We start from the raw sequence: 72,089 nt of genomic DNA on the forward strand, positions 1-72,089 counted from the left end.
TTCTGGAAGCAAAAATTTCGAAATCGTCTTCCGGGAAGACACAGGGCTGAATGATGGGCTGATTAGTGGTCGTTTTTCAGGACTGCAGAAGAATGTTTATAGTTAGAATCAATATTATTATTCCCTTGTCATTTAAAAAATGTGCCAGACACACGGCGGTGGCTGAGGGTTTTGCTTCTGCCCACAGCTGATGGAAACCTCACCCAGGGCCCCCCAGGGCCTGCCGGGGCTGGGCTCACACACAAAGGACCAGGGCTTTATTTCCAGGCTTTATTTCATTCTTTAATTTTGTTCACAGCTTAAAACATAACTTACAGCTTAACATTTCCAGTGGTCAACCTCTAGAATTTGGTATTTTCTTTTTTGAAAAACAACAACAACAAAAAAAATCCTTCAGGCTCAGGAATCAAATACTTCCCAAGACAATGTTCAGAATGGAGGAGCTTTAAAAGTGCAAATAAAGAAATGGAAAGCTGGGGGAGCAACTTTTCGTGAGTTTTGGGGGGCAGTTTATTTTACATTTGGGTTTGTCAATGGAAGCCTCTCACTGGGTATGCTTTTCCATTTCTTTTTCTTTTTCAAGATTTTATTTTTAAGTAAGCTCTACACCCAACATGGGGCTGGAACTAAGAATCCTGAGATCAAGAGTCACATCTCTACCTCCTGAGCCAGCCAGGTGCCCCTCCATTTCTCCTTTTATTCTGAAGATAACCACACCTGACTTCTGACAAGCTGAGAAGTTCTGGAAAGCAGGAAGTGTGACAGAGGACACAGAGATGCCAGCAGCTGCCCAAATCCAAATCGGTTTCCCACTGATGGGCCTTCTGTGTGAAAGAGGAGAAAAAAACTAATCAGATTATCCTTGACTCTCTTTTTGTTTTGCTACTCCCACCCCACTTCTTCACGGCATTGGGGACTGGTACAAGAAACCTGTCCCAGCCCAGAGCCTGGGGAAAGGACCCAGGTGTGCACAGGAGGTGGCCTGAGAGTGAGAACCTTCTGTGGCAGGTGCTCAAGCTACAAATCAGTTGTGTGGACCAACTGCTCTCTTGCCTTTTGAATCGAGTAGTGCCTTTAGAGTCCTTCTGGAAGATCGAAGAGCTCCTGTCTGACTACTCCAAAAGATCTCTTCTGGTAACCGTGAATTTAGAGAACGGCTTCTTACCCAACTTCTCCATGCAAATTCTTATTTGCCACATGGGAAGTAAAACAGATGTAGACATTGAAGACTTAAGGAAAAGAGAAGGGAATGTTCTAGCTCTCCTTCACATCCACATGGGTGAATTTGCAGGTGACATAGCTCCTGACCTCAGCCTTCACTGTAACCAGGATGGTACTTCTGCTCTGTAGCTAACAGTGTTACAGAGAGAAAAGATAATGGAACATAAATTCATGCTACTTTAGAGCTTGCCAAAGGCAAGGCGGGATGGAGACACTTTCAAGTAAACACAGTGGCCAACAAGCTGAGGATGAGAGCCAAGGCCAGTTGTGATCCAGTCCCTCATTTCAGCTGGAGCCCCAAGACCCCAGAGCATTTTATCGGTGGGAGCACTCAGTAGAGTGCTTACTGCTTTCCAGACCCTTGAAGAATCCTCATGCTTTCCTCCAATTGTTCGGTGGGCTGTCTGGACACTGTGGGCTGCACGGATACCCTGACCCTGAGGTAGGTGAGTGCCAAGCGTTCCTCAGCCCACTCGGGAGAGCGCGAGGGCCCGACTTGACACAAAGTGTTGGTGACTGAGGAGCAGCGGTCTGAGGCCCAGCTCATTTGCCAGTCATACCACCCGGTGCAGGCTGACTCTCACACAGGCACCATGACCCGGCTGGGTGGGAAGCCATCTGGACCCCAGTCTCCGCCCACTGAGGACAAGAACATCTGTTTTTCTCACACCAGCCTAAGTTGGGGCTACAGGAGAGAGAAATCCAGTGAATGTTGGAAAGGTTATTTTCTCCCTATTCCTGCTTCTAGGGCCGACCCCTCGGGAACAGGCGAAGCTCCTTCTCCCTAAAGCGTCAGCCCAGGACCTGGGCCTGCTCGGACCACCTCACCAGGGCCCGGCAGCCTCCCGGGCTCTCCCTGTGTGCGGCAGGCACATCCTCTAGCTTCTCACAGTAGCTCCCACAGCAGAGCGGACAAGAGCACGGGCGGCCAGGCCGGGCTGGCTGCGCACTCGGCGGGGACGTGCGGCCTGGGCCACCCTGGCGTGGGTGCCCAGCAAGCAGCCAGGCCGGCGCCAGGCCCTCCACGCGGGGGGCAGGAGGCTCGGAGGGTGCACGGGACGCCTTGGCTCCTTTGGCTGGAAAATGCTATTTTCCCTGTGAGGTAGGAACGTAAGTGGGCGCAGCCGTGGCTAACACTCGACGTCCTGTAGCTCGATTTCCTCCGTTGCGCTCTCTGCAAAGCAAATACAAGTGGCTCAGCGCGGATGGGCCGCACGTGGTTTCTGGGGGGGACAAGGATGCCCCGCACCCCCTCCGGCCGTGAGCGTGAGGCCGGCTTATCAGGGGGCCCAGAGAATTACCTGTGAGTTTGTGGCGTCTCTTCCGCTGGAACTTATATGCGCACTTGTTACAGACCCACATGAGGCTGATGAGCAGCGCGGCCACGGCGGCCAGGAAGGCCAGGAAGACGGCGACGAAGTGCAGGTCTTCATAGAGGATCTCTGCGGGCGGGAAGGGGACGGTCGGGCCTCTTCTTGGCATGGGGTGTCTCTCCCACAGCCTGGCCATGCCGAGGGTGCCCGGCCCCGTCTTACCCGACACGTGCAGCACGATGGTGCCCAACTGGCTGCCCCCCAGGCGCTCTGTCACCGTGATGACGTAGTAGCCAGAATCTCTCACGCTCACGCTGAAGAGCTGGATGGAACCGTTGTCGAAGGTGCAAAGCCTGTCCTGGTGGCTCCGGGAGATGTTGGCCTGAGTCCCCGGCCGCCACTCCACGAGCTTCTGGGCTCCCCAGCTGGATGTGTACTTCCACTCGATGGTGGGGACCCCATGGCAGGAGTAGTCCACCGACAGCAGGATGTCTTCCTCCACCGTGGCATTGATGGCGGCCTGGGGGATGTACAGGGACACACCCTGACCTGCGGGATGGAGTCCAGACGTGGGGCAACGTACAGATGAGCTGACAGGGCAGTGGACTTCCAGGATGTGTTAATTAATTTAGCAAATATTTGCTGAGCGCCTCTTACGGGCCAGCCTGTCTTCTAGGTTCTGGTGCCGAGGCCACAGTGGTGAATGTTATAGACTGGATGTCTGCATCCCGTGGCCCTGAAATCCCTAAGTTGAAGCCCCAACCTCTAGGGTGACTGTCTTTGAAGATGCAGCCTCCAAAGAGGGAGTTGAGGGTCAATGGGATCATAAGGGTGGGGCCCGGCTCCAATAGGATTAGTGTCTTTTTAAGAAGAGACACTGGAGAGATCTCTTTCTCTCTCATTTCTCCACAGGGATACAAGAGCGAATTGAGAGAAAGTACACTGAGAGGTTGTGGTGAGAAGGTGGCTGGTCTACAAGCCAGGAAGAGAGCTCTCACCAGAAATTGAACTGTGCTAGAACTTTGATCTAGGACTTTCCGGCCTCTGGAACTGCAGGAAAGTAAACTTCTGGTGCCTCAGCCCCACGGGCTGTGGGATTTTGCTATGGTCTAAGACCATGAACAAGACATGAGGTTCTTGTATCCTGGATGAACGGGAGGCTCCCTGGAGCTCCATCCTATGAGGGAGACATGCAAGGGTGCACTAAACCAGCAAGATCATTTCAGATCGTGCCAAGCGCTTGGAAGACAATACAACGGGACGGGGCACCAGTGACCGGTGAGGGTGAAGATGGCACACGGCCTTCGAACAGGCAGGGAGGACCTCGTGAGGAAAATGACATTTGAATGGAGACCCGGAGGACGGGCAGGCGGCTGTGGAGACTGGAGGAGGGAGTGAGCACAAAGGCTGCGAGGTGAGGCCGAGCGCTGGGCTCCTTGAGGGACAGAAAGCAGGCCAGCATGCTGGAAGGCGAGCCCTGGGGAGAGACGGGATGAGGCTGGACAGCTGGCAGGACACAGGCCGCGACGTGAGGGTTAGGGGCAGGGTTTCACTCAAGGCAGCTGGGAGCCACCGAGGACTTAAGCGGGAGGAGGCACTCTCCATTAGGCTTGAGAATGTCTGCTGTGGAGAACGTTCTCGGGCTGAGGAGACGAGAGCAGAAGCAGGAAGGGCCATCAGGTGGCTGCGACAGGGGAAGCTGTGTATTTGGAAACAGGAAGGACAAAACATGCTAACGACCTAGATGTGGGCGTGAGTGAGGCCAAGGCACCAAGCAGAGCTTTCTCTGCGAGTGTGCGGATGTGCAGTAGTGCCCGCCGTTGACCAAGGTTATGTATATATGCCGTTGTGCACGTATTAAGCAAACACCACGCATAGGCCCCATGCCAACCACTTGATATGCATTGTCCCACTAAGGTCCCACACACAACCTACCACAGTTCCATCAAGCATAGAGCAAGCCTTGTTGTCAACAGGACTAACTAGCTTGTCAAAGTTCATTCTGCAAGGCAAACAGCCACACAAGGGCTGCTCGCTCCAAAGCTCACATATTTGACCTCTAGGTTCATGTCAGTAGTCAGTGGTTGGCAGTGGAGAGCACAGAACGTGACAAGTGCCCCCACACCCAGAGAGACTGGTCAGAGCTGGCTGGACCCTGGATAATGAGCAGGGCAGGGCCTACACTTGGAGCCCATCCCCTGATTTCCATGTCCACTTCCGGTTCAGCCCCCTCAATCTTTGAGTGCCCAGTTGCCCCGAGCCCCTGCTGTGTGGCTCCGGGTAGCCACACCTGTTACTTTCTCGCTGTCCTCTCCCATCCCATCCCCAGCACAGTCCATCAGTATTCTTCTAAGGCTCTTGGCTAGGTGACTGGAAATAATCTGATAAACGTCATGCTGAAAAATTGGGAGGTAATAATGGTTTTCAAGAGTTACAACTGCCAAGTAACAGAAATACAGTTTTTCCCCAACTCTGTATTTTAAAACATGTTAAATTCAGAGAGAAGTTGAAAGGCAAGTACCATTAACATGTACCCTCTCCTTAATTCACTAGTTAGGACCATTCTGCCATATTTGCATTCTCTCTCTCAGAAAACAGAAGTCAAATTCTAGATCAGCCCACAGAGGGCAGGAGGTATATATTTTCTTCATCTTTGTGTCCCCTAACAATTCCTCACATGTAGTGATTGGTTAAGTGTTTGTTGAGTGAATAAAAAAGTGAGTGACAAAATATTTATAACAAGAAGGGTGAGCTTTCCTGATAGAAACATTGTGCTCATTTTTCAAAGCCCTTCAGCAACGACTAAAAAGTAACACACGTATAATTTAGCCCAGACTTTATGTGCCGTTACTATAATATATACTTATTGTACTTACCAATCCTTCCCTAATGTTTTACATAAGTCAGCAACATGCCCATGTAGCAAGGAAATGGAAAAGATGGGACTTAAATGCAGCTGATTCAAAGCCCTGTGTTTTTCCCTAAAGACACCAGCAAAAAATTAGAAATAATAAATGAATTCAGTAAAGCTGCAGAATATATGGTATATAGAACTGTCGTATTTCTACGTACTATAATGAGGTAGCACAAACAGAAGTTCAGAAAATATTCCATTTACAATTGCACTAAAAAGAATAAAATACCTAGGAATAAACTTAATCAGGGAGGTAAAAGACCCCAATGAAGAAATCAAAGAGGAAATAAAACAAATAAACACAGATAAAAACACAAATAAAACACATACACACAAATAAAAACACAAGCCAAAATCTGGGACACAGCCAAAGCAGTTCTAAGTGGGGAGTTTATAACAATATAGGCCTACCTCAAGAAATAAGAAAAATCTCAAACAATCTAACCATACATATAAAGGAGTTAGAAAAAGAAGAACAAAGGCCAAAGCTCGTAGAAGGAAGAAAGTAAGATTAGAGCAGAAATAGAAACTGGAAAAAAAAAAGAGAAAGAAACAATAAATGAAACCAAGAGCTGTTACTTGGAAAAGATAAACCAAACTGATAACCCTTTGGCCAGACTCATTAAGAAAAAAAAAAAGAGAGAGAGAGAGAAAGGAAAAATACAGCAAAACCAAAACCAAAACAAAACAAACCAACAAAATAGAAAAAAAAGGAGGAAGGAGTCAAATCAGAAATGAAGTAGCAATAACAACTAACACCACAGAAATACAAAGAATTATAAGAGAATAATAAATATGAAAACTTATATGCCAACAAATTGGACAACATAGAAGAAATGGATAAATTCCTAGAAACATATACACTCTTTCACAAATGAATCAGGAAGAAATGGAAAATTTCTATTACTGATCAATTACTAGTAAAAAAATTTAAATGGTAATCAAAAAACTTTCAACAAATAAAAGTCCAGGACCAGATGACTTCACAGGTGAACTCTAGGACATTTTTTTTCCCTAGTTTTCCTTCCTCTTCTATTTTTGGAATAATTCGAGAAGAATAGGTATTATGTCTTCCTTAAAGGAGTCCTAAAGGGGTGCGTGGGTGGTGCATTTGTTAAACATCTGCCTTTGGCTTAAGTCATAATCCCAGGGTCCTGAGGTCAAGCTCCACATCTGGGCCCCCGACTCAATGGGGCGTCTGCTTCTTCCTATCAAAATGCCAATAGCATTTTTCACAGAACTAGAACAGTTAATTCTAAAACTCACATGGAACTACAAAAGACCCTGAATAGCTAAAGCACTAGAAAGAGGAGCAAAGTAGAAGGTATCACAATCTCAGATTTCAAGATATACTACAAAAGTAATTAAAACAGTATGATATTGACAGAGAAAGACACAGATCAATGGAACGATACAAGGACCAGAAATAAACCCACATTATATGGTCAATTAACCAATGACAAATGAGGCAACATTATACAATGGGGAAAAGACAGTCTCTTCAATAAATGGTGTTGGGAAAAATGGACAATCACATGCAAAAGAATGAAACCGGATCTCTTTCTCACACACAAAATGTAACTGAAATGGGGAAGCCCCGGTGGCTCAGCAGTTTAGCGCTGCCTTCAGCCCAGGGCCTGATCCTGGACACCTGGGATCCAGTCCCACGTCAGGCTCCTGCATGGAGCCTGCTTCTCCCTATGCCTGTGTTTCTGCCTATCTCTCTCTCTCTCTGTATCTCTCATGAATAAATACATAAAATCTTTAAAAAAAAAAAAAGCAACTGAAATGGATTAAAGACCTGTGAGGCCTGAAACCATAAAACTCCTAAAACAGAGGCAATAATCTCTTTGACATTTACCTTAGCAACATTTTTCTAGATATGTCTCCTCAGACACGGGAAACAAAAGCAAAAATAAAGAATCAAGAGTACACCAAAATACAAAGGAAACCATTAACAAGACAAAAAGGCAACCTATTGAAAATATTTGCAAATGGTACAGCCAATAAGAGGTTAATATCCAAAATACATTAAAAAAAAAAAACTATAGAACACAACACCAAAACATCTTAAAAATGGGTGGCAGATGATCTGAATAGCTATTTTTCCCAAGAAGACATCCGGGTGGCCAACAGACACATGAAAAGATGCTCAACATCACTCATCATCAGGAAATATCACCTCACACCTGTCAGAGTGGCTAAAATCAAAAAGTTAATAAGTGTCAGTGAGGATGTGGAGAAAAAGGAACCCTCATGCACTGTTGGTGGGAATGTGAATGAGTGCTACCATTGTGGAAAACAGTATGGAGGTTCCTCCAGAAAAGACAAACAAAACTGACAACAGAACTACCATATGATCCAGTAATTCCATTGCTGGGTATTTACCTAAAGAAAACAAAAACACTAACTTGAAAAGATATATTCACTGGTGTGTTTACTGCAGCATTATTTATAACAGCCAAGATATGGAAGCAGCCCACGTGTTCTAAAATGAATGGATAAAGAAGATGCAAGGTACACACACACACACACACACACACACACACACTAACACAGGAATATTACTCTTAAAAAAGAATGAGATTTTGCCATTTGCAAAAATATGGATGGATCTAGAGAGTATGATGCTAAGTGAAATAAGTCAGAAACTCAAAACCATGTGATTTCACCTCTGTGAAATTTGAAAAACAAAACGAACAAACAAAAAGCAGAAACAAACACATAAATTCAGAGAAGAAATTGCCGGCTGCCAGAGGGGTAGGGGTAGGGCAATGGGCCAAATGGGTGGAGGGGAGTGGGAGGTGCAGACCTGTAATTACGGAGTAAGTCATGAGATGAACGGTACGGCACAGGGCGTATAGTCAATGATATTGCAATAGTGTTGTACGGGGACAGAGCCACGCTTGTGGTGAGCACAGATGGCATAACAACGACCTGTTGAATCACTTTCAAGCTGTGTACTTTGTGTGCTTGAAACTAAGGTAATATTGGTTTTTCTTATGATAGTATAACTGACATACATAAAAACAGACAAAAAACTTTTTCCACTTCACTTTGTGACTATCGTCTATTTGTCTATGTTTTTGGATTTCTCTGACCCCAAATATGAGCAGTTAGAATAGTAATTACTCTCAGATTGGAAGAATCACATTTTGAACTCATGACAAATCTGGATCACAACATATGTGTATTTCATGTACACTCTGTGTTAAACATGTTGGTCCAGGTTACCACCAGGCTAGTTTCCTGAACTACCCTTCCAATACCTTTAGGGACCTGCATTTTAAGCCTTTCAGGTTAAACTCTGGCCCAAGAAATAGCAAAACTGAAAAGCAAATAAACAAAAGTAACAAGCCCCAGTTTCTGAGGTGCTGATATACCACCTGGGTGGCTCAGTCAGTTAAGCGTCTGACTTTTGGTTCAGTTCAAGAGTCATGATCCCAGGATCCTGGGATTGAACCCCACAGTCAGGCTCTCCGCTCAGCAGGGAGTCTGCTTCTCCCTCTCCCTCTGCCCCCATCCCCTTGCTCTCACGCTCTCAAATAAATCAATCTAAGAAAAAATAAATTTTTAAAGAAGCCTTTTAATAATCAGACAAACTAACCAGGCGTTTAACTAGATTTTTGGAACAGAGAGTTCCTTCTATCTATCACATGGAATTAGTAATAAATTGTCTATAATAAAGATGGAAAATTAACAGTTCCAAGAACTTAAAGGCAAACTGCTTGTCACCTATTTAAGAAGTTGAATTAATGAGTAACCACCTCTGTACTTCATGCTAAAATCATTCAGAACAATTCTAGAGAAAGCTAGTAGCTACCCCAATACTCAGACCTGGCTCAAAGGTTCTATCCAAGAAGTTTGGTTCAATAAATGGGATTTTACTTATAAAATGAATATAGGCAGCCATTAACAAGAATGAGTTTTGGGGCACCTGGGGGGTTCAGTCGGTGAAGTGTCTGCCTTTGGCACAGGTCATGATCCTAGGGTCCTGGGATCGAGTCCCTTGTCAGGCTCCCTGCTTGGTGGGGAGCCTGCTTCTCCTTCTCCTTCTCCCTCTGCCCCTTCCCCTGCTTATGCACTCTGTCAAAGAAATAAGTAAAATATACATTTTTTTAAAATGTCATTCTGGGAGGCAGGAAGGTATTGTGGAGGCACCTGGTGTGAGCAGGATCCACATGGTTCGACCCCAGGGCCTCCTCTCTGTGAGACGTGGAGAAGTATCATCACCTTCCAGAACCGAGGACTGGAAAGCCTCTGGAGGAAGGCTGCGAGGCTGAGGTGACAGGACCGGCGTGAGGCCTAGCAGCGTACAGCCCTTAGGCCCCCACACCTGCCTTCCTGGGCTCAGGTCTGTGTCACTGGCCTTGGGGTGACCAACCGTCCTTGGGTGCCAAGGTCTGAGTGTTTGCCCAGGACTAGGGAGTTTTGGTGCTTAAAGCAAACCAGGACAGCTGGCACCCAGACATTCAGAGCAATGCTAAAGAGCAAAGAGAAACCTCTAAGGTATACAGGAGCAATTTCTGAGGCTCCCAGGGGTGGGGTGCAGAGGCAGAGTGGAGGGAGGACCAAAGCTACTCCTCCCTTACCCCTCTGGCTTCCTAGCTCACCTTCATGGTCAGCGATCCCACCACAGTCCCACGGTCACTGAATGCCACCCCCACCTGCCATCGCTTGCTCTGAGGCAGGGCACTGGCTCATGGGCGCTGGCCTGGGGAAGAGTATCATGATTATGCCCATTTAAAAAAAACTTTTATTTATTCATGAAACACACAGAGAAGGCAGAGACACAGGCAGAGGGAGAAGCAGGCTCCTTGCAGGGACCCTGATGCGGGACTCGATCCCAAGACCCCAGGACCACACCTGAGCCCAAGGCAGAGGCTCCACTGCTAAGCCACCCAGGCATCCCTGTTATGCCCATTTTACAGAGGGGCAATGGCAAGTTCCCTGAGGTTAGGGATGTTTGCAACATCAAAGTGGCTGAGCCAAGAATGAAGTCCTGTGTCCTCTCCATTGTCTGGGTGGTGAGCCAGGAAGCCTGCAGGAGCTGGGGAGGGGAGGGAAAAGATATTCATGGAAACGGAGGCTTGAAGAATATAATTTTAAAAGCGTGGAAAAGAGAGGAAGAGCAATCCGGGCTGGGAGAAGGGTGAGCCCACCCCGTGAGGCACGAGGGATCCCCAGCTCTCAGCCCAGCTGAGTAAGAAGCCAGGTTATAGGCTGGGGAATCTGTGACAGGCCAGAGGTTCTGTGAGGGAGCGAGCCCTCGGGCAGGGAGTGATGGAACGAGTTAGGGACAGACGGGGCTAGGCAGGGAAAGGCCCAAGGCCAGGCTCCCAGCAATCTATGGGCTCCCATAAACCCCAAGGACACCAAAAGGCCCCAGAGTCAGGCTCCTACTAATCCCAAGAAAACGGAGTTAAGACGGTAAAAACAAAAAATAAACCTGGCTCCAAAATGTTAGGGAGGGTCCCTCTTTTAATGGCTACTAAGTAATCACAGAAATCCCAGCTGGAGGAAATGTGGGGAGGAGACAGTAACCTGAGAGAAGGCAACACCTGGTTAGGGCCCGGGATATTTACAAAAACACATCTTGTTCGTTATTAGGATAGTTACAAGTCCTCCCAGTTTGTTCTGAGTATCCCTCTTTTACTGATAAGAAATTCACCGAGTTCCCTGGTCAGTTGCCTACGGAGGGACCCTGCAGGCCCTCAGGGGCCACCCTGCCGGACCCCTCTCGCTTCTGCGGCTTCTCTGTTTCTCTGCCCGATAAACGTCTATCGCCTTGCCCACTCTCTGGTGTCCGTGAGATTCATTCCTCGACCCCGTGACACAAGAACCAAGCTCTCCCGTAGCAGGAGGACCGGGGGTGGTCCTCAAATAGCGGCACAGCATGATCGGAACTGGGCTTCCCGAGGGCAGTCTGGCCTCAGATTTATCGTTTACACACATCCCTTGCCCTGCCCGATCACCACGATCACCACGGGCGCCTGTCCCACGCCCCTTCAGCCCCAGGACAGCCCGTGGAGCACTGGGGAAGGCCCAAGGCACCGGCTGGCAGCCCTGGGGCAGGGCCGGGCAGCAGGAGGAGCACACGCCTAGGAGGCCTGCCCAGACCTCCTGTCCCATCACGCAGCTCAGAAACCCGGGAGCCCAGCACAGTGCCTGACACTTTGTGGGTGCTCACGATATACTGGTATAATGAACAAGTAGACACGCGTGGCCTGCTTGTCCAACTGCTGCCCCTTTGCGGGGCTGGGGGAGGGGGTGGAATCAGAAACAGGGGGATCTGTGTTGAGCTGACGGAGATGCTGGTGAGACCCCTTTTCCCAGCCCCAAATCTGCTGAGGAAAAAAAAAAAAAAAACACCACTCAAAGGAGAAACGGTTGTTTTAAGCTGCAACTAAAACATCCACACCTCTCTCTCAACTTCTGTCATTCTTGAAACAAGCAAGCCTGGAATTTTGGAAACAGGTTTCCTTGTGGGAGGTCAGCTGAGCAACTCGAAACATCGGGGCTTTGGGGCTGAGATGCCATGGAACAGTGTTGCCGACAGACATCTGTGCACAGTTTACAGTTTCTCCATCCCTCCTGTTAGCTGAGGAGTAAATTCCCCCTCTCGGTGCCTGCTTACCTGGTGACCAACACTCAGCTCATCTGCCCCCCACCCCACCCCCACCCCCACCCTGGCACCATACTGCTCCCTGGTGATCTTGCTGCATCATGGCCATGGGGAGTCACCCAGATGTCAGCCAAACCCAAACAACATGGATAGAGCAGACTTAGGCGGAGGCTGGCAGGCTGCTCCCCGTCATCAGGCTCCTGTAGTGGCACCTCAACCACAGGAGGATACACAGATCACTCCAGAATGGCGACAGCCACCATTTCAGTTGGTAACCAACCACCTGTTGGGTACTAGCTGTCATATGCAGTTATCACAGCCCAGTGAAACCCAGGCTGGGAAAGCTGAACGCCTGAGCCACTATCAGCTGGGAAAGATGAAGAAGTTTGATAACGTCATGTCATCAGAAGTATGCAGAAGTCACACTCCCACATTACCGTGCAGTTGTAAATGGGTGTAACTTTCTTGGAGGGCACTACGGTAGAATCTATAATAATTATTAGCACATATGCACCTTGATCCAGAAATGCCACTTTTATGAACTGATCCTACAAGTGATAAGGGCACACAGAGGTAGGTTTTTCATGGACGCAGAGCGTGGACCATAGCAGCAACAAAGGACTGGAGACATCCTACGTGCTCACTGGTAAGGGACCAGTAAAGGAAAACAGGCTCTTCCACTACTCTGGATACTTCTGACACCAACCACCTGGTGCACACCCCACTCTGGAGAGTGCCCCCACCTCGGACACCGACCACAAGTCCATGCCTCCTGTACTTCTGACCACCTGGCCATAAATCAGCTGTTTCCACCACCCCTTCCTCAGGTTCAATAATTTGCTAGAACGGCTCACAGAATTTAGGGAAGCACTGGACTCACTACTACCCGTTTATGATAAAGGATACAAGTCAAGAACAGGACATGGAAGAGATGCACAGGCAGGTATATGGGACTGGGTGTGGAGCCCCCATGCTCTCTCTGGGTGATCCCCCACCCTCCTAGCACCTTGATGTGTTCACCAACCTGGAAGCTCTCCAAACTTCCTCAGTTAGGGTTTGGGGGGAGGTTCCTTACTTGGGAAGAATTGATGACATCATTGGCCGTTGGTGATGGACTCAATCCCTAGCCTCTCTCCTCTCCCCAGAGGCTGAGGGTGGGGAGGGAGATCAGGGCTGAAAGTTCCAACGCCCTAATCCCACCTTTATTTCCTCCCTCAGCCAGCCTTCCTTTTCCAAGAGTCACCTCGTTAGCAGACTTAGCACTCTGGAGATTCCAAAGGTCTTAGGAAGTTGTGCATTAGGAACCAGGGGATAGGACCACATATTCTAACAGGAGATGCTCCTATCATTCTTGTCACCCAGGAAATGACTAGGACTTCAGGAGCTCTGTGTCAGGAGCCAGGCAGAAGGGACCAAATACAGATTTCTCACTGTCACAACTGGCTAAACAAATGATCAATATTTACATTCTCATACTACAGACATTTAAAAAATGAGATACATCTATATGCACAGATATTAGGTTATCTCAAAAATAACATGAAATGAAAAAGCACAAGGAAGAACAGTATGTAGGGAATACTTGCATTTAAGTAACTCTATGTGCATAGCCCACACCAGCTCATCCATATACAGCACAGAAAATCTCCGGGAGGATACTGCAAAAGCCAGGGCTGTGGGGATCTCTAGAGAAGGACTGGACGTCTGCGTGGAAGAAAGTTTTACATTTCACTTTCTACCCTTTTGAACAGTTGGGACTATCTTAGCAAGTTTGTGAATTGCTAAAAATAAATAAATAAATAAAAGCGGCATGGTCCTAAAAATAAATAAGATGCATGCCAAGGTTGGGTCTGAGCAACAGATTTTTTGCACTTGAAAATGCACGTGTGTACAATTAACAAAGTGCTTCACAAGCACTGTCTCCACCAGGGAGGCCGGCAGGAGACCTGAGTTAAAGAACTATGCTTTGGGGGATCCCTGGGGGGCTCAGCGGTTTGGCGCCTGCCTTTGGCCCAGGGCGTGATCCTGTAGTCCCGGGATCAAGTCCCACGTCGGGCTCCCTGCATGGAGCCTGCTTCTTCCTCTGCCTCTCTCTCTCTCTCTCTGTGTCTCATGAATAACTAAATAAAAATATTTTTTAAAATGGCTTCTCTTTAAAAAAAAAAACAAAACTATGTTTTTTGCTTCACTTGCTTATTTGATGTTTACTTTAGGGCAAGGACACAGAGGCCCCGAGGAAGAATGAGCCTGAGGTCTCACCAAGTAGAAAATGAGAGCTCTGGCTAGAACCCAATGTGTTTTCAGTGCCCCCACAACTGCCTCTAATAAAATAAAACACTGAGTATAGAGGTGGAGTATTATACCTCTTATGTTTCCCAAAATAGCAAAAGGCTCAGTGCTGGTAGAGACTTAGGAGACCCATGTCATTAGAACCAACAGTCCCCTTACCTGGGCTTGCCAGAATGGGAGCTGCTAGCCACATGCTACTTTTTTTTTTAAAGATTTTGAGAGGGCAGCCCAGGTGGCGCAGCGCTGCATGGAGCCTGCTTCTCCCACTGCCTGTGTCTCTTTCTCTTTCTGTGTCTCTCATGAATATATAAATAAAATCTTAAAACAAACAAAAAAAGAATTAGAGAGAGTGAGAGTGCATGCTTGTGAGCCAGAGAACTTGAGCAGAGGGAGAGGGAGAAGCAGGCTCCTCGCTGAGCAGGGAGCCTGAGTCCAGTCCCAGCTCCATCCCAGGACCCTGGGATCATGACCTGAGCTGAAGGCAGATGCTTAAACCACCTGAGCCACCCAGGTGCCTCTAGCCACATGCTACTGAGCACGTGAAATTAACTAGTCTGAATGGAGATGTGCTTTAAGTGTAAACTACACACTGGATTTTGAAGACAGTACTCAGTATGTTAAACGGAATGTAAAAGGATCTCAGTAATTTTTTTTACATTGATTACATGTTGAAATAATATCTTGAGTATATTGGGTTAAAATATAGTATTAGATTACACCTGTTTCTTTTTACTTGTTTAATGTGGCCACCAGAAAATTCAAAATTACATATGTGGCTTGCAATATATTTCTCTGGGACAGCACTGGTTTAAGAGAATCACTTCTTGGGACGCCTGGGTGGCTCAGCAGTTAAGCTCAGGGTGTGGTCCTGGGATCAAGTCCCACATCGGGCACCCCGCAGGGAGCCTGCTTCTCCCTCTGTCTGTGTCTCTGCCTCTCTGTGTCTCTCATGAATAAATAAAAATTTTAAAAAGTCACTTCTCCACTGTCTTGCAAAACAAAATTCTGTTCTCTTGAAGTTGCTCCACGCTCTCCTCAACAGCATGAGAAGTCCCTCAGTTTTTTTGTTTGTTTGTTTGTTTGTTTGTTTGTTTTTAGATTTGAGAGAGTGCAAGAGAGATCACAGAGAGGAAGAAGGAGAAGCGGACTCCTTGCTGACCAAGGCGGAGCTCGATCCCAGGACCCTGGGATCATGACCTGAGCTGCAGCCTACCGGGTTGAGCCGCCACGGCGCCCCTCCCCTACTCTAGTCTTCTTCATTCCTCAAGCACATTGGCAACTCTATCATGGGGTCATCATTGTAAGTACCTCCAGCAGCCCCCACCCCCTGGACAACCCATCCAGCATGTTTGCCTACCAGAACGTTCTCCGTCGGCCTCCAGCGGAGCAGCCTTCTCTCGGTGTTTGCTGTTCCATGGCTCCCGCTGGCCTCCTCGGTCTTTCCCCTCCGCCTCCCTCCGCTCTTCCCTACCCCGAGTCCTCACTTCCCTCGAGCCAGCCTGGCTCCCGCGGCCTGGCGTGTCCACACACTCTTGCCAGCTCCTTAAGCTCCATCGGCCTCTGTGCTTTCATATCTGCCTGGACAAGGGCCAACAAGGCTCTGCTTCCCCTCTGCTCACATGTGAGCAGTCCACACCGGGCAGACGTCCCTCTACAGCAGCAAAGCACACGGTTTCCAGCACGGGTTCACGGGTTCATGCACGTGGCCTCCGGGGCCTTCCACCCTATCTCCCCACGCTTCTTCCTGTCCACCGACTCCCTTTTGCACGGTTCCTCCGACCAAGTCCCTCCAAATTCCTCTTCCTGCTCCCGGTGTCCCTCGTGGCTCCTCTGGCCACGGGGTGGAAGCCCCGCAGGCTAACAGGAGCTCTGGCTTCCTCAGGTGCTGGGAAGGCTCCCCGGCCTGCCGGAGCAGGGGGGCCAGGGGGCAGGTGCGCGGGAACCCAGAGACCGGGGCCCCGAGGGCGGTGCCACACCGGCTGGCTCACCCTGAAAGGCCTTGACCTCTGGCCTGCCATTTCCTCATCTGTAATTAGGGACTGTCCCCGCTCAGCTGTCAATAATCCAATAATAATAATAATAATAAACCAACCAAAAATCCATGTGGGTGTGAGAACTTGACAGGAGGAGCAGTTTCCAAGGGTGCAGGAGGACCTCCCTTCCCTGACTTCTTGCCCAGACAATGGCCCTAAGAACTCAATCCAGTCTCCTTTCACTCAACAAGCACTTAGGGAGGGACGCGAAGGGACTGACATTTGCAGAGCAGCAGCTGGGGCCAGTGGCCTTGTGTGGAAGGCCATTATTAATTCGGTGCCTAAGGCACTCCCCGCCACCTTTCTCAGAGTCCCCAAAGAGAAGGCCTCTCGGCTGCCTCCCCGGCCACCGCTGACTGGACCTAGGTGGGAAACTAGGCCTCATCCACCTATTCCCACCATGGCTGAGAATCCTGATTGAATCCTGACATCCTCAACTGACCATCAGATCATCTGGGGAAGCTTTTAAAAATCCTAGCCTGGGATCCCTGGGTGGCGCAGCGGTTTGGCGCCTGCCTTTGGCCCAGGGCGCGATCCTGGAGACCCGGGATCGAATCCCACGTCGGGCTCCCGGTGCATGGAGCCTGCTTCTTCCTCTGCCTGTGTCTCTGCCTCTCTCTCTCTCTCTCTTTGACTATCATAAATTAAAAAAAAATAAAAATAAAAAAATAAAAAAAATAAAAATCCTAGCCTGGGCTAATGAATTCAGAATCTTTAGGGGGGGTGGGGTGGGGGGTAGGGGTAGGAGTGGGGAGGACCCAGGCCTCTGTGGATTTTATAAAAAAGATTTTATTTATTCATTCATGAGAGATACACACAGAAAGAGGCAGAGGGAGAAGCAGGCTCCTCCTCCGATGTGGGACTTGATCCCAGGACCCCAGGATCACGACCTGAGCCAAAGGCAGATGCTCAACCACTGAGCCACCCAGGCATCCCACTTCTATGGATTTTTTTAAAACCCCTGGGATGCAGCCAAGCTCGGTGACTCCTGAGTGAATCCGCAGTAAGGAGTTAACAGCTGAAACTCCTAACCCTTCAAAGGGACACTTACTAAAGCCTAAAGCCAAAGCAGTGAAGGGCTGACAGGTGAGACAGGAATGTCTGCGACAGCCCTTTCGGTGAGCTATTTGGGGGAAATGAATTTTTTCTGGCATCTCTCAAACTGTATTATTTCTAGTGATGCTCTGGGGTTAGGGAGCAGTTCCACTTCCCAGTGCTCTTCTTCCTCAGTGCAATAATCATTTTCAGCATCAGAATCACTGCAGGGCCTGTTCAAATACAGTTGCTGGGCCCCCTCCCGTTCCTCATTCAGTAGGTAAGGGGTGAGGCCGCGGAGTTGGCATTTCTAACATGTGGCTAGGTAATGCTGCTGCTGGTCCTAGGACCACACGGTTAAAGCTTTGACAGTTATGATTCTGCAAGCTTGGCCAGCCCCGGTGGCTCAGAGGTTTAGCGCTGCCTTCAGCCAAGTGCGTGATCCTGGAGACCCGGGATCGAGTCCCACATCGGGCTCCCTGCATGGAGCCTGCTTCTCCCTCTGCCTCTCTCTCTCTCCTCTCTGTATATTCTCATGAGTAAATAAATAAAATCTTAAAAAAAAAAAAAAAGATTCTGCAAGCTTTTGGGGCCCGGGGGGTACTAAGGACGCTGCTAGCATTCCTGCAGGCCAGTCCTTCCTCTTCTCCAACAACGCCAACACCACTTATACCACGCAGGGGACCTGCCTCTGCTGCAGAACTTGTTATCTTGGAGAAAGGAAGATGTGGGAGACCGGATCATGGCCAGAATGACATCTAGTGGGTAAAGACTGAGAGGACACAGGTTCTGGTAAACAGAATTGAGGCTGTGCGGGTATAATGGACGCATTCTTGGACTCTCGAGTCAAAATTTAGGTTGGCCAGTAATTGCCACGTGATCTGAGGTAAATTCCTTAGTTTCTGTCATTCTCAGTTATAGTACTTATGAAATAAACATACTATGATAGTGCTGTGCTCAGTTCCTGCAGCAGAATGAAGTGAGACAGTACATATAAGGAGCTTGGTACCGTTTGGCACCGTTTCTAATGCTTGGTGATCACTCAATAAATACTACCTATTGGGATCCCTGGGTGGTGCAGCGGTTTGGCGCCTGCCTTTGGCCCAGGGCGCAATCCTGGAGACCCGGGATCGAATCCCACGTCGGGCTCCCGGTGCATGGAGCCTGCTTCTCCCTCTGCCTGTGTCTCTGCCTCTCTCTGTGACTATCATAAATAAATAAAAATTAAAAAAAAAATACTACCTATTATTATTTTTTTTTTTTAAAGATTTCATTTATTTATTCATGAGAGACACACACAGAGAGACAGAGGCAGAGACACAGGCAGAGGGAAAAGCAGGCTCCATGTAGGGAGCCCGATGAGGGACTCGATCCCGGGACTCTAGGACTGTGCCCCAGGCAGAAGGCAGGCACTAAACCGCTGAGCGACCTAGGGATCCCCAATACTAGCTATTATTAGTGAAAATTCCTGGAAGATCCACTGAGCTGCTCACTGAGGTAGTGAGCTCCCCATCACCAGGGGTGTGTAAGCAGAAGCTGGAGTTAGGCCAGGGATTGAAGCAGTCTATTTGAGACTAGAGGCTGGAGTGTTGGTGGAGGAGCCTGGTCCTTCCCAAATCACATAGCAGGTATAGACTGGAATGAGCATCTGTAAATCTGTGATTTCCTTGTGAAAGTATGTGAAGAGACTGGATGACCTGAAACTCCTCCTTGTGGAATTCCTTCTGGAATCTTTCTACCATAAGCAAGAGCCATCCTTGCTGGAAAGCTGAGCTCTTCTGAATGGCCATGGGCTGCATTTCTACTCAGATGCCAGGGAAGCCAAGCACAGTGGAGGCGGCTGGCTGGTCCTGCACAGGCTGGGGGTGGGGCACTGCCGGGGCTGCCGTCTGCACAGCGGGGCTGCAGGGCTTACGGTTGGGCCTGGGCCAGGGCCCAGCCTGGGAAACTGGAAAGTACGGTTCTCAGGTTCCTCTGCAGTAAATGTGTGTGGAATAGGAGGACTGAGGAAGAAATGAGGTGCGGTGACATCCCAATAGTTCCCTGGGACGAGTTTATAGGGCGCCTGAAGGCCTCTGGAAGAGGGGCATAGAGCAATCAAAGGATTCAGGCACACTCATGACTGGGTACCACGGCCAGGGCACGAAGCTGCTAAGAGAGACTAAGGGCCAATTAAAAAAAAAAAAAAAAAGGGCCAATTCTTCATCCTGCAGATTTTAGTTTAAACATCACTTCTTCCAGGAAGCCTTCCCTAATCGCTCAACACCAGGCTGGAGGTCCCAGCTCTGTGTTCCCAGGGCTCCCTGTTCCTAGTCACACGCTTACCCCAGTTCCTTGTATTTCCTCTCGGTTAGTGGCTCATCCTCCTAGATCAGCTCTCAGCTCTGAGCCCAGGGGCGGAACCATGGTCACTGTTGAACCCTCTGAACCTCAGTTTCTTTACCTGTATAATGGGGACTAATAGCACCTGTGTGACGGTGAATGGAAAGCAGCCGTTGCAGTACCAGGCACAAAGCACGTGCTCCATAAACAGCCACACACACTGTTGTCTTGTAACTGTTATTAACAATTACAAAACTCAGGAGAGGCTGGCTTTTCTCCTCTTCAGCTCCCGGCCTGCCTTGCGTTCATTCTAGAGGAGCGACTGCCCATCTCCCCGCTGGAAGCGGCCGGCAAGCGCACGGCCCGAGCTCAGGTCTGTATCGCCGGCGCCCAGCAGTGTGTATGATATGACAGATAGCAGGCTGCGCTGTCAAACCTGACATAAAAGAATAAGCTCTGGTTCAGGAACCCCTGAAATCCCATCCCAAAGTACACAGAAGGCGTGGTTGATGGTAACAGGAAAGAGCAGGTCTGCTGTTTTGCTTCTGGGCATTGGCTTCCAAAAGGAATGTGATCCACTCCCCTGGTGAGCCTGGGGCAGGGATATGAGTAGAGAAAGGAGCCTCAGAGGAGGTTCTCTAGTCACTGCTTGGTGCCAAGGGACCCACATCTCCCTCCTGATTCTGTGGCATTAGTGTAAGGGTCTATCAGAAGAACGATTCCAGCACCTTCCACTAAGATCCAAAGCCTTCCCAAGCTCTATCCCTTTACGTGCTACAGAACTTGTAAGATTACATAGGAAGAAATTGGCAAGTGTTGGAAAAGCTGGTTTAACTAAAGAATGGTCACCCTGCTACTGGCACAAAGGGAAAAAAGATGGCAGTGCTGTGTCTGTGTTTATTATTTCCTGTTACTCAGAACCTTCTCCCTCCTGGCTCACCTGGCTACCTCCTATTTGGCCTTCCAGACTTGCTCTTCAAGAAGCCTCTTTCCAACTCCAACCAAGCTAAGTAAATCCCTTTCTGTGCCCCAGGGCACCTAACAGCAAATCATCAGGTTAGGATCTGACGTCCCCCTGGGCCCCCCTGGGCCATGCCATCCCCTATTGCTGAGTATCCTTAGTTCCTGGCACAGTGCCTCTCACATAGTAGGTACTCAGGAACTATTATTGAGCAAACCGAACTCCCAAGCCAAGCAGCCTTATCTCCTGACCCAAGCCTGGTGGGAAATTATCTATAGGTTTTTCAGGATCAAACCATAAATAAGACATAAATGAGGGGCGCCTGGGTGGCTCTGTCGGTGAAGCGTCTGACTCTTGGTTTCAGCTCGGGTCCTGATCTCAGGGTTGTGAGATTGAGCCCCGCATCAGGCTCCTTGTTCAGCTTGGAGTCTGCTGGAGATTCTCTCTTCCTCTCCCACTCTGTCTCCCCCTCCAGCTCATACTCTTTCTTTAAAAAGTAAATAAATAAATCTTAAAAAAAAAAAATGTGAGACTCAGCCATACAATGATGGATGTTCTGAGAACAGAAGGTAGAAGAAACACACATACTTCCTGACAAGTCGTTTCCATAGGGTAAGACTAATGGAAGGAACCTAGAAACGGCCTTGTTGAGGAGCACCTCCTGGCCACATATTAGAAGCACCCAAGGAACTTAAAATTGAAACAAAGCAGTACTGGGTCCTGCCCTTGGAGATACCCACTTCACTCTCTAGAGTAGGTCTGAACATCTGTAGGGCTCACAAGTCCCCCCAGGTGGCTCTAATGTGTGGCCTTGGCTGTGAGCCACTGAGCCAGCCCATCCTCCTTGTCTTGTGCAAGCAAGGGAAGAAGGTGACTTGTATGTGTTATCTTCCTCTGGGACTGGGACCAGTCACCCAGGCTCTTCCCCTTCTCCCTCTGAGGCTTTCTTGGGAAATTTCAGACCAGTCAGGCCCCTCTGTGGTCAGGATGGCACAGGCCTGAGCTGTCCCTCAGGGTGCATCTTAGCATGGGACCGGCCAATGTGTTTCCTGAACCACACATGAACGATGAACATCCTGTGCTCCCTTCACGGTCTGGTGTGTCATCTCCCCTTTGCCCACAGGGCTGACTGGTGCCTCCCCAGCCCAGCAAACCAGTTCAGGAGAAAATCATTTTCTAACTCTGAACTTGCTAATCTGGCCTCTCTCCTACCCTCATTTCTTCTGGATAACTAAATAGATTCCTACCTCATTTTCCAGGGAAAACAGAGGTGCGGGCAAACCAGGGTCCTGAATGCACTGGACCAGGGACTTACAGCGTCAGCAGGATCTCAGAGGGAGGTTTCTGCTAAGATCCTGGTAGAGGATGCTAAGGCAGCAGCTTCCTCTTCTGTTTTTTAGCACGTCCAGACCCTGCCAGGCCCCCAAAGCAATAATGCATCTGTTTTTTGAATGCCTGCTGTATACCTAGAATTCTCTTCTCCATCTTGTCTTATACACTTACTTCAAGACTCAGCCTCACCTCCTCCATGAAGCCTTTCCTACTCCCCAGATAAGCTGCCTCCTGGTGACTGCCAGAAGCAACACATGTCCTCTCAGGAAAGGCTTCACTTCAGTCCAGGCCAACAGAGATTATAGAAAAGCTACTGATTTGCTATTGATGCATTCTGACCTTAGAAAATTTTTAAAATATTTTTAAAAAGTACCACAGCAGACAGGATAATGAAAAGTAACCTTTAAGCTGAGCAGCAAAAAGGGGAAAAAAATCATAAAAAATGAGAACAAGTTAAGGGAACTCTGAGAAATCATCATGTGTAATAACATTTGCATTATAGAGATCCCAGAAGGAGAAGAGAGAGAGAAAAGGGGAGACGACTTATTTGAAGAAATAACAGTTATCTGGGGAAGGAAACTGACATCCTGATCTAGGAAGCAAAGAGAACCCCTAACAAGATTAACCCTAGGAGGTTCACACTAAGACACATAAAGGAACTTAAAATTTTGTTATTTTAAACAAAATGTAGGGGGTCCTGGGTGGCTTAGTCAGTTGGGCATCCAACTCTTGGTTTCAGTTCAGGTCAGGGTCTCAGGGATGTGGGGCCAAGCCCCCCGTAGGGCTCTGCAATCTGTGGAGCCTGCTCGAGATTCTTTCCCTCTTCATCTCCATCTCCCTCTGCCCCTCCACTCTCTCTCTCTCAAATAAAGAAAAAAAAATCTTAAAAAAAATAAAATAACAAAAAATCATTGAGCTTTAAATTTTAAAAACAGCAAGAAAAAAGAAAACAATTACATATAAGAGGAACTCCACATGGCTATCCACTGATTTCTCAGCAGAAATTTTGCAAGTCAGAAGGAGTGGCCTGGTATGCTCAAAGTGCTAAAAGGGAAAAACCTACAACCAAAAATGCCCTATCTGGCAAGGTAATCATTCAGAATAGAAGGAGAGAATTTCCCAGACAAACAAAAGTTAAAAGAGTTCATCACCATGAAACCAGCCTCACAAGAAATGTTAAAGGGAATTCTTTGAGTGGAAAGAAAAGGCCATACCTAGAAATTTAAAGAATTATAAAAGGGAAAAAATTTCATGAGTAAAAGCCAACACCTAGTTAAATAGCAGGTTGACCAGTTACAAAGTTGATATGGAGATTAAAATACAAAAATAGTAAAATCAGTTATAGCTACAAAATTAGTTAAGGGATATGCAAAATAAGAACATGTAAAATAGAGGCAGCCAGGGTGGCTCAGCGGTTTAGCACCGCCTTCAGCCCCGGGCATGATCCTGGAGACCTGGGATGGAGTCCCACATCGGGGTCCCTGAATGGAGCCTGCTTCTCCCTCTGCCTGTGTCTCTGCCTCTCTCTCTGTGTCTCTCATGAATAAATAAATAAAATCTGAAAAAAAAATACTGTTAAAGAAAAAGAACATGTAAAATATGACAACATATACATAAAATGTGGAGGGGGAATAAAATTTCATGCTTTTAGAATGTGTTCAAACTTAAGCAACTGTCAACCTAATATAGACTTCTTTACACATAAGATGTTATAGATGAACCCAATGTTAGCCACAAATCAAAAACCTGTAATAGGTTCACAAAAAGCAAAGAGAAAGGAATCCAAACATAACACTAGAGAAAACCAATCGAAACCACAAAGGAAGAGAGCAAGAGAAGAAAGAAACAGAAGAACTACATAACTACCAGGAAAAAAATGAACAAAATGGCAATAAGTACACACCCATCAGTAATTACATTGGGGATCCCTGGGTGGCTCAGCGGTTAAGCGCCTGCCTTCGGCCCAGGGCGTGATTCTGGAGTCCCGGGATTGAATCCCACATCGGCTCCCTGCTTGGAGCCTGCTTCTCCCTCTGCCTGTGTCTCTGCCTCTCTCTCTCTCTGTGTGTCTCTCATGAATAAATAAAATCTTAAAAAAAAAAGTAATTACTTTACATGTAAATGAACTAAATGCTCCAATCAAAGGACATAAGGTTACTGAATGGATTAAAAAAAGAGACCCATTTATGCTGCTTACAAGAAACTCATTTCAGACCTAAAGACACATACAGACTGAAGTGAAAGGCTTGAAACACATACCATGCAGGGCTACCTGGGTAGCTCAGCTGGTTGAGCAGCTGACTCTTGATTTTGGCTCAGGTCATGGTGTCAGGGTTGTGGGATCAGCCCTGCATCAAGACTCTGCACTGAGAATGGAGCCTGTTTGGGATTTTCTCCCTCTCTCTCTCTCTCTCTCTTCACCACCCACCCACTGGCTCTCTCTCTCTCTCTCTCTCTCTCTCTAAAAACCAAACCAAACAAAACCAAAAGCATATACCATACAAATGGGAGGAGAAAAAAAAAGCCAGGGTAGCAGTATTTCTATCAGACATAAGAGGCTTTAAAATGAAGACTGTAGCAAGAGAAAAAAAGACACTACATTATGACAGAGGAATCAGTCCAACAAGAGGATATAACAATTGCAAATATCTATGCACCCAACACAGAGTTCTTTTTTTTTTTAAAGATTTATTTATTTATTCATAGAGACAGAGAGAGAGAGAGAGAGAGAGAGAGGCAGAGACACAGGCAGAGGGAGAAGCAGGCTCCACACAGGGAGCCCAACACAGGACTTGATCCCGGGTCCCCAGGACCACACCCCGGGCTGCAGGCGGTGCTAAACCTCTGCACCACCGGGGCTGCCCAATACAGAGTTCTTAAATACATAAAGCAACTATTAACAGAGATAAAGGAAGAAATTAACATAATACAGTAATAGTAGGGAACTTTAACACACTACATACATCAATGGATAGATTATCCAGACAGAAAATCAACAAGGAAATAGTAGCTTTGAACAACACATTAGACCAGACAAACAAATATGTACAGAACATTCCATCCAAAAACAACAGACTGCATATTTTTTCAAGTGAACATGGAACATCCTCCAGAGTAGGTCACACAGTAGGCCACAAAACAAGTCTCAATAAATTTAAGAGGACTGAAATTATATCAAGCATCTTTTGCACCACAACCATATGAAACTAGGAATCAATTACGAGAAAAAGACTGGAAAAAACACAAACACATGGAGGCTAAACAACATGCTACTAACCAAGTCAATAAAGAAATCAAAGAGGAAATGATTACAGCAGAAATAAACGAAAGAGACTGAAAAAAAAAAAAACAGAAAAAAAATTCATGAAAGCAAGAGCTGGTGCTTTGAAAAGATAAAATTGATCAACTTTTATCCAGACTCATCAAGAAAAAAATGGAGAGGACTCTATTAATTAAATCAGAAATGAAGGAGGAGAAATAACAACCAATACCACAGAAATACAAAAATTACAACAGAATATGGTGAAAATGCATATGCTAACAAATTGAACAACCTAGAAGAAATGGATAAATTCCCAGAAACATACACTCTTTCAGAAATGAACCAAGAAGACATGGAAAGGGACACCTGGGTGGCTCAGTGGTTGAGCGTCTGCCTTTGGCTCAGGACGTGGTCCTGGAGTTCCAGGATCGAGTCCCACATCGGGCTAACCTTGAGGAGCCTGCTTCTCCTTCTGCCTATGTCTCTGCCTCTCTCTCTGTATCTCTTATGAATAAATAAACAAAATCTTTAAAAAAAAGAAAAAAAGAAAAAGGAAGACATGGAAAACCTGCACTGATCAATTACTAGTAATAAAATCTGTTAAAATAAAAAAAACCCCAACAAACAAAAGTCCAGGACCAGAAGGCTTCTCGGGTGAATTCTATGACACATTTAAAGAAGACTTAATACCTATTCTTCTCAAATTATTCCAAAAATAGAAGAGGAAATAAATCTTCCAAATTCATTCTATGAGGCCAGCATTACCCTGATACCAAAACCAAACACACGAGAAAAAAAAGAAAGAAAGAAAGAAAATTATAGGCCAATATCCCTGATGAACATAGATGCAAAAATCCTCAACAAAACAGCAAAACAGAATTCCACAAAACCATAAAAAAGTCATTCACCACAATCAAGCGGGATTAATCCAAGGATGCTAAGGTGGTTCAATATCTGCAAATCATTCAAGGTGATACATCACATTAACAAGAGGAAGAATAAAAACCATATGATTATCTCAACAGATGCAGAAAAAGCATTAGACAAAGTACAACTTCCGTTCATGGTGAAAACCTCAACAAAGTGCGGTTAGAGGAGACATACCTCAACATAATAAAGGCCATGCATAAAATCCACAGCTTATAACATACTCAGTGGTGAAAAATGGAAAGTGTTTCCTTTAAGATCAGGAACAAGACAAGGATATCCACTCTCACCACTCTGATTCAACATAGTATTAGAAATCCTAGCTACAGCAAGCAGATGAGACAAAGAATGAAAAGGAGCCATACTGGTAAGAAAGTAAACCTAGGGGCAGCCCCAGTGGCGCAGCGGTTTAGCGCCGTCTGCAGCCCTAGGGTGTGATCCGGAAGACCCAGGATTGAGTCCCATGTCGGGCTCCCTGCATGGAGCCTACTTCTCCCTCTGCCTGTGTCTCTGCCCCCTTCCCCCCCGAATAAATAAATAAATCTTAAAAAAAAAAAAAAGAAAGTAAACCTATTTGCAGATGACATGATGCTATATGTAGAAAATCCTAAAGAAATTAATCCAGTAAAGTTGCAAAATACAAAATTAACATACAAAAATCGGTTGTATTTCTATACACTATAATGAAGTAGCAGGAAGAGAAATTATGAAAACAATTCCATTTACAGTAGCACCAATAAGAACAAAGTACATATGAATAAACTTAACCAAGGAGGTGAAAGACCTGTACTCTGAAAACTATACTGATGAAAGAACATTGATGAAAAATAGCATTGATGAAAGAAATTGAGGACAACACAAACAAATGGAAAGATATACCATGGTCATGGATTGGAAGAATTAATAGCATTAAAATGTCCATGTTATCTTAAGCAAACTACAGATTCAATGCAATCCCTATCAAAATGCCAATATCATTTTTCACAGAACTAAAATTTGTATGGAACCACAAAGACCCCAAATAGCCAGCCATTCAGTCCTGAGAAAGAAGTACAAAGCTGAAGGTTATCTCAATCCCGGATTTCAAGATACACTACAAAACTATAGTAATAAAAACTGTGTGGTAGGCACACAGAAACAGACACAGAGATCAAAAGAACAGAACACAAAGACCAGAAATAAACTCATGGTTGTATGGTCAATTAACTTACAACAAATGAGGCAAGAATTTATAATGGGGAAGACAGTCTCTTCAATAAATGATGTGGGGAAAACTGAAACCCTTGCTTACATCACACACAAAAATTAACTGAAATGGATTAAAGACCTAACTGTGAAACCTGAATTGATAAAACTCCTAAAAGAAAACAGGCAGTAATCTCTTTGACATTAGCCTTAGCAACATTTTTCTAGATATGTCTCCTCAGGCAAGGGGAACAAAAGCAAAAATAATCAGGACTACACCGAAATACAAAGCATTTGCACAGCAAAGGAAACCATCAAAACAAAAAGGTAACCTATTGAAGATATTTACAGATGATATATCTGATAAGGGGTTAATATCCAAGATACATAAAGAACTTCTACAATTCAACACCAAAAAACCCCAAACAACCTGATTTAAAAATGGGAAGAATATCTGACTAGCCATTTTTCCAAAGACATACAGATGGCCAACAGACACATGAAAAGATGCTCAGCATCAGCAATCATTAGGGAAATGCAAATCAAAACCACAATGAGCTATCGCTTTGCGCAGGTTAGAATAACTACTATCAGAAAGACAAGAAATAACAAGTGTCGGTGAGAATGGAGAAAAGGTAACCCTCATGTACTGCTGGTGGGAATTTAAACTGGTGCAGCCACTGTGGAAAATAGTATGGAGGTTCCCCCCAAAATTAAAAATAGGACTATCATACGATCCAGTAATTCCACTGCTGGATATTTATCCAAAGAAAACAAAGGTACTAATTTGAAAAGATACATGTACTCCTTTGTTTACTGCAGCATTATTTACAATAGCAAAGAAGCAACCCAAGTGTTCATTGACTGAGGGATGGATAAAGAAGATGAGGTGTGTGTATACACACACACACACACACACACACACACACACACACACACAATGGAATATTACTAGGCCATAAAAAAGAATGACACCTTGCCATTTCTGACAACATGGGCCAGACCTAAGGGGAATTATGCTAAGTGAAATAAGACATGGATAACACAAATACCATATTACTTCACTTAAATGTGGAGTCTAAAAAACAAAACCAATGAACAAATAAACAAGCAGAAACAGATTCTTATATACAGAGAACTGGTAGTTGCCAGAGGGGAGGTGGGTGAGAGGATGGGTAAACAGGATGCAGAGGTATAAACTTTCAGTTACAAAATAAATACAATATGGAGATGAAAAAGTACAGCATAGGATACACAGTCAATCATTCAAAAAAAATTTTTAGGGCAGCCCGGATGGCTCAGTACTTTAGCACTACCTCAGTCCAGGGCGTGATCCCGGAGACCCAGGATGGAGTCCCACATTAGGCTCCCTTCATAGAGCCTGCTTCTCCCTCTGCCTGTGTCTCTGCCTCTCTCTCTCTCTCTCTGAAAAAAAAATTTTTTTTAAAGATTTTATTTATTTTTTATTTATTTTTTTTAAAGAGAGCACAAATAAGTCAGGGGAGGCACAGAGGGATAGTGAGAGGGAGAGAGAATCTCAAGTAGACTCCACCCTGAGCAGAGAGCTTCACACAGGGCTTGATCTGAGATTATAACCTGAGCCGAAATCAAGAGTAGGTCCCTTAACCAAGTGAACCACCCAGCTGCCCTCAGTCAATCATTTTTTAACAATGTTCTTGGTGACTATACTTATCTTGATGAGCACTGAGTAATATATAGAATTATCTAATCAATATGGTGTACACTTTAAGGTAGCGTAACATTGTATGCCAATTATGCATAAATAAATAAGTAAATAATAATAAATGTTACAGAAAAAGTTTTATAGGGAATGAAATATATAGGTGTCCTTAGGTCCTGGTGATAATTAATGGAGAAAGGAGGGTCTCCTGACTGTAGCCCCATCCCAGACCAGCATAGACTATATCAGATCTCTCTTGGAGATCAGAAATTAAGAAATCTGGATGATTTTCTGTTTGAAAGCCCTCACCACTCCCTCAATAGCTTCATTTAATCCTCCAATAATTTTTTTGAGCACTACCCCTGTGGAAAGGAAGTGTGTGTGCAAGGCATGCCATGTTGTCCATATGATGTGCGTATCACTAGCCATTGTACTTGTCATCCTGTGATGGGGGGCTGCTCTCGCCTGAGTGGGGGCTGAACACTGAAAGCTCAAATGTCTAGCAGGACAGGGCTGGCTAAGTACAAAGCAGAATATTTATATGATGACACAGGTATAGCAGCCAAGAGCAATGAGCAAGATCTCTGCTTCTCAACGTGGGTAGAGCTGAAAAGAAAGTGGTGTAAACACTAGGTTTCTGAATAACGAGTACAGCATATTGCACCATTTTTTTTTTTTTTTTTTGCTGAGTACTGTTATATGTATACAAACCCACCGTATATACATCTAAAATGAGAGTGCAGAGAGAGACCTCAGCTCGTATGTCTCTGTTTCATCAAGGGCCAGTGAAGAGCTCAATGCTTAATAGGTGCTCAGTAAATGTGAGCCACACAGACAGCAGCACCAGGTGACCAGTAGGGCCTTGTCTTGGAGTAATGGATCTGGGCCTCTCCAGGGGCTTCAGTGAGATTCCTCCTACACTGACTCTCCCTCCCCCTCCCACCCGTCCCACCCCCAGCGGAGCCCAGACCCCACAGCTCCATTCTAGTCGTGGGTGCTCCTGGCCTATCCACTCCCTCCCCAGACCCAGACTCAGCCTGCTCTCTGTTCCCCTGTTCTCCTGGGGACTGGGCCATGAATGACTCAGCCGGCCAGTTCTCCTTGCCAGGTTCTGAACCTCTGGGGCTCCCAGAACATTAGCATCTGCAGCCTCTCAGGGCTCAGTGCTGCAAGCTGGTGCCCTCGTTTGCTCTCTAAGGGCACGACTGTGAACTAGGTTCCCCCACTGTGGCCTGCTTCCTACAGGCCGAGGGTGCCAGCAATGGGAATGAATGAATTATGCACTGTGGCAAATGGCTGGCCCAGAGTGTCAGGAACATCTGCACAGATGTTGTATAAGAATGGGGGTGGAAACGTGTTGGAGGGCTGAAAAACAACTGAAAAGCTCACTGCAACGCCAGACACACCGACCTACCCGAAGGACTAACAACCAGTTATTTCTTTCACAACAGGCCTCCAGAATTGTACCTGATCTATCCCGATCTTTCTAGGTTTCTGAGGTTTGCAGTCTCCAAAGCAGGGCTTTAGCCAGAGCAGTGTAAAGGGTCCAGAGCGAGATTGCCTGGGTCTGGACTGAGTATCTGGTGACTGTACAAGCAAAAACGTCTGCGTGCCTCGGTTTCCTCACTTGTGAAACAGTGAAAAGTGATCGAGTGGCACTTACAGAAATGCCTTGTGGATTCGAAGACAGAAGTCTTGTAAAGGCTGAGGGATGGTGAGTGCATAGGTCTTAATTGTGCAGGCTTTTACTGCGGGTGCTCCCACCTCCAATGGCCCTGCACCAGTTACTCTAAATCTCAATGGACTAATCTGCAAAATGGGGAGGACAATAATGTTCCGGATGAGACGACAAGGTTAAACTGTTACAATCTGTGGCTCGTGTCGTCGGGAGTTTGCGCAGACTCCTCCAGATCGGGAGACTCTAGGGCCAACCCGCCCGGGCCCGCCCCTCGGTGCACGGGCGAGGACACCTCCAGCCTAAGGAGCCCAGGCCCCGGGACCCGACCCGAACCCCCAGGACCCCTTTTCTTCAAGAGAGGTGGCTGCGGGTTCATCTGGGTGACCGGGGAAGCCCGCGGAGGTCGAGGGGGCCCCACCGTCGGCGCGGGGCCCGCGTGCCCTTGGGGGTCGGGGACGCCTCGGCCGCAGTCCTCGTTATTCCAGGAAAAAGAAACAGAAAATACTGCAAAGGAGGTTATCTCCCCGCCGGCTTCCGGCTCTGATGACGCCCGGCCGCGCGGGGCCGCGGGCACCTCGGAGCGCCCCGGGGCGCGGGCGGGAGAGCCTCGGCTCAGCGGGTGCCCCGCCGCCGCCGGCGCCGCAGGGGACGCGCCCACCCCTCGCCCGGCCCGCGGGGGGCGACTCCGTGCGCGCCCCGAGCTCCGCGGCCCCCGCCGCCCCCCGAGCCCCCGGGCCCCCCGCGCCCCCCGGACCCCGCCGCCCCGCGCTTACCTTGCAGAGCCCGCGCCGCCGCCAGGCAGAGGGCGAGGAGCCCCAGGGCCGAGCCGCAGGGCTGCCTAGAGCCGCGCGGCGGAGGCCTCATGGGCGATCCCTGGGCCGCTCGCGCCGGGCACCGGCTCCCAGGCTGCGCCGCCACAGCGCCGCGCGGCGCCCTCCCGCCTCGGCCCGCCTCCCCGCGCAGGTCCTGGCGGCCAAATGCAGATGAGCAGCCGGCCTGCGCGGGAGCCGTTCCCAAGAAGCGGGAAGGCAGGAGGAGAGACAGGGAAGGGGGAGCGGCGGGAACGCACACGCTCAGAAGCAAATAATGGCAAGTGACGAGCTGCCTGCTTCCGTTCACACCCAGTCCACTAGCATTGATTCCAGAGTCGGCTGGTTGCTGGATGGCAGGAGGGAGGGGAAGCACCGGCTGTGGCTGCTGCCCGAGGACCAGTAGAGACCGTCTGATGGCTCTGCGGGCAAGGAGAAGGCTTTTTGAAAGTGAAGTGACAAACTGGTGAGAAGGGTGACAAGGGGGTCTCAGGCTGCTCTGGCTGAAGCCATTGGATACTACTATCATAGTAGTGATATCCGTCCACCATCCATCATCTACCCATCCATCCATCAGTCCATCCACCTCCATCCCCCCACCCATCCACCCCTCTCTCTCTCCAAGTGTTCACTGACAGCCTCCTTGTTTGCACAAGGACTGGCACATAGTAGATACTCAGAGAGCATGGAGGAAATGTTTGAACCACATAGTGTTTGCTTCAGGGACGGGCACATTGGGCCCTCCAAGTCTGTGCTTGGATTGCTAAAATCAGAGGATACAAACCTGGGAATACTGGAGGAGCATCTTGCCTGTCACGTGGAGAGGCCCTGAATTAAGAATGAAGCCAAGATGACACAAACTGAGCCACAGGGAACGACCAAGAGAGATTGAGCCCTAATGACATGGTTTGAGCTCTGGGATTCTGTACACTTGCCTTTGCCACTTACGAGCAAGTAAATGATCTCTCTTGACTGGGAAAATTTAATTTAGATTTGTATGACATAGGATTGAAAAAAATGTCTTGACTAATAAAAGTGATCTTGACACTTTTCTGTTTTCTTTATCCCACATATGGGGATTTAGAAATCATTTGTATTTGTTTCTCTGTCAAACTTTTATCAAATCTGCCTTTGTACTGAGTAGTGTGCTAGGCTCTGCAGCTCCAGAGATGAATATCATGGCTCCTAATCCCAAGAAATTCACAATCTAAGTAGAGACCTGGAGACTGAATGATCCAAATTGGGAAAGATGTCCAGGTATGAGGACTTTTCCTGCTGAGGCCAAGACCCAAACTGGCTGATTTGCTCACTGCTGCATACCTGGCACCTGGCACATGGTAGGTGCCTAATAACTATTTGTTAAATGAATATAGGAATGAGAAAAACTGAAGCCTGAGAAATTTGAAAGAGAAGGATTTCATGATATCAAGAGCTGTGAAAAGCCTAGAGTGACCCAGTAATGCTGCGAGTTTATCTCCTGACTCTGTCACCTACCAGTTCTCTGGCCATGGAGACATGACATCAACTCTCTGGACCTCTGATGGGACCAGACTGTGCCAGAAACGGGCAACCCCGTCTGCACATTAGAAATAAAGCATCATGGCTTGGGTGTCCCTCCGGTTCAATTGAATCAGATGTTCCAGGGGTGGGGCCTGCACATTAGTGTTTTTTGAAAACTCTGAGTGATTCTGATGTGCAGCCAAGGCAGAAAACCACTGCTCTTGATTAGTTAGAAGCTTCTTCTGGTCACGTCTGATGACACTTAAATCTGAGATTGTCAGATCCTTTCTGTAGAGTAGGATTGTGTAGAGCAGGGAGATAGTAGGAGTCCATTTAAGTCTTGATTATATTGACTATTTTATTTCCCTTCTCTGTTCCTTTATTCCTCTCTCTCTCTCTCTCTCTCTCTCTCTCTCTCAAGTGTTTTATTTATTTATTCATGAGAGACACAGAGAGAGAGGCAGAGATACAGGCAGAGGGAGAAGCAGGCTCAATGGGCGGGGAGCCCAATGTGGGACTTGATCCCAGGACCCTAGGATCACGCCCCAAGCCGAAGGCAGACGCTCAACCATCGAGCCACCTAGGTCCCCTCTCTCTTTCAACAAATATCAGTTAAGGGCCTGCAAGATACAAGGGATGACATCAGTCTGGTTGAGGCAGAAAGGAAGGAGCAGGGAGGAAGACTGGAAAAGTAGATTGGGACTAAGACTTAGAACGTGCTTGTTTTTACTAAACTCAATATTGAGGGTGCTTGTTTTTGCTAAAAGTATATAATTCAAGATTCATACCTAATCTGATACATTGGCTCCTTCTTTGCCATCTTTGGCATATACTATAGCTCTCAGGTATTTGGTAACTTTTCTCACCAACCAATCACTCTGGAAAAAAAAAATCAACACCCACCACTGCTATTTTCTCAAAATCTTTGGAACCCTTTTTTACTTCAAGAGAAACAAATTATGTTCTCATCTTTGAGAACAGTCCTGACTTTAAATATGCTATTCCATTGTTCCTGTCAGTACATATGAATTTGTGAGCCATGTACCCTGGTGTTTGGTTCTGGAAAACTGATCACTACATTCAGATGATCTGTTAACTTCTTGCTTCTTTCATCTCTCTTGAAAATATGCTTATTCTTATGTATGGACGTTGTTATGGTGCCATGCAGGTGGCTGAGCTGGGAGGGGATGGAATGTTACAGTATACAAACTTTGTTAAAGTTTGTTCCTTGGAACTGGGTTTTTACGGTGCCATATAGCATACTAAAGCTCTTATGCTCCACTGGCTTGGTCCACACCAATGCCTGTACCATGAAGCCCGAGTGTAGCCTCTATGAACAGATGTTCCACTCTTAGCTGTGTGAGCTTAGGCAAGGTATTCAACATTTCAGCAGTTCTCTTTTCTTTTCTTTTTTCTTTTCTTTCTTTTTTTCTTTTTGTAAAAGATTTTATTTATTTATTCATGAGAGACACACAGATTGAGAGAGAGAGGCAGAGACACAGGCAGAGGGAGAAGCAGGCTCCATGCTGGGAGCCCGACATGGGACTAGATCCCCGGTCTCTAGGTGCCCACCTTGGGCTGAAGGCGGCGCTAAACCGCTGTGCCACCCAGGCTGCCCCTCAGCAGTTTTCTTAACTGTAAAATGGGATTCCGATATTACTACTACTGATGCTGCTCTGAAGATCAATAAGATACAGGTGAGAAGGGAGATGATTGCACAGAAAACCCTCGATCCATTATCACAATGTCCAGCTCATAATGGATGCATAATAGATGCTCACTAACTGAATAAATCTCCCCATGGTATTCATGCTTTTTAGCCTTGGGCTCAAAGATTATATTTCTAAAGGACAGAGACCATTTTTTACAGATCTTCTATGGGTTGTCTCTTCCTGCACAGTGCTGGGCATATAAAAGGTGTTCAATAAATATGCAGTGGGGGCAATGTTGTGGATGGCAAAAAGTCTAACTTGAATTCTGGTCTTAGCTGTTCCATTACAGAAACGATTTAATATCACTGGGTCTCAGTTTCTTTGGTAAAAATAGGGTGTTAGCCCCAATATTTATAGCAGCAATGTCCACAATAGCCAATCTATGGGAAGAGCTGAGATGTCCATCAACAGATGAATGGATAAAGATGTAGTACATATATACAATGGAATATTACTCAGCCATCAGAAAGGATGAAATCATACCATTTACATCAACATAGATGAAACTGGAAGGTATTACACTAAGTGATATAAGTCAATCACAGAAAGACAATTATCATATGGCTTCACTCATATGAGGAATATAAAAAATAGCATAGAAGATCATAGGGGAAGGGAGAGAAAACTGAATGGGAAGAAATCAGAGGAAGACAAACCATGAGAGCCTCTTAACTATGGGAAACAAACTGGAGTTGCTGGAGGGGAGGCAGGTGGGGGGATGGGGTAACTGGATGACGGGCATTAAGGAGGGCATGTGATGTGATGAGCACTGGGTATTATGTGCAACTGATGAATTACTGAACTCTACATCTGAAACTAATGATGTTCTATGTGTTGGCTAATTGAATTTAAATTAAAAAAAGAAAAAAAATTGAGTGTTAGGCATTGAGTACATGGTCTGGAGCAGATGCCATGTGCTTAATCAGAATATGATCCACAGGAGATTTTCAATCAAATGTAACAAAACAAACATAAAAGTTAGACAAGCAAACAAAATGGTTTTCCTGAACTACCTGGCATTCGTGAGCTAATTGGCACACAGAGTCCAACATTACCATGGTGTGCCCGGATGGGCTGGGTATCCCAGGTACAGGTGGGTGCTGGCTGTTCAGTCTAATTCCAAAAAAAAAGCCAATGAAAAAGTCACAAAGCCAGGGCACTGTGAAGGAGTGCTGCTAAAGTAAAACATGCGTGATCAAAGCTTATGAGTTGTATTTTTAAAATCACAATTTACCACCATGTTCAACAAAAATTACTGGGAACCATATGCCCCACAGAATTTTCTGATCTTGTGGACCATCACAGACAACACTGGTGTAGGAGCAATCTGCTCCAGCACAGAAGAGCATTTTATCACTGATCTCGTTTAGAATTGCTGGTGCCTGGGGATGATAAAAACTTTCAGGTGGGTCTTAATTCATTTTTAAATTCTCTTTAGACATTGAACCTCCTTGCATCAGGGGTCAGCCTCTCCCTGCCCCTGGTTCACAAGGGATTACAAATATTTGGTTGTCCTTGGACTCGATTTCTCTGGCTTCTTACAACCTGAACATCATTCTCATCTCAGTACAAACATCATTCTCTTTGAGAGGCTTCCAATAGCCCTGTCCTACTGATCTTCACAGTCACTGTCCTGTATTTTAAAACCAACTCTACTGAGGTTTAATTGATATGCGGAGAAATGACATTGGGTGATTTGATGAGTTTTATTATATGGATCCACCCATGAAATAACGACCACGACCAAGACACAGATATTTCCATCACTCCCAAATTTCCTCTTTGCAGCCTGTCTGTCCTCCTCGCTGCCCTCAGCCCCGGGCAACAATTGGATTGTGTTTGTCAGGGCAGCAGATTCATTTACATTCTCTAGAATGTTATATAAAGAGAATCATACAGCGTGCAGTGTTTCGCTTTGTTTTGTTTTTGTTCTTACCGAGCATCATTTTGAGATTCTTTCATGTTGTTGTATGGGTCAGTGTTCCATTTCTTGTTATTCCACTGAAGGGCTAATCTGCAGTTGGTATATTCATTCACCCACTTATGAACATTTGGGTTATCTTCTGTTTTTGCTGGTTGACATCAGTCTGTTTTATTGTCTTCATTGACTAATCATTATCTGATATAATCTTTTGATATCTTCTTTTTATTCATTTGTTTTTACATTTTTTACATTTTTATTTTTTCAGATTTTATTTTATTTTTTTTAAAGATTTTATTTATTTATTCATGAGAGACACACACAGAGAGGCAGATACATAGGCAGAGGGAGAAGCAGACTCCCTGCAAGAAGCCCGATGGTGGGACTCGATCCCAGGCCCACGGGATCACAACCTGAATGGAAGGCAGATGCTCAACCACTGAGTCACCCAGACGCCTTCATTTTTAAAGGATTTTTTTAATCTTGTTTTTTGTTATTTTGGTTTTTTTAAGTCTAGTTGTTTAGGTGACTCCCCTCTTCTCCTGAGCTAAAACACAAAGGACCTTAGTCTATTGTTTTTCACTGCATCTTCAGTAGGGATGCAAGATAAGAGTTCATGAGTTAAATAATCCTAGGAATTTCAACACTGGGAGCATTCCTGAGTTCAAATACCAACTACGGGCATCATTAATTTTGTGACCTTGAGCAAATTGCCCCACCTCTGAATTTCAGTTACTTTATCTGTAAAATTTTTAATTAATTAATTAATTTATTTATTTATTTTAGAGAGGGGTGAGGGGCAGAGAGAGCAGAGAAGAGAGAATCTCAAGTAGACACCCTGCTAAGCAGGAAGCCCAATGCGGAGCTCCATCTCACCACCTGTGCTGAAAGAAATGGTGGGATGCTTAACCCACCACACCATCCAGGTGCCAGTCTTCATCTGTAAATTGAGCATTAATCATACTATCTCACAAAGTTTTCAGGGTACAGGTAGGTTACTAACAGTGAAAAGTCAGTGCTGTCCTAAGTGTCTCAGAAGTAAGAACTTACTTAATCATTTAATCAAATAATCAATCCCATGAGGAAAGGACTGTATCTTCCTACCCATTTCACAGATGAGGAAGTTGAGGCACAGAGTTAGTAACTGCCAGAGCTTCAACTTGCACTCAGGCTGTTTGGCTTATGAGACTTACCACTCCATTATTCTGCTTCTCTATGTTATCAAATGACATAATACGTGAAGTGCTCAGCACAGTACCTGACATATACCTGCTTCACAATAAATATGACTTTCTTTCTTCCTTAGGTATAACGTCAGAGAGAAGGATGCCAAACATTCCACTATTTACCTATAATTCCAGAATCATAGGTGCAAAGTTGTAGCTTGTAAAATTCAATGTAATTTTGTAGATCGGGATGTACGGCATTATTTTCAACCTCTAGACAGTTTCTTAGTCTAAGACACGATCATAAGTACTGAGAAGGATGATAAGTTGACCAAGTAAATCAGTGTTACTATATTTTTCCAGTAAATTGATTGTGAGCCCTTGCTTGTTTTTTAAGATTTCATTTATTTGGGGATCCCTGGGTGGCGCAGCGGTTTGGCACCTGCCTTTGGCCCAGGGCGCAATCCTGGAGACCCGGGATCGAATCCCACATCAGGCTCCCGGTGCATGGAGCCTGCTTCTCCCTCTGCCTGTGTCTCTGCCTCTCTCTCTCTCTGTCTGTGACTATCATAAATAAATTGAAAAAAAAAATAAAAAAAAAAGATTTCATTTATTTATTTGACAGAGAGAGACAGCACAAGCAGGGGAGCCAGAGAAGGACAGAGAGAAGCAGGTTCCCTGCTGAGCAGGGAGCTGGAAGCAGGACTCCGTCCCAAGACTCCAGGATCAAGACCTGAGCTGAAGGCAAGTGCTTAACCCACTGAGCAACCCGGGTGCCCTGATTGTGAACCCTTGTTTATATGTGTGGCCTAGGAGACTCCTGAGACCCTTTGAAGGCAAGTGAGGGCTGGCCTGAGGGTGTCCAGGGTAGCTCTGTAAGCAGCCTGTCAACAGGCGCGATCAATGTCAAATGATTGGTGTGGGGGAGGTGCCACCCCTCAGGGGTGGGACAGCTATTTTCTGATTGGGACTATAAAGCACTTTACAAACAATAACTGTTTAGGAATATTCTTAGAGTCGTAGCCTGTAAAGTCTATTTATAGCCTGTTATCTGAGTGGCCAATCTGGGAGAAGCCCTTCTCCAGGGCTGGAGGGAGCGGGAAACCAGCTGAGCTACTCACAGCAGCAGAGCTCTGCCTTTGTGGGGTGTGAACCCCCAGGAGGTAGGTGTTGGACAGGTGACTCAGGTATGGGGGATCTCCTGATCTTGGGGGACTTACACAAGCCATGCCCTGTCTTCTGTGAGAACTGGTTGAGGAGGAGAGGTTAACAAAGGAATCATTCTTTCTGCCTTTTGACAGCTTCCAGTGTCATGGAGGCACAGGAGCTAACAAGACCAATGCCTTGCTATAGGATAATGTGTGAAGGAGTTTTAGGCATAGAGTATGGCACACTCCAGTGCAGATGGGATGGGAGATTGGGTGACAGGGGCATCAAATGTGGTTTCTTGGAGTAATTGAGTCTTGATTTTGACTAACATGTCTCTGGGCTGATTTCCTGGGTATAAGACCCATGCTCAGAGATCCTCATACTCTTGGATTAAAGCTCTGCTGTCACCATCCTGAAATTCTCTTTCTTTCTTTTCTTTCTTTTCTTTCTTTCTTTCTTTCTTTCTTTCTTTCTTTCTTTCTTTCTTTCTTTCTTTCTTGAGACAGAGAGAGAGAGAGAGAGAGAGAGAGAGAGGCAGAGACACAGGCAGAAGGAGGAGCAGGCTCCATGCAGGAAGCTGATGTGGGACTTGATCCTAGGACTCCAGGATCACGCCCTAGGCCAAAGGCCGGCACTAAACCACTGAGCCACCAGGGCTGTCCACGATCTTGAAATGCTTAATAATTTTTGAATGAGGGCCCCTACCTGTTCATTTTGTACTGGGTCCCGCAAATTCCATCCTGATCATCCCTTATCAGGTTATTTCCATCACTTGTTTTTCCTCCTAAATAGGCTTCTCCTTTTTTTTTTTTTTTAAAGTGAGAGATATCCTAAACTTTTTATTTTATTTTTTTTTATTTTATTTATTTATGATAGGCACACAGTGAGAGAGAGAGAGAGAGGCAGAGACACAGGCAGAGGGAGAAGCAGGCTCCATGCACCGGGAGCCCGATGTGGGATTCGATCCCAGGTCTCCAGGATTGCGCCCTGGGCCAAAGGCAGGCGCTAAACCACTGCGCCACCCAGGGATCCCCAGGCTTCTCCTTTTTAGATTTTTTTCATCTCACCAAAAAACATCAGCTTCTTCCCAACCCTCTGGACTTGAAAACTTGAGGAGGCTGTCACCTTGGTGTCACCCTCCACACCCAGATAATTGCCAAGACCTGAGAAGTATTCCTTTAAATGCCTCACATCCCCCTGCTGCTCACTGTTTCTGGAGCCATCCAGGTGGTCCAATCTTCTCTTGGCTTTTGCATGGAGTCCCTGAACCCCTGTTACTTGGGATGGTCTAGGAATCGTTGGTATCATCATAAACTGGACCTTGTTGGAAATGCAAAACCTTGAGCCCCACTCTAGATCTATGTTTTGACAAAATACTTATGTGATTCCTATGCATTTTAAAGTTTGAGAAGAAGCTCGCTCAGTCAGCAGACTCTTGGCTATGTTTTGGAATCACCTAGAGAAACTTAAAAACTACCAATGATTGGGTTCTAACCTTAGAGATTCTGATTTAGCTAACTTTAATATTTATTTTTCAAGCCCCTCTTTCCCACTTGTTTTAATCTATTGCTGGGCAACAAATTGCCCTAGCTCTTAGTGGCTTGAAACAACACATATCTGGGGCACCTGGGTAGTTCAGTCAGTTAAGCATCTGCCTTCAGCTCAGGTCATGATCCTGGGGTCTCGGGATTGAGCCCCACATTGGGCTCCATGATCAATAGGGAGTCTGCTTCTCCCTCTGCCCCTCCCTCTGCTCATGCTCTCTCTTTCTCTCAAATAAATAAATAAATAAATAAATAAATAAATTTTTTAAAGCCCCATATATTTATTATCTCACAGTTTCTATATTCTATATATCCTCTGCTTCACAGTCTCCCACTAAGTTGCTGTCTAGGTCTTGGTCCAGGGTCTCCCAGAAGACTGCAGTCAAGGCCCAACAAACAGGATCTGTTTCCAAGCTTACTCACTACCTTATAGGCACCTGCACTGAGGGTCTCAAGTTTCTTCTTGGCTGTTGGCTGGAGGCCATTCTCAGTTCTTAGCACTTGGGCCTCTCCAACACAGAAGCTTCCTTCATTAAAGTGCATGAGAGAGGATCTGCTAGCAAGACGGAAGTCACAGTTCTTTCTAACCCATTCATGGAAATGACATTCCATTGCCTATGCCATATTCTGTTCATTACAAACAAGCCACTAGGTCCAGCCCACACTCGGAGGGAGTGGATTCATAAGGGCATGCCTGCCAGAGGTGGGGATCACTGGGGCTATCTTGGAAGTCTGCCTACACCTCTCAGTGACCCCAGTATGTACCAGGGTTGGGAACAATTGTTCTACCAGGGAAGCTGGAGATGAAACGGAGTACAAGGTTATATTTAGGCTCTATGGGAATGGCGTCATAACAGAAGAGTGCTGTCTGCAGAGGTCAAGGGATGAGGCAAATATGGAATATGCCATCCCTGGTCTAGACTCTGCCAACCCAAACACAGACTTTGGGAGCAGATTAGTAACCCTCTCCGGGCTCCTCCAGTCCTCCAACGATAATAATTTCTTTCTACTTTGTTTGCCACATCCATTGTTCTAAGTCTAATTGTAGGTCTTTCCTCAAACAATATTGTAAATAATAGCTAACACTTTTTGAGGACTAACTAAATGCCAGGCATTGTTCTAAGTGCTTTACAACTAAGACCCCATTTAACCTCACAACAATGTAGTGAGGGGAGTTACTCTTAATATCGACACTTCCAATGAGGAAATTTAAAATGCTGAGCCCACTGTGGAGCTCAATCTCATGACCCTGCGATCATGACCTGAACCAAAATCAAGAGTCAGATGCTTAACCAACTGAGCCACCCAGGTGCCCTTCAGGGAAAGATTAAATAACTTGCAGAGAAAGATTAAATAACTTGCCTTGTTCACAAAATGTAAGTGGTGGGCCTGAAATTCAAACTCATGGATGGTCTGGCCTCCAGAGTACCTGCTCTTAAACTACTTTTTTAATGTAAAAAAACTTCAGTATCTATACTTTTCCATTTATGTTTGTCATGACATTGCCATTTATAAAATGAAAAATTGGAAATGATATACCTGTCCAGCAACAGGAAAATGGTGAGGCACATCATGAAGATCTTTTTTTTTTTTTTTAATTTTTATTTGTTTATGATAGTCACACACACAGAGAGAGAGAGAGAGAGAGAGAGAGAGAGGCAGAGACACAGGCAGAGGGAGAAGCAGGCTCCATGCACCGGGAGCCCGATGTGGGATTTGATCCCCGGTCTCCAGGATCGCGCCCTGGGCCAAAGGCAGGCGCCAAACCGCTGCTCCACCCAGGGATCCCATCATGAAGCATCTTTATGATAACCTATTACACCTATTAAAAGGCATGCTTTTCAAAGAATTTTGAAGACGTTAGCAAATGAGCAAAAATGATGTTAAGGGAAAAAGAACTGTATACAACATTTAACCATGATTAGGAAAATAGATATGTATATGAATAGAGTAAGTGAAAATATAGTGGTATTTTTCTGCACATTATGTAATGATGGGTGATTTTTAAAAAATGAACATAATTCATACATGGTAGAGTGCCCAAACCTTAAGTGTCCAGGTCAATGGAGTGTGAGAACTATATATGCCTGTTTTCACTGCCATCCACAATGATAGAACCTTTCTCTCATCTGATGAAGTTACTTCATGCCCTTGTCTCCCTGCCAGTCCCACACCCCACCCATAGTCTTATTTTATCACAGATTAGTTTTTTTTTTTTGAGAGAGAGAGAGACAGCGAGAGAGAGTGAGTGTGAGAGGAGTTGAGGAGGGATAGGAAGGGCAGAGGGAGAAGGAGAGAGTCTCCTCACTTAGCACAGAGCCTGACGTGGGGCTCAATCTTACGACCTCGAGATCATAACCTGAGCTGATGTCGAGAGTCAGATGCCACCCAGGTGCCCCACAGTAGATTAGTTTTAATGACATGGAAAAATGGCCCTCTGTTTCAGAGTCTCACAAAGCTGCAGTGAAGGTCAACTGCAACAATTTGTTTTTGAATTTCATATAAATGAAATCATATTCCTTTGTGTTTGGCTTCTTTCACTCAACATAACATTTTAGAGATTGTTATGTTGCACATTCCTTTTTATTGCTGAGTAGTAGTCCATTGTATGAATATACCATGATTGTTTCTCCATTTTCTTATTGATGGACATTTGGGTATTTTCCAGATTTTTGCTATTATGAATAAAACTACTGTGGATATTCGTGTTTTCTTTTTATGTGAGAATAGTTTTTTACTTCTCTTGGGTATATACCCACGGGTGGAATGGTTAGGTTATGGAGCAGATGTGTGTTGAATTTATGAGAAACGAAAAGGACAGATTTCCAATAGGGTTGTAACATTTTACATCCCCACCAGCAATGTATGGAAATTCCAGTTGCTTCTACATCCTTGCAAAATTTGGTCAAGTCCAATTCTTAGCAGTCTTGTGGGTATAAAATGAGGTCTTGTATTTTGAGGAGGTAGGGAGGACTCCTTTTCATTCTGGTTTCAAGTTACTGATAGATAATTCAAATACTGGGATCCCTGGGTGGCGCAGCGGTTTGGCGCCTGCCTTTGGCCCAGGGCGCGATCCTGGAGACCCGGGATCGAATCCCACATCAGGTTCCCGGCGCATGGAGCCTGCTTCTCCCTCCGCCTGTGTCTCTGCCTCTCTCTTTCTCTCTGTATGACTATCATAAATAAATAAAATTTAAAAAAAAAAAAACCCAATTGCCTTCTTCAGTTTAAAAAAAAAAAAAAAGATAATTCAAATACCTTCCCAGATTCCTCTGATCAGCCTCCTCTGTATGTTCCATGTTCATCTAGAACTGAACTTTCTTGTATGCCCTGAACCATTCATGCTTTTCTGTCCCCATAATGGTTGCAGATTGAAGGTGAGGAGTTGGGGTGGGGAAGGTGAGGAGCAAGAGGACAACCCAGAAAAGGAGACAGGATACATACAAAAGGATAGAAAGAGGCAAACTGGCAGAAAGATGGAAATTAACAAAGATGAGAAAGAGTGACCGTGGAGGAAGAGAGGTAGGCACGGGATAAAGGAGGAGAGGGACAATGAGAAAGCAGAAAAAGTGATTAAGAGTATGAAGAGGTATGTGTGGGGGAGGGGGCAAAAATAAAGTGAAAAGGGGGCAAGGAAAGGAAGGAAAGATACAGATGGGAGATGGAGGAAGGGAGGAGGCCAACAGAAGGGAGAGAAGCCAAATCCTTCCCATGCTACCTATCCAGCCGGCATCCTTGGAGCACCAGGATCAGAGGGAAGGGCACTTGCCAGGGAGATCTGCCTGTTTGATGGGCTGACATTCAGGAAGCAGAGTTGAACTGTGCTGAGAGCATCCCTCATTAATATCAGAGGATCCAGTCAGCCCTAATGGCCCTGAAGCCTATAGGCTGCAAAGGGACTGGCGTGCTACCATTGAGGATTGGGCACATGTCAGGCTGTGCTCATCTCATCATAGAAATGGCATCACCCTGGAGGCTGATGCCAGACCAGAGACTAGAGACTGCTGAGTCATCTGGAGGAGAAGGGGTAGTTTGCTTGGGGTGATGAAAACATGATGAGTCCAGTTCCCTCTCCTGGGCCACCAGGGTGACAAGACCCTGGGAGTATAGCTAATGGTCAGAGAAGAAGTCTATAGCAGCTGTCACTTAAGAAATGATCAGTCCTTTGAGTTCATTCGGTCAGATAACAGACACTGGAACTTGTCTGGATTCCACCTGGCCTCAAAAAGCTCAAAGCCTAGTCACTAGGAGATGACAGTAAATGGAATTACCAGTAAGACTGAAATATGTCTTATAAGAAATAAATACTGTAGCTCCTGTCAAATGTCAGGGCAAATGTTCTTTGCAGAGGGATTGAACACATGGTAGACTAGATATCCAATTTAGTCTTTTCTTTTTTTTTTTTTTTTAAGATTTTATTTATTTATTCATGAGAGACACACAGAGAGAGAAGCAGAGACACAGGCAGAGGGAGAAGCAGGCTCCACACAGGGAGTCTGTTGTGGGACTGTTGTGCCCAAGATCGCGAATCCGAGAAACCACCAAGGAGCCAACACCGATGCAAGCACACGAGGGTTTATTAGCAAGCTCGAGCTTGGGTCCAAGTATACCCGACACAGGGGAGCAGGGACTTGGACCTCGAAGTGGGTTACAGCTGGGTTTTTTATAGGCTGGTCTAGGGGATTTTCAGAAGGGGTGGAAGAATTTCTCAAGTTCTGTTTACATTTTGATTTGGGGCTTTCAAGGGCATTGAGCTCTGTTCTCATTCTAAGATGGGACTTTCTACCACGGGCATGGACTCTGTTGTCTTTCTGATATGGGATTACCTGCCAAGGACATTGAGGACATTCTGCAGTTTTTCCCATAAAGTTCAGCTCTTATTCACAGGGACCTAAGATGGCTGTACTTGTGCTAATGCTAAACTTGAGGTGGAATGGCCTTAATTTTTCTCGGCCACCACAGGACTTGATCCCGGGACTCCAGGATGACATCCTGAGCTGAAGGCAGATGCTAAACTGCCGAGCCACCCAGATGTCCCTCAATTCAGTCTTATTAAATGAATCGCTGATTACATTTCACTCACAAAAAAAAAAAAAAAAAAAAAAAGCAATACTCTCCAGAAAACACTCTGAGCTGCTGTTCTCACTGGTACCTTAATATAAACTTATTCCTGTTCTTTTTTGCTAATATTTATAAATCACATTACCTCCATTCTGTGAGGTGGGCAGGGCTAGAACTGAGGGTCCGACAGGCTGAGCGTTGTGCCCAATTGAACTACTAATGCCACATCTGGAATGCAGGGCTCCACAGCTCACCCGGGGCTCATTCTGTTGCTCTACGTGGCCATCCTCACACCCAGTAATGGCTAATGGATGGTGCCTCTGAGGCAGGTGGGGTTGTTGGGAGGAGGACTGATGGTGGTGGGGGTGGGAACTATGTGCTCGGACTAATGTAGTGGCTTGATATAAATTATTTCATTTAACTGTGACAACAACCTTTTGAGGTAGGAATTATTATTATTATTTTTTAAAGATTTTATTTATTTATTCGTGAGAGACAGAGAGAGAAAGGCAGAGACACAGGCAGAGGGAGAAGCAGGTTCCCTGCAGGGAGCCCGACACAGGATTCGATCCCAGGACTCTGGGATCACACCCTGAGCCAAAGGCAGGTGCTCAACCAGTGACTCACCCAGGTGCCTTGAGGTAGGAATTACTATCTCCATTTTAGAGATAAGGAAAAATCAACTAACTTATCCAAGGTCAGAGCTGGGATTCAAATCAGATCCATTGCACTTTAATGCTCACATTTTTTTTTCCCCCAGTGCCTCATGGTTATAGTTACTGAGGTGATTTTGGAGCGAGAAGAATGAATGATAACATGAAGTCTCTGAAGGGAGTGGAAGGGTGGAGGTGGCGCATCTGTAGGCCTCGGGGCACTTCCAGATAGATTTCTTCCCTGTAGGGTGAACACACTGGATTTTATCTGGCTTCTTTTCCAGAGATAGAGTGAAAAGTTCCCATTATTCGGGTGGCTTGGTTTCTAGACAAATTCAGGGATGAACCAACCAGGTAAGGTTAGGTGGGACAGAGTAGGGGAGAGGTTCTGCCCGGGAAGGAACATTAGCCTGTTTCTCTAAGGTAGGTTTCCGCCTCCTGCCTGCAACCGGCTTGGGTCATTTCTGTGTCTGTGGGACGGCCCAGCTTCTCCTTTCTCTTCTCTTCTCCCTTTCATTCCATTGGCTTCAGCCATCACTCCCATGGCCCAGCCCACAACCCTGCTGCTACCAGGAACAATTGGACTTCTGACATCTTAAATGGCTTTCTTATAGCTGCCATTTCCAGCTGCCATTTTAAAATTTATGGAAGCCTCCAGAGACTGGAGGTCAGTCCTGATCTCTCTGTTATCCTTCATTCTGTTTGTCAGTGCGCATTATTAGATGGGGCTTTTCCAGTGGCAAGTGATAGGACCCCATGTTAAACTTGCTTAACAAAAAAAAGGAGTTCTGTTGTTTTTTTTGTCTTTTGGCTGTCCTAAACTGAGTATTAGGTAAGAATTTTACAAACATTACGTATATTAGCCGTCATGGTGGAGCTGGGGACTATTGCGTCTTCTGTAGGCTGCACAATGAGAACCACTAATAGTGTGGTGGAACCTGTGGGCCCTTCCAAGACCATGTTCTTGTGGCCTGCAGGTGTCAGCCCTTGCATCTCCCTGTGTTTGTGGATGGGTTTGGTGATCCACTGGGTCAGGATTTCTTCTGATGACTTTATGGAATGGATTGAGAGGATAACCTCAGAATTTGTACATGGAATCTTTGTCAACCCACTAAGAATTCAAGACCCTCAGAGCCCCATCGTGGTTTTCAGCTCACTCCTCTGCAACAGACAGAAGGCTTCAGGTAAACTTTAGTCGTTTAACACCATGAGGGGCAGGCTTGCTGTAGGTAGCAGCCTTAGGGACTGGGCTTTCGTGGGGACCACATCGCACATGTATCTGATATATGCTTGGCTGTATACCCCAGTCTGTATGCTTTATTTGGCGGGGTTGGGTGGGAGTGCCCAGTGGAGTGCAGAAAGTTGGCAGTAGTGCCAAGCAGCCCACTCTGAGAAGAAAGTACATTACATGGGACTGCTTCTTCCTCCATAGCTCCTGGCTGTATGTGTAAGCACCCATCTTGACTTACTTTTGAACTGATGGCTGCTGCCAGACTGAAAAGCAACTTTTGTTGGCCTTTTAACTGGGGAGTACAGGGATTCAATATCTAGGGTCAGAGAATGTTGGCAGACACAGGGTCTCCGTGTACAATTGTTTAGGTTGTGCACTGCACAAGGATACCATGTCTAACAGAGGGCCCTCTCCATGGTATTATATGTGAAGCACATGCCACTCACATAGTAATGCACACTGGCACATGAAGTCTTGGGCAAGCTTAGGAGACTACGTACACACACAACTTTGCCCTGTCCCAACCACTGCCTGCCTCCCCTGAGACTGCCTCTATTACCCTATAGCTCTCAGAGGCACATTCCTGTTTCTCTGCCCCTCAACCCCAGCATTCCTGAGAGGGCAGGACAGCCACTGGGTCTAGAAAGCTTCTTCAGAGTGGGGCTGTGGCCAGAGTCCCTGAATATGGCACAGGGCACAGCAACCTCTGTTCTGTTTTCAGAGCCTATGACTTAAGGTTGCTCAGGTTGCACGGTGATGTATTGACATGTTTTTGTTTTTTGTGTTTTTTTTTTAAACCCTTTTCTAGGGACACCTGGGTGGCTTAGGGGTTGAGTGTCTGCTCTCGGCTCAGGTTGTGATCCTGGAGACCCGGGATCGAGTCCCACATCAGGCTCCTTGCAGGGAGCCTGCTTCTCCCTCTGCCTGTGTGTCTGCCTCTCTCTGTGTCTCTCATGAATAAATAAAATATTAAAAAAAAATAAAATGTTTTCTAATTCACACAGAAAATAGAGCAGCTGGGTAGGCCGGGATGACCCTGGCCAGCCGTCTACTCTTCCTCTGTCAGGTTGGCTTCTGTCATTCCCCTACATTGTCGCCGGGCTCCTCCCCGCCGTGGGGAGATGCCTGTGCTCCCCCGGGGCTCACACCTCCAGGACACCGCCTCTGCAGGAAGCACCTTGGCTGGCGGCGCCTTCCAGCTGCACAGGGGCCTGCCTTGGCTCACAGGACCGCCTGGTACCAAGGCGATGGAGACCTCTGATTGGCCAGGCCTCCATCACGTGATCACTCTGGTGCCCAGGAGAGGGCATCGAGCAGCTCTTGTGCTTACCTGTGCTAAGCGGTCCTCCTTCGCAACCTGAACCCTGAGGTGAGTCATCGAAATTCCTCCCTCGCCAACAACTTTCACTCTCTGCTCTGATATGGTGAAATCTGGACTCCGTATCCATCTCTTACACTAGCTTTTCTGCTCCTATACCTGGTCTGTTGTTAGAGAAAATGACGCAGTAGGGCAGGTTGGTATCTCTACAAATTCACTGTTTCTCGTCCCAGCTGGATCTTCAGTGCAGCCAGATAATCTTTCTGCTTGTCCCCGAATAACTCCTCTCATTCATTCATTAGTGCAGTAACCCTGGATTTACACGTTAGAAGGATCGCTCTGGAACCAAGGTGGGCAGATAGAAATTAGCGATACCTGTTCTGATTTGGAACCAACAAGTGGGTCATGTTCTCAGAAAGCCTCTTGGGCCTCCTTATTAGTTTATGTAATACAACTGAACACATTAGTTTGGTCTCCAGAGCCTGGCCCCTCCCTTACTACCAGCCTTAGTCCTTTGCCCTCCTGTCTTCCCACTTGCTGGCCAGTGAACCCTCACCTCAGCTCATTCCCAGCTGGCCTATCCTGTTCATGCTGCTGAGCTTTTGTGTACACTGTTGTCCCTGCTTGAATGCTCTTCTCACTTTCTTCCACTAGTAAATTCTTGTTCATACTTAAAGGCTCAGCTCAAGTGTCATTTCCTTCAGGGAGTCTAACCCCTTTGCAAGAGGGGGTACCCCTCCATCATGCTCCCATGACATTACTCTATCACAGTACTTAACTCTTTTTTGCTGATGTTATCTGTTTGTTTTCCCCCACTAGTTGGTCTGTTCTGGGAAGTCAAGAGCTATGTCTAGTTCATCTGTGCACCTCTGGGCCTGGCACGTGGAAGGGAATTGAATTGATCTGAACTGACCTCTGATCCATTAAGCTTTTCCAGCCAGCTCTCTCTAGAAGCTTCAATAGGCACCATCTTCCTCACACGCCCTTAAGAGCTGCTGCCTTCACTCCAAGAGAGTAAAGTGCATTTCAGTCTCATTGGTGCTGCGCTGGGTTTCCGGCATAAACCCGAGAGCAGATGCCCTATAGAGCTATTGGGCAAACAACTCATTGGCTTCCTGGTACACATTCCTCATTACAGCTCCTAGCATATAGTCTGAGAGGTAGACCTCTCCCAGCATTTGGATTCATGCTTCGCCTCCATCATCACTGACTCCCCAGATTTGAGTCACTCTTCTGTTAGGATCAATGATTTTCCAAAATGGTTTTGCCTGATACAAAATTGGCCCCTGGCCAACAATTGCCCAAACATGTTTGGTTAGGTCTAAACCCACCAGTAGATGTGGCTTAGCTTTCCAAACCAAGGGACTTACTTTCACAAGAAGTTGGTTTGAGCATGATTTTTGAAAATCAGAAGCTTGTTTCCCTTGGAGAGCCTCACTGATGACCCACCAAGGGGTCCAGGAAGAGTCACTGATTTGACGGGATTGTTCTTAAAAACTAAGCCACCAGGTTGTGTGAAAAGAGAGGAAGAGAGAAGGCTTCTCTCTGTAGACCTTTGAGTAACAGAATGGCTGCTGGCTTCTTGTGCCCAAAAAGAAGAGGCCACCACTCATAGGAATTTGCATCATTCAGCATTAAGTATTTCTAACATAGTTCTGTTGAACAGTCTAGGGAAAAAAAGTGAGTTTCCAAGAACTGTTCAGTGTTCTCATTAGGAGGGTATGTATAACAGGGCGGCACCGTAGAGCCCAAGTCTGGCAGGCTTGGGCTTAGCTTCTGGGCTGACCTGAGCCAGGAAGAGAGAGAGTGAGGGAGCAGTTACAGGGAGTGGTGTGGCAGCAAGGGAAGAGCAGGGTGTTTGGAGTCGGCAGATAAGATCCAGACCCAGCCTTGATACCAGGGAAGGTCATTTATTTTGTAGCTAATTGTCTCAGTAGCACTTATTAAAACTGTCCTTTGCTGCCTCTATCAAGTGCTCACATAATAGAGAGTTCTCTTTCTGGACTCTATTTTATTGGTCTGTTTATTGGTCTGGACCCACATATTGTTTTAGGTATTATAGCTTCCATTCTTTCTTTTTGATAGTGCCAGTGCTCCGTTTTTATAATTTTTCAAGTGTATCTTGGCTGTTCTTTGCCCTTTGCATCTTCATATAAACGTGAGAATCAACTTGTCAGATACTCCTGAAAATCTGTTGGAATTTTGACTGGAATTGCATTGATTCTATCATTGAACTGGAAAAATTGGCTCCTTTACAACACTGAGTCTTCAGTCCACAAACACGATATGCCTCTTAATGAAGTTATCTCTAATGTTTCTCAGTTCTGCAATTTTTCTCATTAAAATCTTGCACAGCTTTTATCATATTTATTCATAGGGCACTTCATTTTTTAAAAATTTCCTTTTAGAGAGAGAGCGTGAGGGAGAGAAGGGGCAGATGGAGAGGGAGAGACAGAATATCAAGCAGGCTCCATGTCCAGCACGGATCCAACGTGGGGCTCCCTTCCACGACCCTGAAATCATCACCAGAACCAAAATCAGGAGTCTGGGGATGCCTGGGTGGCTCAGGGTTGAGCGTCTGCCTTCAGCTCGGGACCTGATCCCGGGGTCCTGGGCTCCTTGCAGGGAGCCTCTTTCACCCTCTGCCTGTGTCTCTGCCTCTCTCATTGTGTGTCTCTCATGAATAAATAAATAAAATCTTAAAAAAAACCCAAAACCAAAAACCAAACAAAACAAAATCAAGAGTTGGATGCTTGACCAACTGAGCCACCCAGGCACCCTGGCACTTCATATTTTTTTGATGTGCTTATGAAAAGTAGAGTCTGTCTGCCACAGAAACAGAATATTTTTCTATATAGTCATTATTATCTGTGAAGTGAAAAGGTGTCTTTTTTTTTTTTAAAAATTAATTTATTCATTTAGAGAGAGAAAGAAGCAGAGAGAGAATCTCAAGGAGACTCCATGCTGAGTGCAGAGCCCGATGCAGGGCCTGATCCCACAACTCCGAGATCATGACCTGAGCCAAAATCAAAGTTGGCTGCTTAACTGACTGAGCCGCCCAGGTGCTCAGAAAAAGTGTCTTTGATAAAGGCCTCTGCATTCACCTCACCCTTCTCATATGTACCCGGGTCAGTGATGGCTCGCTAAGGACAAAGGGAAGCATTTTTCCTCTAGGGAACGTACCCTTCTGTGGACTAACAATTAACAATGACTAAAATTTAACCAGTACTTTGAAAAGCATTTCCCACTTTATTATCTTATTTAATTATTATAGCTGTTCTGAAAAGTAGACATTTTTATTTCCATTTAGTGAGGAAACAAAAGGCTCAGAGACATAAGAAGGATTTTGCTTAACTTCACCTGGCTTTCTTCAGCTCAAGATCAGGACTGTTGACTTCAGCCTGGTTCTCTTTCCCTGTCCGTAGATGCCTTCCCAGTTAGCATCTTTGAAGAAGTGGGTTTTGTCATGTTTTATAGTATCTGCTCAGTAAAATTGGGAGAGCTAGAGAAGATAGAGGAGGCCCAGGACAAAAATAGTCTACATGGATGGCCTGGATTTTGGATTTTCTATTTTCTATTTAACAGTGGTTGCTATGTTCTCTTCTATGAGGAACCATAGTTCAACCAACAGATGGTAGTTCTCATTAAATTTGCTTTCATATGGGCTTTCAATTCAGTTAGTTTTTTTCTTATTATATTGGCAGAAACTTGAGGACATATGTTCATACTCCTGGTGACTGTCGCAGTGTTTTTAGGGGCAATAAATCCTGCTGAATGGATACAGTTTTCTCTGATTTGTACAATCAAGAACTCTTTCCTTTGGAAGCTAAGTGTTTAATACCTTGAAGTCCCACCAGGTGGTGTTCTAAGACTGCCTGGTGTAGGTCATATTTGCTGAAAAAGAATTCTGGGCACAGACACAAGTTACTGAACTGTGATTTTTAGTTTGAAAGAAGGAGAAGGGAGAGAGAGAAAAGAAAACACCCTTGGTCTTGTCATTCTTTGCATTTACAGTTGATCCACAGTATAAGACTGTCTGTGGTTTTACTTGGGCATTCATGACTCCCTCACATCTGATGCATTTTCTAGCTCATCCAAAGTAGAGGCTCTCCTATTTTTTTTTGTATTCAATACAAAGGTCCAGCACATAGTAAGACCCTGGTAAATTCTCATTGACCGGAGATGGGTAGCTAGATGCAAGTCTTATCCCCCCCAACTCTTCCCTACATTAGGCTTCCCCTTCATCCATTCTCTTTCTTGGTTGATTGCATCCCCTGCCCTCTGATGCCCACCATGGCACCATGGTTGAATCCTTAGAGCCACCTGCTGCGAGCAATCCCTCCAGGAGTCTCTGCTGGACATTCAGTCCCACTCCCTACATAGGTTTCAGACCTTCAGTTCTCTTTTCACCCATCCCTCCTCTTTTGTGCCACCCTTCCCTTTCAGGAGATAATCTCTCACCCCCCAATGCACAGAAAAAGTAAAAGACATCTTACAGAGACTCCTTCAGCTTCCTACCTTGTGCCTTTGAACTTCCTCAGATTCATATCTGTCTTCCTCTACTTTCCTCCCATGAAGCTAGTCTTTGGTTTTTTTTGTTTTTTTTTTTAATTTTTTTATTTATTTATGATAGTCACAGAGAGAGAGAGAGAGGCAGAGACACAGGCAGAGGGAGAAGCAGGCTCCATGCACCGGGAGCCCGACGTGGGATTCGATCCCGGGTCTCCAGGATCGCGCCCCGGGCCAAAGGCAGGCACTAAACCGCTGCGCCACCCAGGGATCCCTGAAGCTAGTCTTTGATTTAGGTCAAGGTGAATTCTCTCTGCCTAAACTCTTTTATTCTTTCATTTCATTTATTTACCCATTCTTCTAAAACTAATTATTACTATGTGCAAGGTTCTGGGAATACCACTGTTAATTGAATAACCAACCCTTTAGATGAAAGTAGAGTCAGCATTTCATGCTACATTGAGATGTGCTAAGAAAACATGGCTTTTCTGCAATGTCCACAATAGCTGACATGGAAAGAGCCCAGATGTCTATCGACTGAAGAATAGATAAAGAACATGTAGCATATATATACAATAGACTACTACTCAACCATCAAAAAAATGAAATCTTGCCATTTGCAACAAGGTGGATGGAACCAGAGATATGCTAAGTGAAATAAGTCAATCAGAGAAAGACAATTATATGGTCTCATTTAGGGATCCCTGGGTGGCGCGGCAGTTTGGCGCCTGCCTTTGGCCCAGGGCGTGATCCTGGAGACCCGGGATCGAATCCCACGTTGGGCTCCCGGTGCATGGAGCCTGCTTCTCCCTCTGCCTGTTTCTCTGGCCTTTCTCTCTCTCTCTCTCTCTCTCTCTCTGTGACTATCACAAATAATAAATAAAAGAAAAAAATTAAAAAATATATATGGTCTCATTTATCTGTGGAATTTACAAAACAAAACAGAGCATCACAGGGGAAGAGAGAAAAAAACAAGGTGAAATCAGAGAGGGAGACAGACCATAAGAGACTCTTATTTAATCATAGGAAATAAACTGAGGGTCTCAGGAGGAGAGGGGGGTAACAGGGTGATGGACATAAAGGAGGGCACGTGATGGGATGAGCACTAGGTGTTATATGAAGCTGATGAATCACTGAACTCTAAAAACAAAAACCTTTGGAGAAAAGAAAAGAAAATATGGCTTTTCAGTTCTTATGACTGATAAATCTTCCTCACAAGCCAGTTGTGGTACCTCAAGACTAAGGAGTCAGATTAAACACACCCAAGCAGGCAACTTCCTCTGATAGAAACACCTGCACTGCTAGGGGAGACCCCAAAGGAGAGGCTTTGCTGGGCACAGGGGCAGGAAGGCCCACCAAAGGCTGGTGACTGTTTCTTGTGTCACACAGTTCTGTATCTGGGGTTCAGCTCTCCTCATGGGCTGTGTGTTAGGGGATCAGAGGGATACCAGGTGGGGGCAGGGTAGGTGTGTAGCCATATGGCTACACCAGAGTGAAGGATTCTGGAGACAAGCAGGCAGCCTGGTGGGTTTTCAGGCCGGGTCCATGCCCAGGGTTATTAAATCCCAGGTGTTACAACATGAGGATGGCAGTCACCATGGGGGCTGAGCGAGTCAGTGATTGACAGGATTTAAGTGTGAGGAAGTTTTCAGCAGGTGGTGGGAAGGCAAGGGCAGGTTGAAGGGCTGGAGCTGAAGGGTCAGAATCTGCTTCATGGCTTCCTAGTAACTGTCACTCATATCTGCAGCTCCACCATTAGCTCCTTGTCCTGTCTCAACATTTCAGCAAACTCTGTTAAAAGGGGAATAGTATCTGGAAATGGGTGTCTACTCTTATCTCTTAGACTCTTACTGTTAGATTTAGATGGCATTTGGTAAACATTTTTTAAAAAAGATTTTATTTATTTATTTGAGAGAGAGAGTATGTGTGTGTGTGTGTGTGAGAGAGAGAGAGAGAGGGAGGGAGCACTCATGAGCAGGGGGGAGGGACAGAGGGAGAGGGAGAAGCCAACTCCTCACTGAGCAGGGACCCCAATGCGAGACTCTGTTCTAGGACCTTGGGATCATTGACCTGAGCTGAAGGCAGACATTTAACCCACTGAGCCACCCAGGCGCCCTGCTGGACATTTTTGATAAACCAGAGATCATGTCTGCTTTCACTGATACCTGTAGACTGAGAGTCTGTGTCCCCTCCAAACTCATATGTTCAAATCCTACCCCTCAATGTATCCTATACCTCAAGGTATTAGGAGGTAGGACCTTTGGGAGGTGATTAGGTCATGAAGATGGAGCCCTCATGAATAGGATTAGTGCCCTTATAAAAGGCACCAATCTCAAAGACCTCTCCCACCCTTTCCTATGTGAAGACAACTCTTTTTGAGCCAGGAAGCAGGCTCTCACCAGGCGCTGAAGCTGCTGATGCCTTGATCTTGCACTTAACCAGCCTCCAAAACTGGGAGAAATAAATGTTTGTTGTTTAAGCCAGAGTGTGGTACTTTTGTTATAGCAGCCTGCATGGACTAAAACACATACACTTTTATTAAAAATTTAATTTCCACGACAACACTGTGAAGGTAGAATCATTACCTTTATTTTGGAGTTGAGGAAATTGGGATATAGAGTGATTGCTCCACTCTTGTGGCTGGTAAGTGATATCTAGTCTCTGGTTCTAGGTCCAGTGTTCTTTTTCCTGCATCACATGGCTTTCGTAGCAAGAATGTGTCAAGCTGTTATATATATAGAAGAGAAGCCCCAGAATATGGGGTAAAATGAGATAAAAATGTCCCCCAGGAGAAACAAAGTTAATAAAATCTGACACCCAGTGGATGAGTGAGGTCCCGAACACCTCTCAACATGGGGCTGTAGTCAGGAAACAGCTCCTTAAGTCTGGACACAAGCCAACTGTTGAAGCATTGAGGCTTGGTGATGAGTACATGAGGATTTCTCTCCACTTTGTATAGATTTAAATTTTTCTATACTAAAAGTTAAAAAAAAAACCCACAAAGAATCTTTTCACTTTTCTTTTATTCTTTCATCTCTTCTTGTGAAGTTTCTGTCCTTGAGTCCTGAGATAATAATCCCTGGAGCAGATGCTGAGGATATGGGTACAAAGGTCTGAAATGGAGGATCAATGTACCTTCTCCACATATTTTTCAGTTTATAGTTGGCAGAATTGAATGGTTGAGCTCTTTCTTGATAGTTTAGCAATTTCGTGTTTCTTTTTTTTTTTTTTTAATTTATTTATGATAGTCACATAAGGAGAGAGAGAGAGAGGCAGAGACACAGGCAGAGGGAGAAGCAGGCTCCACACAGGGAGCCCGACATGGGACTCCATCCCGGGTCTCCAGGATCGCACCCTGGGCCAAAGGCAGGCGCCAAACCGCTGCGCCAACCCAGGGATCCCCAATTTCGTGTTTCTATGCAGGCTCCTTCCTTATACCTTCCTCCATAACCTGGAAGCCTAAATTAAAGTGCCATTCCTGATATTTACCAGTTATGAGATTTGGGCAGTATTCCTAAATTTTCCATCTCTTAGTTTTCTTCTTCATAAAACTGGACATTGGTGTCTAACTTTCCAGATTATTGTGGACATGAAATGCACTGATGTGCCTAGCAAAATGCCTGGTCCATAATGGGTGTTAAGTGTAGATGTAAATTCTCTTTACTTGTGTTTATATTTCATCTCCACTAACTGAACAAAACAAACACCTGTGGAAAGGCAGGATCTGGTAGTCCCTGTATCCAATGTCTAGCAGAGTCCTTGCCCCAGGAGAAGGGATATGCTCAATGTTTGTGAAGCTAGGAACTAAAAAAGAATGGAGAAAAGAGACAAAACCGGATGAATTAATTTTTCCCAACTGCAGTAACCTGCTTCCAAGATAGCCTCAGTGATTCCTGACTATTGGTATGCACACACCTTAGTCTGTGTGACCAGTTGCCTCTAGCAAAGGTGATGGTATGTCACCACTAAGATGAAGTTATAAAAGACTTGGGCTTCTATTTTGGGTATCTTCTCCCCCGACCCCAGCCCTCTTCAATCTCTCATTCTGGGGGAAGCCAGCTGCCATGTTGCGAGCTACCCTATGGAGAGGCTCACATGGCAAGGAACTGAAGCCTCCAGCCAATAGCCAGTGAAGACCTGAGGTGTGCCAACAACCTTGAGACTGAGCTTGGAAGAAGCATCTTCAGCCCCAGCCAATCCTAGGGATGATAGCAGCTCTGGCTATCAAATAATTTGACTGTGTATGATCTTGTGAGAGAACCACTCAGAATCACCCAGCTCAACTGCTTTCCAGATTCCCGACAGTGGGAAACTGAGATAAAAAATGGCCATTGCTTTGGGTTGCTAAGTTCTGGAGTAATTTGTCCTAAAGTAGTAGATAATTGGGGATCCCTGGGAGGCTCAGCGGTTTGGTGCCTGCCTTCAGCCCAGGGTGTGATCCTGGAGACCGGGTTGGAGTCCCATGTCGGGCTCCCTATGTGGAGCCTGCTTCTCCCTCTGCCTGTGTCTCTGCCTCTCTCTCTCTCTGTGTCTCTGTGTCTCATGAATGAATAAATAAAAAAATCTTAAAAAAAAAGTAGTAGGTAATTTACACAGATTTTGGTTCTTGGAGGTGGGGTGCTGCCATAACAGAAACCTAAAATGTGGGAGTGGCTTTGGAAGCAGACTATGAGGTTTTGAAGTGAACTTAGTGAAAGCTTCAGGTGCTCATGGCTCAGAGAATTTTGCACTTGGAGGAGGTTGTGAGGGCTTAAAGGAAAGTAAGGAAAATCTTACTGGAAACTTGAGGAAAGGTGGTCCTTACTATGTAGTGGCAGAAACAATAAGTAGCACCATTGTCTGCAGCAATAATAGAAAGTACAGAGTATAGTGAATGCAGCGGGTGGTCTACTTCATGGGATTTCCAAGTAAAGAGTTGAGGGTGCCTTCTAATTCCTCCCCACTGCTTTTTGTAAAATGTGAGATGAGAGGGAACCTGCTGGAAGGACTGGGAAACAAAAGGAAGCCAGGATTTGATTGTTTTGAATATTCGCAGCCTCTCTAGATGGCAAATGGTGATAAAATTAAGAACAAGGCTTTTGAGTGAAGATCAAATCCAGGGCATTGCCAGGAAAACCTGAAGAGGAAGTGCAAACGTTAAACCTCTTGTTAAGATCTTAGTAACATCAAAAATGGTGCCTATGAGCCCCCAAACTGCCATCTCTAGCCCATGCTCTGACGTCTGGACCCCTGTTTTCAGGCCTGTTGCACTTGGGTGCTTTGTAGGCACCTCGAAGTTCATATGCCCCAGCTGAGCTCGGCACCTGCCCTCCCCCACCTGGGACTTCTCTTGGGCTTTCAAAATACAAGCTACTCCAAAAATATACACTTGATTGTGTTTTTCCACAGCTCATCATTCTCTAATGATGTTCTTCTATGAAATTCCTTATTTTGGCTCTTGACCTCTCACTCTTTCACACATGCTACGTATCAGTCATTAAGAAGGCCTTGCGTTCCTCACACTTATGCTGTCTCTCACCTTTCAACCTCATGCTGCTGTTACCTCTGACTAAAATACTTACCTTCCCCATCCCTCTGCCGGCTCTTCTTTTGGGCTTCCCCGAGTCCCTGATGAGGTAGATGAGGTATCCCTGCTCTGTGCTCCTCTGGTGTGGACAATGGGGATTGGAAGGCGACGGGCAATGAGGGAGACAACGCTTTGAGAAGACAGAGCCCTGGTCATTAGGAAGAGCCACTGTGTAAGAACATCTGTGGTTCAGATTTACCATGAGACCTGACCCTGTGACTATCTATTGAAAGGAACATCTTGGTGAGTGCCCAGGACAACTGAGTCAGGGCCCAAGGTGTATCCTGAGCATCTGTGGATCATGGGCCGCATCTACCCCAAGGGACAATGACCAAAGCATGAGACTATTCTGCCTTTATACTTTCCATAAATAGGCTGATTTACTTTTCTCTGAAGAGCCTGGGCTAAAAAGGACCCATTCCATTGGTCCCTAGAGGAGGCATCACAATAGCATATCTTGGACTGTCTCCTGGAGCTCAGTCCTTCAGGGAGAAGAGCCAACAAGAACAGGGCAGCCCTAACCCCGACCTGGAGGGCAGGAATTGCTTGCTCAGCCACTGGCTTATGTGTGGCCCCAGATAATTCACTCCTCCTCCCCTGGTAGTCCTTTATTCACCTGTAAAATGGGTGTAATAGTTTTTACCTACCTCAGAGGTGTGTCGGGAGGTATAATTAATGGTGGTTAGAATACTTTGAGAGGCACAGATGAAAGGTCTTGTATAAGTACACATGATTATTATGACTAATGGTATTTTTCTTCTTCGAACACACTGGGAGATGGCCCTCTTAATTTGAACCGGCGTCTCAGCTTCCCATTCAGATAAGAGACAGTACAGCCTCCGGCCTGGCCACACAGCAAGCCTTTAATGTTTTGGCAATCCACAGACATCCTAAAAGCGATTTGAATCTCTCTCTTATCCACCCTCTTTTGACATTCTTTCAACATGACCTGACTTGAAAAGTGGCAGTTTTATTTATCATGAATAACCCGTTTACTCCAAAGCATTTCACCAAGTGTGAAGGAAGGAGAGAAAATGCTCGTTGTTATTATGACTATTAACCCAGCATGGGCTCAAGCTTTTCCCAGACTGCAGAGAAAACCCAGATATCTGTGAGCCAACAAGGGACAGATTTCCCAAAGTGGGAACCAAAGTGACTTATTAGGGGGCAGTGCTAAGATCATTTGGGTCCTGGGGTTCCTGGGATTTGCGACCCCCGAGAGAAAGGACTTGCTTTGTGGCTCCCACCCAGCCCCTCCAGCCCCGTCATGCAGAGCATGATGTTTATTTAATGCAGGCTGCAATGAGAGTGCTGGCCCAAAATGTACCTGCAGAAAGGAAAAATAGTCAATCATCTTAGAGCAAGTGAATAGTTGTAATCATAAGGAGAAAAACAGTTTTAGATCAGGAATTAAATCAAGCTGAGTCCTCTGAGTATGGCTTTCTGCAGTAAGTACCATTACTATGCATTATCGTTATTTGCCAGATAAAGGTAGGAGGACCTTTCTCCATGAAATACATGGGCCTCGAGGCTGTCATCTCAGCCCTGGCACCCCTCCACTCCTCTTGAAGAGTCCAAGAGGCTGGCTTTAGGTGGCACATTGTATCTATCTTCCTGATGAGCTTTGAAGACAGCTTCAGGGGATCCCTGGGTGGCGCAGCGGTTTGGCGCCTGCCTTTGGCCCAGGGCGCGATCCTGGAGACCCGGGATCAAGTCCCACGTCGGGCTCCTGGTGCATGGAGCCTGCTTCTCTCTCTGCCTCTCTCTCTCTCTCTCTGTGACTATCATAAATAAATACAAATTAAAAAAAAAAGAAGACAGCTTCACGTTGAGTATAATAAGGGATTTGACTACAATTCTCTCAACAGTCCGAGCTGATCTTGCCCCAGTTCTTTTTTTGTTTTGTTTTGTTTCTTAAAGATTTTATTTATTTTGACCCAGTTCTTGAAGAAAAAATCCAAATGGCTCTAGGGTGTCCAGAGCTTATGATGCCCATGAGAAAATGGGCTCTCCCAAGCCTTCCCCAAGGGGTAGTGTGATGTGGGAAGTGAGGTGGGCAAAACTGGAATTTCAAGCTCCCTGCTTCTTGGGTGGTGACCTTGGTAGATTTCCTGAATTAGAGACTGAACTTCTGTTTTCTTCTCTGTAAATTTAAACTTTCCTCTCTGGGTTGTTGTCGTGATTAAATAAAAATATGCAGGGTATTTAACAAGGAACTGGACACACAGGAGGTGCTCAGTAAAGGTTGATTTGCCTCTTTTTCTCCTTCAGTTCTGCCTGTAGACCCAGAAAAGAGCCAACAGTACATGGTGTCTATAGGGTTGTAGCCATGTCATGAAGCAGTTAAGAGCAGAAAACCTAGGTTTCAGTCCTGGCTCTGTTACTGAGTCATTATGTGGCTTAATGCAGGTTACCTAAACCCTACCAGCTTCAACTTATCCATGTGAATAAAAGTGATGATAATAGTATCTCAGACCAAAGCATTTCTTTGCTTGCCATTGCTTTGATACTTATATATGAGAGTTTGAGCTTCACGTCTGGGCCAGCCAAGTCTTCCAGTCTTTTGCTTCCCTGTGTCTGCTCTGCTCAGAGTGCTCCCTGCAGTCTGTCAGGATGACTGGAGCATGCCAAGTTGGGATGGTGGCCATGAGCCCCCTGGTTGGGGCATTGTGACCCATTCTATACATGATGGTAGTTACCACTGTGGGATCTGGGTCAGTTACAATCCCCCCACCCCGAGTCTGGGTTCTGTCACTTACAGTTGGTGACCTTGGGAGATGACTTTATCTCCTCATCTATAAAAAGGGACTAATGCTTCGGGGAATTGTGTTGAACTTTAATATTGGCTAATAGTTGTTGAGCATTTAATCTGTGCTTGGCATACGTTAAAGTGTTTCAGGTGAGTTTCTTCATCTAGTTCCCACAACTCTGTAGGACTGATACTATTATTATCATTCCCATTTTACAAATGAGAAAACTGAAGCTCCAAGAGTAATCAATCTTGTTCAAGGTCATATAGCTATTATGTAAACAAAAATGGATCAACACCCACATCTTTCTGATTCCAGATGTAACCTCTCAGGAAGATAATGAGATACTGAGAGTATAGTTCATGGTCAGAATAAACTCCTTACTGTGATAAATAGAATATATGGAGTATGGTGAGATCGATAATTCTTTAGCTTTTAGGGATGACCACATGCCGAGGATGGAAGCCAGAGACTCGCCTCAATCCCTGCCACTGTCTCTTCCTGTATCTGCTCTCCCAGTAATCATCCTACACTCTCTGGAAGGGAAGAAGGCCACCCTATGGCAAAAGAGCTACTTCCTCATAACGATTGCACCTGGCTAGCTCAGTGAGTGCTAAATAAAAGAAATGGTTCACTAATCAGACCCTACTGGAGAGGCGATTGTGAGGAGATAGAGATAAAGCTCAGTCTCCAGCTCCTATTGGGTTTTCCACTCACTGCCTATGGAATGAGGTTGGGCCTAATGAATGTTTGTAAAGGGTCTTTGAAATTCGTGAGATAAAAGGCCATGCCCTATTTTTCAAGGAGCTTTGCTAATTCTCATTGATCTATTTGTCTGCTATTGGGGATAGAGGGCAATTAAATCATCTGTGCACATCAAAGACATGTTACACCACCTTGCATCCTCACCACCTGAATGCCCTGTGTGTAATGAGAGCCTTATGAATGTCTCTTTTCATTAATGAACATGGGGCTCATCTGGTTTTCCTTACTGGCTCTGGTTTTCATCACCGACTCCTCTTCTATTTATTGGGTATGTAGTTGTGAGGTCCTGTGAATATTTATGTGTGGAGTGCAGGAGGGTTGGAGGTGGAAGCAGAGAGAGAAATGAGCATTCTTCTTTGCCTCTTGCATGCCAGGGTGAGGCTCTTCATTGCCCTTAGTTTGCCTCTGAGTTGTCAGGGCACCCAGCATTTCCACCTTGCAGGATTTCAGATAAGATGCTATCAGTGGTCAGTCAAATGAGGTAGCCGGGCTGGTTAGGTGTACTGATGTGGGGCTATAGGGGATCTGGGCAGCTTGGGGAGACTGAACACTTTTTTTTTGAGATTTTATTTATTTATTCATGAGAGACAGAGAGAGAGGAAGGCAGAGGCAGAGGGAGAGGCATGTTTACCGCAGAGCATGGAGCCCAATGTGGGACTCCACCCCAGGACCCTGGAATCATGACCTGAGCTGAAGGCACATGCTTAACTGACTGAGCCATCTAGGCTCCCCTGATATTGTTTCTGTACCTTCCCTAGAAGGTCTACAATACCAGCCAACCCGATAAACTAATTTATGCAAAGGACATTCTAGTGTGGTGGGGAGAGTCCTGCATTTTAACCCAGAAGATTTGAGTGTAAATAATGGCTCCGCTAATTGCAAAGCTGTGTGTCAACTGATCACCTCTCTGAATCTTGCTTTTTTCCCTCAGTGACATGGATATATTCATCTGTCTCTCGAGAGTTTAGGGGATCAACGGGATAATGAATGTGAATGGTAAGGGGATGTTGGGGAAGAGATTTGTGAATAGTGTCAGGAGAGGTTTAGAGGACTAACCAACATGCCAGGCCATGACTACATTTTAATGGTGTTTTCTGAAGAAAAGACTCTTTGTTGTCCAGTGCAGAGTAACTCCACTTCTGGTTACTCTCAAGTCACATAGGTGAGAAGCCAGTGCCTAGAATAACAGGCAGTGTGTGATAACCACTCAAATATTAGTTGATGGGGTGACAGAATAATTGGGTGTGTAATGGAATGTGATATGTAGATGCCATCTGGGTATTGTGGGAGCATTTATTTCTTGGGCTCAAAAGCATACCTTTAAGTATAGGAACTCAGGGAAGCCTGGGTGGCTCAGCGATTAAGCACCTGCCTTCGGCGTAGGGTGTGATCCTGGAGTCCTGGGATCAAGTCCTGCATCGGTCTCCCGATGAGGAGTATGCTTCTCTCTCTGCCTGTGTCTCTGCCTCTCTCCCTCTGTGTCCCTTAGGAATAAATAAATAAAATTTTTAAAAAAGTATAGGACTCAGATCCATTAAAAATAAATACAGAAAGCTCTAGGTTGCTCAACAGAGAATTTAAAAAATACTACATTATGTCTTCCAGATTACAAACCCAGTACTGTTCTTAGTAATTTCAAAATACAGGTGTTGGTAATTAAACTCTTATCTCCTGGTTTCAATCTGCTCTTCTATACAGAAGTTGCCTGTATCTGTAGTTTTAATTTCCCAGTTTCAGTTACTCCAGGTCAACCATGTTTAGGAAGCTGATGGTCTCCCTTCTGACATATCATCAGAAAACATCAATAGATGTCTAAAGCTAGGTCACGAGGCCTGTGTCATTCACTTCATTTCGTCTCCTCAAGTAGGCATTTTATCATCTCACATTCATCACAAGACGAAAGGTGAGAACATTACCCTACGATATTTTGAGAAAGAGAGGGAGAACACATTTATATAACTTTCGTTACAGTGTATTATTATAATTGTTCAATTTTATCATTGCCTATTGTTAATCTCTGACTGTGCCTAATTTGTAAGTTAGACTTTATCATTGGTATGTATATATAGGAAGAAACAGTAGATAGAGTTTGGGACTCTCTGCCATTTCAGATGTCCACTGAGTGTCTTGGAACGTATCCCCCATGGACAAGGAGGCACTGTTGTACTTGGCTCCGGGGCCAGGGCTCTGCAAATCACCTTTCTCCTTTGCCAGCTGCTCCTAGGTAGCACCAGTAGGTAGAGGAAGGCTGGAAGAGCAAAAGTGGACATAGTCATCTTTCTGGTGTCCCTTAGCATGACCCTAGCAATGCTGCTTCTTCACCATGGCGGGGCCAAGTTAGTCCAATAGCAGCAGGTGAATCCAACTGGCAGTTTTTCCCAACATTTGTAGAATCGGCCTTGTGGCACCACTCTTCCCTGCCTGATGTGGGCCAACAGCTCCAGTTGGCTAGAGCCTCCTCCTCCAAAGGCTGGACCCCTGCCCCATCAGGCCTCTCCTCCAAGCTTCTAGGTATTATTTACTCACTCCAGTCACTTCCCTTTGTTTTCCCAGGCCTAGGGGTGGGAACTACATCCTGCACTTGTTGCCTGTGATAGCTTAGACTTTTCTTTTTGGCTTTTCAGCTGTTCTAAACCTAACAGTTCTTTACATTAAATTATCTTTATTCAAATAATTACTGTGGTAGTTGGTGTAGTACGGACTACACTCTGACAGGTACCTTGAGTCTTGGAAATTCCTGAGAGCTCTAATGAGAAATCTCTCTATTTGTAGGGGTTGGTGGGTCCTCTCCTAGATAGTCTCCTTTCTGGAAGGGAGGCACAGGGTGTAGGAGCAGTTACATATATGAAGAGGCACTGCTTGTTCCAGAACATTTGGAGAAGTCTAGGGAGCATATCTTCAGTGAAGGATGGAATTACAAATATTTCTCCCCTGGTGTTTAGAACTTTTTCTCTTAAGATTGTTGAGATAAAAAGCTGGAAGAGACTTTAAGGACCACTTATCTAAATTTCTTCATTTTATAGGTGAAGGAACTAAAAGTAGTTGATATTTGCTTGAGTTCAGTTAATTAAAGCCATTGTCTGGAGTGTATCTCTGATGCTTTTCCTGTGAATTTGTCACAGCATTGTGCCATATTTACAAACTCACCTTGGACAATTCCAAATCAGATGAGTCTCAGGCACACGTGTGCCATTTAGTGTAGTCATGCTTTCTGGGGTGATTTAGGCATAGGATAGCTCTTCAGGGCTGCACTCTGATGTAGCCCTTGTATTCTTTCTGGAAACCTCACACTTTAGATGCCAGAGAAATGATACTATGGTAATGGGAAGAAAAATGTTTGTTTTGCTGGTTTCTTGCCTTCTAAATGTTTAAGTCTCCTAAGCCTCAGGCTTTGAACCTGTTCTTTAGCTATACTCACTCTTTAGGTGACTTTGCCTAGTTCCAACTTTAAATTCATTGTCTATTCCGGATTTATGTCTTTAATCCTGACCTTTACGCTACTTTCCAGACACATAGCCAACTGCTTATGTATCATCTCCCCAGGGATGCCAATAGGAAACTCAGACTTGCCATGCCTGAAACCAGACTTTTCATCTCCCACCTCCCCCCAAGTCCTTCAGTGTTCTTCCTCTTTGTAAGTGGTACCACAACTCATTTTGCTGCTCATATTAAAAAAAACAAAAAAACAAAAAAACAAAAAAACAAAAAAACAGGGATCCCTGGGTGGCGCAGCGGTTTAGCGCCTGCCTTTGGCCCAGGGCACGATCCTGGAGACCCGGATCGAATCCCACGTCGGGCTCCTGGTGCATGGAGCCTGCTTCTCCCTCTGCCTGTGTCTCTGCCTCTCTCTCTCTCTCTCTGTGTGTGACTGTCATAAATAAATAAAAATTTGAAAAAATAAATAAAAAACAAAACAAAAACCCTTGATTTTTCTCTTTCCTTCACTTCTACACCCTATCCTCTGCAAACTCTGTGGGTTCTACCTTCAAAATGTATTTAGGGGCACCTGGGTGGCTCAGTCTGTTACCTGTCTGACTCTTGATTTCAGCTCAGGTCATGACCTTGGGGTTGTTGGACTGAGTCCTGTGTTGGGCTCTGTGCTCATCCAGGAGTCTACTTGGGATTCTCTCTCACTCTCTCACTGACCCCACCCCTGCTCACTGTCTCTCTCTCTCTCAAATAAATAAATAAACCTTAAAATATGTATCCAGAATCTAACTTCTCATTTCCTCAGTTGCTCAACTCTATCATTACCCAGACTATAGTCTCCTAATTGGTCTCATGTCACCACTCTTCTTGTCTTTCATTCTATTCACATAATAGCCAGACTTAACCTTTAAAATCACAAATCAGAAAACTAGAAACACATACAGTGAGCCCTATGATCACTCCAGCTTGCTGCCTGGAACTGCTTTCCAGGCTATAGGGCAGGGAGCAGAATCCAAGCAAAACGTGGTGATCTTGCTGAGCTGAGGAGAGATTCAAGTTGGAGGGGCTAAGGTAGTTAAAATCAGCAAAGCAGAGTAATGAAGAGGGGAAAGGAGTCACACAGAGGAAAAAAATCTTTTTGGGGTTCCCTCTGAGTCTGTTGCTGAGTACTAAACTGTGTATGCATAGGTTAAACCTCTAGGAGACCAAGCAGAGAATGACTTGATCCTAGAAATTGAGAAATTCACAGTGCTTATGCCTAGAAAGCTGGAAGATGTTTGGGTTCTAATTAGCTGAGGGGGTAGTATTGAATTCCTGGGACCTTTAGTAAAAATCTCAAAGGGATAGTGCCATATTTATAGGTCTAAACTAGTCCTAAAGTGAAGACAACTTTAGACCCACACTAACCAAACTTAAAAACAAGGCCCAAAAGGATCAAGCTGAACTCAGTAATTTGCTTACCTGACCAGAAGAAAATCCAACACTTTTTATAGAACAAGATTCAATACTCAGTATAAAATTCATAATGTCTAGCTTCCCAATAAGAATGACTAGACATTCTGCGACTTAGGAAAATCTGATTGTAGCTGTTATTGTTTTAGGGCGTTTTTGGGTTTGCTGCTCTCTCAGCCTAGAACTCCCCTTCCCGAGATGTCTGCATAACACCTCAATTCATTTAAGTATCTGTTCAAATATTACCTTCTCAGGAAAAGCTTCCCTGATATACAAAATTTTCCTCACTTGTCAATTTCAATTCCTTCATCCTGTTTTTATTTTTTTATTCACAGCATTTGATCATTAGATTATATGTCTCTGATATGTCTTTGCTTTGACGTGTCTTATATAAAGTATATATTCAGTTGACACATTAAATAATTGAATGAATTGATAAAATTGAATTGATATTAATATTGAAATTGAATGAACTGATATTCAATGAACTGAATTCAATATCAATGAATTGATATTAAAATTGAATGAAAGAAATTGAATGAATATGATAAAATAAATTAGATCCCTTTGGATAAGGCTAAAACATGGTAACTTAAATTTCCAATAAATACCAGCAGGATTTTTCTGCAGATAAACTATAGTCTGGCTTTATACCTAGTTATCTCATCAAATTTATATAACCTTACAAAATTAGTATTATACGTATTTATAGATGCCATTGATTTATTTGTTAAAAAAAACACTTATTGATCACCTTATCTCTCTCTCTCTCTCTCTCTCTCTCTCTCTGTAGGTAGATATAGTCTCTGTCAGCAAAATATGCACAGTATGGTAAGCCAGGGTCAGACCTACTACCTTGAAACCTTGCATTTGTGTAAGTAAATGTCTTGTGTAACTGTGGTGCAGCAAGATACTTGACCCTAACATTAGGACCAGTGACAGGATCTTCCATGGTTCTTATCATGGTCCTAACATTGCATGAAAAGCAGCAAACCCTCATTTCTGGGCTTCCTTGACCTAGCAGTTTGTAGACTCCCTCCCTGGAGTCTGCTGAGACTTCTGAACTTTGGGCACTCCTTGTGGGAATCAGGGACTGTCACTGATCATTTGCATCATTATGTACCCTTGATTTTGTGTGTATTTTTTTAAACTGAATTTATCTCTTCTTACAGACTTCTACTTTCTGAGTTACTTCAATTAATAGTATCCCTAGTCAACTCCTTCCTTATCCCTGCTTCCAATCAGTGATTGTATTTTATGACCCTGGGGTCTCTGAAATTTCTCCACTTCTCCCCAACCCACTGCCACTGCCCTAGTTCAGACTGTCATCTTCTCTAGTCTGGGAAACTGCAACCTTTTATTCCTCTCACTCATCTCCTGCCTCTGGTCTTGGTCTTTACAATCAGTTCTTGAAAATGAATCACCTCACTCCCCTTTCTTACAACTATTCTCTCTGCAGAGTAACACCTGAAGTCCTTGGCATCACAGAGAAGATGGTATTGCATCATGCATGTTCTCTGAGCTGCCAGCCGACTGAAGTGCCATAGAGTAAAAGCACTACTCTCGAGTCCGAGTTGCCATTCTTTCCAGTCCTTCAACCTGGTCTCACTCCTGTGATCTGGCTAAATTAAACTGCCTAGAGGGGAAGAATGCCAGGCAAATATGACAGCACAATGCAGTCAATGCCATCATAAAAGCTGACCCTGAGTGTTCTGTAGGAAACAAAGGAATAGATGCTTCAGGGGTGCCTGGGTGGCTTGATCAGTAAGCATCTGAGTCTTGATCTCAGGGTCATGAGTTCAAGTCCTATGTTGTGCTTCATGCTAGACATAGAGACTACTTAAAAAAAACAAGAAGAAATAGATGTTTGACTATGCATCAAGTGGCGGGGGAGGTTGAAGGGAATGATGCTTATGCTGAGTCTTAAGAAACGAGTTGGAGTTTTGCAGGTGGTCAATGTGTGGGAGGGCCTTCTAGGCTGGACATGTGGTGTGACAGAGGTGCAGAGGTGTCAGGTGGTAGTTTGATATGTCCTGTGTATGAACCTGGGCATATCCTGGCAGAGGCATCACTGGAGGGTTTTAGAATCAGATTTGTGTGTTGAAAGAAGATAGGCAACAGTGTGTGGGATGGATTTGGGTGGGGACTGGAGGCAGGAACACACTGAGAGACCACTTCAGTCGTCTAGGCAAGAGACCACGAGGGGGCAGGAATAACATTACTAGCTCACATTGATTCAAAGCTTGCCATGTTCCAGGCACATAGTAGGCTTCCATTTTATGCTAATAACCTTCCTATGAAGTGGGGAAAGAGGCAGTTTGCCCAAGGTAACATAGTAGTAAAGCTGAGCTGGAAACCCAGGTAGTGGCTCCAGAGCTCACGTTCCACAACACAGGGGATGGAATCTTAGGATATTAAATAATTAAGGGATGAGTTTCCATTTTCTTTCCAGAACAGTCCAACTCAGAGTGCTTGATTTGGCTTGTGTGAGTGTCACCAGAGGCCAACCCATCTTCCCCTGGGCATTGGAGACCATGAGTCAGGCCATCTGGGCTGACAGCTGGGCTGGTTTTGTGTTTCTTCTGAGTTTTGCTTGCTTTGCTTCTGCTTCATTACCCAATGCCACAGGCTTTGAATTATGAGAGTTTCTGTGTCAGGCTGGTGCCAGCAAGATGCATGACAAATGCACTCTCGAAATTGGAAGGAATGCTCCCTGTGGACAAAGTGTAGGGTGCCTGTGGCTTCTGGTCCAAAAATGACAGCATTTGAGATTTACTGCCAGTCTCTGGAAGGCAAAGCAAATGTGAAGAACTAAAATGGAAGGAAATGAATTCTCAGCACCACAGCTCACCAATGGGGTAGGTTTTTAAGATCAAAATGACAAAAATTGTTGAAGTTTGTGTTTCCCAGATCACTTCTACCTAATAGAGATATGAGTTACTTTCTGGCTTTAAAATCAAGCACACTCACCACCTGTTAGTGATGACTATATCATCATGTGTCTTTTGCCAAAATAGGCCTGTTTCTGGTCCATTGGCAGTTGCCTGAAGCAGAAGCAAAGCAAGCGCTTTCTGCCCCTGGACGCTGCCGAGCAAGCATCGTTAAAGTCTCCCCTCCCACCGCCGTCATGTCTAAGTCAGAGTCTCCCAAAGAGCTCGAGCAGCTGTGGAGGCTCTTCATGGGAAGTTTGAGCTTCGAAACAACCCATGAGAGTCTGAGGAGCCATTTTGAGCACTGGGGGCCACTTACAGACTGTGTGGTAATGAGAGACCCCAACACCAAGTGCTCCAGAGGCTTTGGGTTGGTCACGTAGGCCACCGTGGAGGAGGTGGACGCGGCCATGAACTCAAGGCCGCACAAGGTGGACAGGAGAGTCGTAGAACCAAGGAGGGCTGTCTCCCGAGAAGATTCTCAAAGACCCGGTGCCCACTTAACTGTGAAAAAGATTTTTGTTGGTGGCATTAAAGAAGACACTGAAGAACATCATCTAAGAGATTATTTTGAACAGTTTGGGAACATTGAAGTGATTGAGATCATGACTGACTGAGGCAGTGGCAAAAAGAGAGGTTTTGCTTTTGTGACCTTTGACGACCATGACTCTGTAGACAAGATTGTCATTCAAAAATACCATCCTGTGAATGGCCACAACTGTGAAGTAAGGAAAGCCCTATCGAAGCAAGAGATGGCTAGTGCTTTGTCCAGCCAAAGAGGCCGAAGTGGTTCTGGAAACTGGTGGTGGTCGTGGAGGTGGTTTTGGTGGGAATGACAACTCTGGTCGTGGAGGGAACTTCAGTGGTCGAGGTGGCTTCGGTGGCAGTCGAGGTGGTGGTGGATACGGTGGCAGTGGGGATGGCTATAACAGATTTGGTAATGACGGAAGCAGCTTTGGAGGTGGCGGAAGCTATAACGATTTTGGCAATTACAACACTCAATCCTCAAATTTTGGACCCATGAAAGGAGGAAATTTTGGAGGCAGAAGCTCTTGCCCCTATGGTGGTGGAGGCCAATACTTTGCCAAACCACGAAACCAAGGTGGCTATGGCGGTTCCAGCAGCAGCAGCAGCTATGGCAGTGGCAGAAGGTTTTAATTACTGCCAGGAAACAAAGCTTAGCAGGAGAGGAGAGCCAGAGAAGTGACAGGGAAGCTACAAGTTACAACAGATTTGTGAACTCAGCCAAGCACAGTGGTGGCAGGGCCTAGCTGCTACAAAGAAGACATGTTTTAGACAATACTCATGTGTATGGGCAAAAAACTCGAGGACTGTATTTGTGACTAATTGTATAACAGGTTATTTTAGTTTCTGTTCTGTGGAAAGCGTAAAGCATTCTAACAAAGGGTTTTAATGTAGATTTTTTTTTTTTGCACCCATGCTGTTGATTGCTAAATGTAATAGTCTGATCATGACACTGAATAAATGTGTCTTAAAAAAAAAAAAGAAGAAGAAGAAGCAAAGCAAGCAGGAATTTTCCTTGAGAATCTCTGTAAGTATGTGAAAAAACTCCACCAGCTCTGGTGTCCACATGACCCGACTGGCTTGCAGGCCTTCTTAATGTGACGACATTCTCCAGGGGCCTTGAACTGACTAGATTCTGTGTCTTGCAGCCTAAGTCTTCTGCCCCAGCCCACATTAAATAAGCAAAAATCTTTAAAAATTTAAACAAAAATTAAATTTTTAAAACTTCAAAAAGTTTCATTGTCAGCATTTTCATTGTGTTCAAATCTGTAAATCTCAAAGAATCACTTCTTCACTTCTAGCAGGACTCTGACCAGAGCCA

The 72,089-nt window shown here is 45.4% G+C and overlaps 1 protein-coding gene and 1 pseudogene across 1 annotated transcript; both read right to left on the reverse strand.

Annotated features, from left to right (window-relative positions):
- Positions 1-256: 256 nt before the first annotated feature.
- On the reverse strand, positions 257-32,161 carry VSTM5 (V-set and transmembrane domain containing 5). The gene is made up of 4 exons (XM_041729922.1): positions 31,552-32,161; positions 2,757-3,083; positions 2,523-2,663; positions 257-2,395 (listed from the first exon to the last, which is right to left on the reverse strand). Exons 1-4 carry the CDS (start codon positions 32,159-32,161, stop codon positions 2,352-2,354), a joined length of 1,122 nt encoding a protein of 373 aa, XP_041585856.1. The 3' UTR covers positions 257-2,351.
- A 14,991-nt stretch (positions 32,162-47,152) lies between these two features.
- LOC121476205 lies at positions 47,153-47,752 on the reverse strand (annotated as a pseudogene).
- Positions 47,753-72,089: the final 24,337 nt, after the last annotated feature.

This window comes from Vulpes lagopus, chromosome 15 (genome assembly GCF_018345385.1).
Source record: "Vulpes lagopus strain Blue_001 chromosome 15, ASM1834538v1, whole genome shotgun sequence".
Lineage (NCBI taxonomy): Eukaryota > Metazoa > Chordata > Mammalia > Carnivora > Canidae > Vulpes > Vulpes lagopus.

What these genes read in the sequence shown, in the direction of transcription:
- VSTM5 (XM_041729922.1), bottom strand. Translation starts at nt 32,161, where the DNA reads ATGGATGGATGGGTAGATGATGGATGGTGGACGGATATCACTACTATG. An exon ending in GGCGGCGCGGGCTCTGCAAG is followed by an intron (nt 3,084 to 31,551) that starts GTAAGCGCGGGG and finishes TCCATCCCGCAG; the next exon opens with GTCAGGGTGTGTCCCTGTAC. An exon ending in CATCGTGCTGCACGTGTCGG is followed by an intron (nt 2,664 to 2,756) that starts GTAAGACGGGGC and finishes TCCCGCCCGCAG; the next exon opens with AGATCCTCTATGAAGACCTG.